Source organism: Ziziphus jujuba, chromosome 4, assembly GCF_031755915.1.
Source record: "Ziziphus jujuba cultivar Dongzao chromosome 4, ASM3175591v1".
NCBI classification, from domain to species: Eukaryota; Viridiplantae; Streptophyta; class Magnoliopsida; order Rosales; family Rhamnaceae; genus Ziziphus; species Ziziphus jujuba.
Window position 1 is genome coordinate 3,167,411 of NC_083382.1, and position 72,089 is coordinate 3,239,499.

At 34.1% G+C, this 72,089-nt stretch overlaps 1 protein-coding gene, 1 long non-coding RNA gene and 2 pseudogenes across 2 annotated transcripts; 3 read left to right on the forward strand and 1 right to left on the reverse strand.

Annotated features, from left to right (window-relative positions):
• Positions 1–3,722: 3,722 nt before the first annotated feature.
• Positions 3,723–4,751, forward strand: LOC125420276 (PR5-like receptor kinase). The gene has a single exon (XM_048466822.1). The coding sequence runs from the start codon at positions 3,723–3,725 to the stop codon at positions 4,749–4,751; it is 1,029 nt and encodes a 342-aa protein (XP_048322779.1).
• A 17,850-nt stretch (positions 4,752–22,601) lies between these two features.
• LOC132803389 (uncharacterized) lies at positions 22,602–23,358 on the reverse strand. Its single transcript, XR_009638595.1, has 2 exons — positions 23,218–23,358; positions 22,602–23,022 (listed from the first exon to the last, which is right to left on the reverse strand). It is a non-coding gene; the product is annotated as an uncharacterized LOC132803389 (long non-coding RNA).
• Positions 23,021–25,711, forward strand: LOC107423120 (PR5-like receptor kinase; annotated as a pseudogene).
• A 209-nt stretch (positions 25,712–25,920) lies between these two features.
• LOC132803429 (PR5-like receptor kinase) lies at positions 25,921–33,212 on the forward strand (annotated as a pseudogene).
• The last annotated feature ends 38,877 nt before the right edge of the window (positions 33,213–72,089 follow it).

The window sequence follows — 72,089 nt, forward strand, 5'->3', positions numbered from 1 at the left end:
GACTTGTTTATTAACTTTTTCAGTAGAGCCCTTAGGCACACACTCTCTGTAACACTTCTGTTGGCTCATTGGATGGAAGGACCTATTCTCTCTAGAAGCCAAATTGACTTATTCCTTATTTTCTTGTTGTATTATATTATATATATATATATATATATATTATTATATTATATTATTATTGTTACTATTATTATTCAATTAATTATTTTGTGTATATATATATATATATTGGGAATAAGTTATCAGTGAGAATGATATGATACAAACAATTGAGATTAGGGTTTTGAGGCTTCTACGATGCTTGTTAGGTGAAAATCTGAGGGAGAAAGATTATAGAGCAGTTCATCCATTAGGCACCGCTTCTGTCACATTGTTTTCTGTTTTACAGATTAAAAAGTTTATTTTATTCATGATTTAATTGCTACATTTAAAATGTTATTAATTAAATTAATTACAGTTTTGTAACTATGTATAGATCCTGGGTTTATAATGTTACAATTGATATATGTTTAATTCTTTATATTTGGTAGCACTAACAATTGGTATCAGAGTCTTTATATGTATTTTTGTGCTTTGTATTGTGGAAGTATTGGATTCTATTTCTGCATAGTAATTGATAATTGTTTGATCGAAATTAAATTTTGAATTTTATTAATTGATTTCTTTCAATCTTTTTGGAGTCCTTTAATTAAAAGAAATATATACATATTATTTATTTGCACGAAAATTGTGAAATTTTTGCAACACTTATGCAATATTGGGTTCCGATGTAAAATAGTTTATATCATATTTTTGCAAAATTTTGGAAAAAATTGTTTTTGCACAATGTGACTTTAATTTATAGCCTACACTATGTTGGAAATTGTATTTGGACTTGAATGTAGTGCTTTAGAGACTTTAATTTGGCCTGAAACCTAAAAAAAAAAAAAGGCAACAAACCTAAATTCTTGGCCGACAAATTGATGTGTTTGGGCATTGGCTTATCGGCAGTCACTGGTCGGTTTGACATTGGAATTATGTCATCGATGTCTATACAAACTGGAAGACATAAGAATCACTAAAAACGGTGGCCAGAATGTGGAGTATTTGGCGAGTCAACCATATGGGTCCACGACTGGCATGCTTGGAAAATGGGTCAAACTCAACCCGATTGAAGAAAGGGAAAGACCTAAATGATAGGTCGTTTGATGCTATCTACTAATGTCAGCGTTAGCAACGATGTGTCGTTTGTTGATGTCAAAAGCCGAATTAAAAAAAAACAAAAAAAAAAAAACAAAAAAAAACCTTACTTATTTATCTTATATATGGTTTTATTTACTTATATATATATATATATATTTGTGGAAATTTATCTTAAAAAATTCATTTATTTATTGAATTCATTCTGAAACTTTATGTTATTTATTTATTTATGGAAAGTTTCCTTCAGTCTCAATTTTTCAATTTTATTTAATTAAAAGCCCAAGGTCCAAAATTAAATAATTTTCATTTAAATTGCCCATTGAAAAGGTTTGTGCTATGTTTGACATAGTGGTGAGGATTGGCTAACTGCTTGTTTGTCACAAGATTTTGTATATCTAAACCATGAATTTTCAAGAGGTTTAGTGCCTAGTTGGTATAGTGGTATGGAATTTTAAGTATTCACCTGTCGTGAGACTTAATTTGTCCATATCATGATATTGTCAATGTAATAGAAGTTGACATAGTAAATGTAATTTTACGTACTCACCTATAGTGAGGTTTAGTTTTGTTTAATTTATGGTTGTCATCTTGTTGTTGGCATAGTAGATAAGATACTAAGTATATACCTGTCATAAAACTTCTCTTGCCTATTTCATGAAATTCCTAATGTAACTCATATTCTCTCTCACTTTTGAACCAGAGTTCATACAGGTGATTAGGCTACCTGTTGGTGGTTTAGTTACTTCGTAGATGCTTGGAATTGGTAGTGAAATCTGATTAAGTACCATAACTCATAGTATCTGAGTTACTTTGTCAGCGACTTAGTTTAATACATTTGATTGTGGTGATTTGATTAACTATCCCTGGCTCATGTATGGGTATCCTTTGTGCTATGAGGACCCTAGTGATATTATGTGTTTTGGTATGATTTAAGGGGACTATAAAGATAGCATTTGCATAGTCTTTGTGATGTATTGCATATTTTGTTATTTGGTATTTCACAGCAAGGAGCACCCCTAATACTCTGCATATGAATGTCATGATAGAATTAAATAGACTAATTAACATAAATGGAAAAAGATTCTGATAATATTTCATTCTCATAAAGCTAGATATGATTTGAGAAATTAGACCACCAGAGATACCATATATTTATAATAATACCAAGATTAAATGCTGTATAAGGACCTCAGGCACTTATATAAGTGCTATGTAATGGCCATGGATAATCACATGCATGATTCTATATTTTATATATTATGTTCTATAAATATTGTTGAATACTACAAAGCAAAGCATGCTTAGCTAAACTATGGGCTATCGTTGATGTGAAGGTTACTTTCCATGTATCTTTTGAAATTTGCTTAGGTGCTGTTTGTTAAGTTTTTTTTTCTTCTTTTTTTTTTTTTTTTTTTTGGTTTTGTTTTCTTTTTCTACTAAATTGAGTGTACTTTGCTTGCTTCAATTGCTTGTTAATATTAGTTAATGGTAGTTAAACATCTTAATTAACTATGAGCAAGGAGGGGGGAAAAAAAAAGAAAACATAAAAACCAAATGAAAGACTCGCAGCTTGTAATTGTGTTGGTTTTTAATTAGTTTTATTTTTTGTCTTGTTTTCGTTTTGATTTTTGTTTTTGTATTTTTTCGCTTCCTTCACTTTTGTATCTAAATCATGTGTCTAACAAACTCCAATTATCATTAACAAATAATTGAAGTAAGCAAAATATAATCTTTAGTAAAAAAATAAAAAAATAAATAAAAAATAAACACGTTAACAAATGACACCTTAACAACTGCTTGATACTTTCTAGTATGTCACCTTAAAGGGCAAGGCATTGGTTACCTTCCTTTATTATTTGAATTTCCCTAAGCAAGTCAATTTCAATTTCACAGTCAATGAAATTTAATTCCAAATCCGAAAACAATCCCTCACTTAATGCATATATCTTGACTGGTAATGGTGATAAAGGTTGGTTTAACCATTTTGCCAAAGTAATCAGCTCTCTCTGTCTGAGTTTTGAATCACCACCGCGACTCCAAGCTGTCTTTTTTTTTTTTTTAACATATATTTTATATAGTTTTTTAGTATCAGTGGCTCCATCCACAACATGAACACATACCTCAACAAGTGTCTTTTAGATAAATGAGGACATAAATAAAGATTGTGAAGGATTATATAAGGTAATTATGATCCTCCAAACAATTACATATAAATAAAAGTTTGGAGGAAAAAAAAAAAAAGTTGCAAGATGGTCTCCTCTTCTTAAAAAGACAGAGATGTACAAAACGATGAAATTCATAGACTTTTATGAACTTATTTTTTGTTTCACCTCCTCTTGCAGGTTCGGATTCCATTAAATTGGGAATAGGTAAAGCACCCCATGCTCTTTTTCTTTCTTTGTGAAATCAAATATAAAATATGTATACAGCTCAAAATACATTTTTTGATTATAGGATTTTCATCGGCTGTGATTGCAATTCTGTTCTATGTGGCTGTATATCTATGTATGTATAAGAGAGGATATTTATCAAGTACAGCAATGATCCTTCGGAAGAAAGACAGTATAGAGGAGTTTGATGTGGAGGCATTTATAAGGAATTGTAATTCATTTGCCCCAAAGCGATACACTTATACACAGATCAAGAAAATGACAAACTCACTAGCAAACGTAATAGGAAAAGGAGGATATGGTTGTGTATACAAAGGAATACTACCTGATGGTCGCCTTGTTGCAATGAAAGTCTTTAAACAATCCAAAAGCAATGGGGAAGATTTTATTAATGAAGTTGCTAGTATGGGTAGAACTTCTCATGTTAATATAGTTACTCTTATTGGATTCTGTTATGAAATGAATGAGAGAGCCTTGATTTACGATTTCATGCCTAATGGTTCACTTGATAAATTCATATTTGATCAAGAAAATGGGAGCACAACCCGGTGCCTAGAATGGAAAAAATTGTTCGAAATTGCTCTTGGCATTGCACGAGGACTGGAATACTTGCATCGTGGTTGTAACACAAGGATTCTGCATTTTGATATAAAGCCTCAAAACATTCTTTTGGATAAAGATTTTTGTCCAAAAATATCAGATTTTGGCCTAGCCAAACTATGGCTGAATAAGGATAGTGTTGTGTCCCTGAGAAGTGCTAGAGGAACAGCAGGGTATATAGCTCCTGAAGTATTTAATAAATATTTTGGTGGGGTATCTCATAAATCTGATGTTTATAGTTATGGGATGTTGGTTCTTGAAATGGTTAGAGGAAGAAAGAATATCGATCCTATAGTTTCTCATACTAGTGAAATTTACTTTCCATATTACATATATAAAGACATTGAGATGGGTAAAGACTTAAGAATTTTGGGAGTTACAACAGAGGAAGAAAAAGAACTAGCAAGGAAAATGGTATTAGTGAGTTTTTGGTGCATTCAGACAAATCCATCAGATCGACCACCAATGGGTAAGATTGTAGATATGCTGGAAGGAAACCTTCAACAAGTCCAGATTCCACCAAAGCCATTCTTGTTTTCTCCTAAAAGGTCTCCTCAACAATCCACAGAATCATCATAATAAATAATCAGCTTTTGTTTTTTTTCTTTTCCCCGATGTGTTGCCCATTTTCCTTTGTAATATATTACATCTGGCATGTTTTAGGTTTGGCCTTCTGTTTGGTGTCTTTCGGTTTCATGTCCAAGGGATGGCAAATGAAGTTGTAGCTTTGGAAACTATATCTTGTATAAAGTGTACATATAATGAAATTTACGCCGACCCTTGGCAAATTGGAAATATCCAGCAGTTGGGACAGAAATTTCCTTGCTTGTAGAAAATAAATTTTGCTTGCATATAGGTACAATTTATAGGTGAAGCTTGTGGACTTGTAGCAAAGATATCCAAAGACTTGGAAACATTCAAAAGAGATTTGATATAAGTTACATGGCAACTTCCCCTAGAAAAATGAAATAAGTAATGAATTTAGTCAGTTTTTATTATAAAGTTTTTGGATGTTGACGTTTAATAATGATGATTTAGTCAGTGTATATAGTTTCTTACAAGATATTGGGTTTAATAAAATTTCAATACCTTTTAGTTTTAACATGGCGATGTAATTCAGGAGTTTTACAGAAAAATAATATTAAGTAAGAAAATTCATACAAAGACTAAAGTACGGTTATCTTTATAATTTTTGCTGAAATTATTGTTGAATCAGAGGGAAAAAAAATTAACAAAGAAAAATAAATAGAGATGAAAAAATAGAGTACCGAAGGGACAATATGAATTCGTTTAATTGAACAAATTATTGAACTGAATTTGTTGTAGAATTCAATCGAAATAGAAACATCGTTGTTGGAAAAGTAGACTAATTAATTATAATTTAACATAATTTATAAATATTTTGCTGACTTTTAGAAAACAGCTTGGGAGAACTGAGATTTCAACTGGATAATCATAACAGTATGTGGAATGCAATGGGCTTTACATATTGGAGGATTTTCTTTTGGTCTAAAATGCATCCCCATCCTTCCAAAAACTTCTCCTTGTTAATTTCGAGCAATACTATAATCTTATTAATCCATGGCCCATCATCATTTTCGTTCGCTGACAATTACACCGAGGCAAAACCTTCAACTACTATGATCGGCCAGAACAGACTGTGGCTAACAAGATTTCCTGTTGAACTTCAATGACACGGTCACACAGATGTCAATGAGCTCCGAAGCTTATCGAGTGCTTGAGATCAATCAGGACAAGCATACTCTGGTGGCTATTAGAGCAGATTACTTGGGAGATGTTTGTCATCTGGTGGCTATTAGAGCAGATTACTTGGGAGATGTTTGTCATGTCAAACAGAGCCTTGTAACGCAACCTTACCAGATACCACCTTGTTTAATTACAATTTTAGATACTCAATCACTGACTCTTTTGTTAAAAATAAAAAAATAAAAAATTAATAAATTAATAATAATAATAATTTGTAATTTGTCAAAGTCAGTTGAGTGGTGAAATTCAAGAAGTTACACTTATGTTGCAATTAATGTTGCAATCGATGATAGCAATTAATGAAAGGGAGTCAAAATTGTTTACTAAAGCCATAGAAAGTTGCCACATGTAAGCTAGCTTTATATGTATTGATTAGATAATTGATAGATTAACATGTGTCCTCATGATTGTAGATGTAGCAATTTGGGTCACGGTGACATGATTCGAAAACGACACGGAATAAATGGGTTTAGGTTTATCATAAATGGGTTCGGATCATAATCAAGTCAACCCATTTAACATAATTATTAATCATGTCATTTTCGAGTTGACCTGTTTAACTTGAAATTGACCCGTTATGATCCTTTTATTAAACGTGTCAATTTCAACCCAACACGATTATATACATGTTACATTTAAATTTAATTTCAAATTATAATTTTATCCATAATATAATATTTAATAACTAAAAAATATTATAAATTAAAAACTTTATAAAAATAATTTCCTATTATTAATTTTTTAAAGACAAAAAATAAATCTTTAACAAAACAAAAATAAAAACATAAAAAATAGGTTAGTTTTCGAGTTAATAGGTTACTTTTCGGGTTAACAGGTCAATTTCAGGTTAACACGTTAATAGGTCAACACGACCTGTTAAAGTAATCATGTTAAACGGGTCGTGTCGTGTTGACCTGTTTATAAACAGGTCGGGTTAGTGTTTTAGATACCTGATACGATTAATAAATGGATCGTGTTCGTGTTAAGCATTTTTTACACGATCATTAAAAGGATTGACATGAACACGATCCATGAACACGAATTGCCAGGTTTGCTCATGAGTTGTATTTTTACTTGTATAGAAAAGAAAATAGCAAAGCATGCATATAGCGGTAGTTACTTTGGAACCGCCTCTTTTAGCTTATATATAGGCTTGTACCCTTGTTTTGTATTAATTATGGGAAATAAAGAAATTATAACTTGCATTCCTTTTGTATTTTTTAGCTCTTCTCTTCCTTCAATTTTAATTAGTCTGGGCCATCCTGTTTTCTTTTACCAAACAAGTATTTTGTTTAATCTCCTTAAATTTAAGCCTTCATTTTAAATACTTTTTCATATAATATCCAACAAATTTGGTATTAGAGCCTCGTTCTTGTCCTTTTTATAAAATACCTATGGCAGTCAAAAACCAATCAACCTTTAGTTATGCTCAAAATCTAATTCCCATCTTTACTGGTGAGAATTATGATTTTTGATGCATCCAAATGAAATCCCTTTTTATCTCACAAGATTTGTGGGATATAATTGAAGAAGGCTATGATGTGCCTGCAAGTCCCAAGCAACTGCAGTCGTGGACGGAAATAGCAAAGAAGGAGTACAAGCAAAACATCCAAAGAGATGCACGAGCGCTACTTTTCATTAAACAAGGGATAGGTAAAAGCATTTTCCTTCAATATCAAATGCAACAAAATCTAGAGCTACATAGGAAATTCTAAAACAACAATTTGGAGGCCATTAAAAGGTAATCTTTATTAAACTTCAAACTCTTTGGAGAGAATTCGATAATTTAGCAATGAAAGAAAACGAAACTATCCAAGAATTTTCTTCTAGAGTTTCTTGAATTATTAACCAAATTAGAAGTTATGGAGATAGTATTGCTGATAAAAAAATTGTAGAAAAAATATTAAGATGTTTGCCAGCAAACTTCGAGCATATTGTTGTAGCTATAGAAGAATCCAAAGATTTGAAAACATACTCTTTGGATAACCTATTTGGCTCTCTTGAAGCACATGAAAAAAGAATGAGCAGGTTTTCTAACCAACCTATGGAGCAAGCATTCAAATCAAATTGCAACATCACAGAAAGAAATTTGGCAACCTCAACAAGCAACTCAACAGAAGAGGAGGTTCCTTCAGAAGAGGACGTGGTAATCAAGGCTGAGGCAGAGGAGGAAGAAACAATTATGAGCAAAGAAATTTCCTGAGTAATTCTAAACCTTATTGCATTATTTGCAAAAATGTAAGATCCCACATCAGTTGGAAAGGAGAATGAAGCATGCCTTATAAGAGGGTGTGGATACCTTTTCCTTGAAAAACCTTTTAAAACCGTACGGGCAGGGCCCAAAGCGGACAATATCTCATGCGAATGGACTGGGCTGTTAACAGTTCGTATCAGAGTCGATACTCGGATTGGTGTGCCAACGAGGGCGCTGCGCCCCAAAAGGGGTGGATTGTGAGATTTCACATCGGTTGGAAAGAAGAACGAAGCGTACCTTATAAGAGGGTGTGGATACCTTTCCCTTGAGAGGCCTTTTAAAATTGTGCTGGCAAGGCCCAAAGCGGACAATATCTCATGCGGGTGGACTAGACTGTTAAAAAAACCTGGGCATCAGTCAAAAGATTGTCGTTTTAAATGCACAGAGTGCAAAATTTCTAATCATTCACAAAGAGATTGTTGGTATAAAGACATGCAAGAAAGGAATGAAGTTAATTATTTTGAAAAGGCTAAAGATAGTCAAGTATTTTATTCATGTATGTCTGTTAAACAAGAATCAAGACATACATGGTTTTTGGATAGTGGATGCAGTAGTCATATGACAGGTGATCCACAACTCTTTGTGAAGATGGATAAAAACTTTTTATCTAAAGTAAAGCTTGGAGATGGAAAGTCACATGAGGTCAAAGGAAAAGGAGTAATAGCAATAAACTCTAAAGGAGGTAATTCTAAACTCATCCATGATGTGCTTTATATTCCTGTCTTAACATCAAATCTCTTAAGTATTGGCCCGTGTCAGGACCCATCCAAAATTTCTTACAGGAACCCTAGACAAGCCCTGATCCTAGGAAAACCCTACTAGACCCTCCAATAGAAAATACGGCAGCATCTCCCCTAAAGGTTGGACTTACCATAAAATTCACTGCACAGAAAACACATTTCTAACAATATCTCCTTATTCCTCCCGCCTTACTATAATTTATTTCTACAAAGTTCGGCACTTCAAAAATTAACAGGGAACCAGTGCAATATTATATAAAAGCATCCATACAATATACAGAGCATCAAGGGTTTACAAATAATTATGGAATTTGATACAACAAAGTATAAAAGTTAGTGGTACAAGGTAGGAAGGAAAAGAAAGAAAGGACTCCTTGGAATTCGGCAGCAACTAAAACGTCGAGCTCGCTTCGGTTGATCACATCTACTAACCTGGGTCTAGATGAATGAATTTAAAAATGACGTGAGATGCTAATCATCTCCGTGAGTGACCCGGCATTATACACTAATAATAATAACATAATAATAATATAACAATAAAATGATCTTCATTAATAAATAAATACTAAATATTTTGAAATAATGTTTTCTCTCAAAACCCTCACAGCTCACTCTATTGGAAATGTTTCCCTTTTAAAATATTTTCACAAACCCAATAATTGTATACCCCAACGAATCACAAATAATTAATTAAATAAATTGCACATAAAATATAATAAATTAACGATCTAAAATTTATAATGGAAATAATAAAAGATAATTTTAATAACAATTATTAAAATTATAGCATGATGTCATAAATAAATAAACCAAATCACAAATAAATCAATAAATAAATAATAGAACTCATAGTAGAAGAATTTAGCACAAATCAAATTAATTAAACAAGGATTGAATCAATGAAATAATCAAGAAATACTATTTAATAAATAAAATGCAACTGATATGCAATAAAAAAATAATGAAAGACATCAATTAATTAAATAATAAAATCACGATTAAATACCTTTCGTTTCAAAAAAAAATTTGAAAACATTAATTATTATAAATAGGATAAAACGCAACTAAATCCATTGAATCTTTAAATATGATTTAAAAATAGATTTTGTTTAAAAATTTCATATCGAAATATCCTGATGCAACATAATATATACCAGTGATGTCTGACGGTACGCAGCGTCGCAAAGCACTGTCTGACGGGAAGTTTAAGAGAGAACCTGCATACGGTCACCGTGGCATCCCACTGGGCCGACGCTATCAACAGTCACCTGACCATGGAGGGGACGGCTGATGCTTACTGTGCATTATACCCTGCCAACCCTCAAACCCAATGGCCTAATCATGCGTGCTAATCATATCCATGTAAATACAGTACAAAATACTAGTACTGTATGAGTGCATCTAAAAATCATAAAATCAATATATTTTTAAATATCAACATCTCATAAATTCCACTTTCAAATCCGTTAGTTCACATCACCTTTAAACTCATAATTTTTTCACAATTCCTTTAAATCATCCTCATAAATTCATCGAGTTCAAATCCATCAACTTTCAAATCCATCAATTTGAATATACGAATTTTCCAATGGCATAGGGTCAAGCCTTTAATATTTCAATGCATAAATATTTTTGGAATGTAATAATTTAAATAAATATTTTTCTCAAATTCTCAAAAATTAATTTAAATTAAATGTATCCTTAAAATCAAGTAAAATTTATGCATAGTTAAATTTCATGATTCATCAATGCATAATAAATTTAAAAAAGATAAGTTCTTTCAAATCCAAGAATCAATCCATACCAAAAATAGTATTGAAACCACATAAATCCATATATAATTAAATTCATACAATTATGCACAATAAATTAAATAATAACATAACAATGATTAAAAGAATTTGAAACTACAATTACTTTAAATTCCCAAATATATTTTTGGTCCCAAAACATATATTAAATCACCCAAAATAATTTTGAAGGTGTGTCACTCACCTCGAGTACGCAATTCAATAAAGATCCTCTACGGGATCGATTCTACAATTCACACGTGCTCCTAAATATCAACATTACACAACAACAAATAAATTAATATTTTATTCAGATAAGTAATACACGGTACTCGAAGGAGCTAACACAAACGGTATCCAAAATTTGTGAGTAATATATCGAAACGAAGCTTATGGAATGAGGATCACGGATTGAGGCTGATCTCCTGGAGATCGGACCCGTGATGGCCAAAATCTTATAGGAAAGCTCTCGAAATTCAAGTCTTTGATTCTCTCAAACCATCATGAATTGGAGGAAACTGACCTCGGATTTGGCTTTAGGGAGGTCGAATTAGTGGGGAAGGATATGTGGGGTGATCAGAAACTCACCGAAACTGGGTTTTCCGATGAGCTGCCATGGTCACCGGAATCTGCCACCTCTGGCAGCGGGTCCGGTGACCATTGGCCTTGAAATTCGGTGGGGAGGTAGAGGCAAATTCGGTCCGGTAAACCAATGGGACTGGTGGTGAGGCAAATGGAGGTCTGGTTTGGGAGAAATCACTGGAGAAGAAAACGGGCCACTTATTAGAAAACATCCTGATCCAGGCACGTCGTCGATAATCTGGCTGTGAGTTTTGGCTGGCCAGCCGGTTTTGATGGGTGGGGCAGGGTGGTTAGGCACATGTATTGTTATGGTGGTTGGAAATGGGTGAACGTGGTTGGCCCATCCTCCACCCTCCACCCTTTTTCTCTCTTTCTCTCTCCTCTTTCTCTCTCCCCCCATCTCACACCATTTCACCCAATCAAAAAGGCTCCCATGGGTGCCACTGTGCACTCATGGGTTGGCCGGATTTTTGACACGTGGCACCACTATTCACACACATACAAATCAGTGAATAGTAAATACTGTCTCGGAAAAACTTCACAGGTCCGTAACTTTCAAATCACATGTCCAAATCGGGTGTGCCATTAGTCTATGAACGCATATCGATGAGTAATTCACAACTATGCATGAGTCAAAGCTCAATTTTACAAGAGTAAAAAGTCAACGCGGCACCCTTGAATAGTCATGTGATGAAAAATTAGCTTTTCAAAGTCAAAAATTGGATGAGTCATACTTATGGCATTTAAGATATGGGAATTTAAATTATAATGGCCTAAAATTATCAAAAGACAAAAATATGGTTTTAGGCCTACCTCCTATTGCCCACATAGATAAAGCCTGTGAAGGATGCATATATGGAAAAATGCATAGATTGCCATTTCCCAAAAATACCTGGAAAGCAAAGGCACCATTACAATTGGTACATTCTGATATTTTTGTACCAACTTAAAATCCATCGCTGAATGGAAAAAGATATTTCCTTTTTTTTGTTGATGATTATACCTAAATGATGTGGGTATATTTTCTAAAAGAAAAGTCATAAGCTTTTTCAGTATTCCAAGAATTCAAACCGCTTGTAGAAAAGCAAGTCGGAAAGCCGCTGAAGACACGATCGTGGAGGAGAATTCATGTCTAAACCATTTATTGAGTACTGTAAGAAAAATGGAGTTCAAAGACAGCTCACAGTTCGACATACCCCGTAGTAAAATGGTATAGCTGAACGAAAAAATAGAACAATTACAGAAATGGCTAGAAGTATGCTAAAAGAGAAATGCCTTCTAGATAACTATTGGGCAGAAGCCGTCAACACTGCCATCTACATTTTGAATAGATCTCCAACAAGAGCTGTCCTGAATAAGACTCCATATGAAGCGTGGCACAAACAAAAGCCCCAAGCACAACTTTTAAAAGTATTTGGATGTGTAGCTTACGCACATTGTAACAGCCCAGACCACCCGCATGTGGATATTGTATGCTTTGGGCTCGCCTGCACGGTTTTCAAAATGCATCCACAAAGGAAAGGTATCCACACCCTTATAAGACATGCTTCGTTCTCCTTTCCAACCGATGTGGGATCTCACACTCCTCCCCTCTTGGGAACTAGCATCCTCGTTGGCACACAGATCCGGGTACTAACTCTGATACCAACTGTAACAGCCCAAACCACCTGCATGTGGATATTGTCCGCTTTGGATATTTGCTCAACTTGTTTTGCCCATAACTTTCAAACAATAGCTCCCTTTTCAATGTGCCACAAGTCTACGGACTCGTGTCGATGCGTACTTCGCAATGGTCCCTCCCAGTCAACTTCGGTGAACCAAGAATTCTTGCCGCTCGGGCAACAACGGTCAAACCCATTCAACTTCGATCAACTTGAGAAATTTTCGGCATACTTTGGGATGGGATGTTACAACCTTCCCCCCTTACAAAAATTTCATCCTTGAAATTTCCTACATCATCGAAATGCATACGAATATTGGTTGCGAATCTGCTCCTCGAGCTCCCACATCGCTTTCTCGATTAGGTGAATCCGCCACTAGACTTTGCTTGAGAAATAGCCTTATTGACCAATACGCATTCCTCGTGATCTAAGATCTATACTGGTTGCTTGACCAATACGCATTCCTCGTGACCTAAGATCTATACTGGTTGCCCCACGTATAATGGGTCTTTTCTCAAGCAAAGTCTAGTGGCAGATTCACCTAGTCAGCAAAGTGATATGGGAGCTCGAGGAGTAGATTTACAACCAATATTCTTATACATTTCGATGACGTAGGAAATTTCGAGGATGAAATTTTTGTAAAGGGGGAAGGTTGTAAAACCCCGTTCCGAAGTACGCCGGAAATTTTCCAAGTTGACCAAAGTTGACTGGAGGCACCATTGCAAAGTACGCATCAACACGAGTCTAGACTAGTACCACATTGAAAACAAAGCTACAGTTTGAAAGTTATGGGCAAAACAAGTTGAGATCCGAACTGTTCGAGGGTGCCCGAGTTAACTTTTAATTTTTGTAAAATTGAATTTTGACTCATGCATGGTTGAGAAGTACTCATCGATGTGCGTTCATAGACTAGTGGCACGCTTAATTTGGACATTTCATTGAAAAGTTATGGACCTGCAAAGTTTTTCCAATACCGTAATATTTTAATATGTGAACAATGTGTATGCCACGTGTCAAAATCTGGCCAACCCGTGAGTGCACAGTGACACCCACAAGAGGCATTTTGATTAGGCAAATGGTTATGTAGGGTGTGTGAGGAGTAAGGTGGAGGAGAGAGAAAGATGAGGGAGAAAGAGATGAAAGATACTCCCCACTGGCCACCATAGATCCACCCTTTTCTAGCCACCACCATGAAGCCAACCTGAAAACCCGCGGACCAGCCAAAAATCACGGTCAACCAATCGCTGATGCGCCTAGATCGAGGTGATTTTTGGTGGCGACATTGATTCATTCTCTGGTAGATTTCTCCCAACCAAACCTTTGTTTGCCTCACTGCTGGTTCCGTTGAGTCACCTATTCCCCGATCTACCTTCTCACCAAAACTCATGACCAATGGCCATTGGACGCGTCACCGGCGGTGATGGTTTCTGATGACCACGGCGGCTCATCGGAAAACTTGATTCCGATGAGTTCTCGATCACACCGCCTACCTTTCCCACTAATCCAAACCCCTTAACCCAAATCTAAGGTCAGTTTCCTCCAATTCATGGCAATTTATGAGATCCGAGGACCTAAAGATGAAACCCTTCCCAACGAGATTCTGACCACCTCGGGTCCGATCTCCGAAAGGAGCATGTGTGGGTCGTGAGACTGATCCTATGGAGGATCTTGATTGATACGCATGCTCGAGGTGAGTGACCCATCTTTAAAACTATTTTTGGATGATTAGTTATATTTATCTTGTGTTAATTTAATATTTAGAAAATATGTTTATGTAGTGGAATTTATATATAATTGTAGTTAATTTGTATTCTTAATTTTGGGTGATTTCTTTTATATTTATATATACCTATTGATGCTAAATTAAGGTTTGGATTATTATTATTGCTATTTAATTGAATATATTACGCATGATCGAGGTATTTTATTAAACTAATTATACTTGAATTCTAGATGAATTTTAATATTATTTTTGGCATGATTTGATTTTAAAGATTTCAAGAAAAATATTGGTTTAAGTTATGGTGCTTTTAAAATATATATTTATGCACTTGAAATATTATCTTATTGATTTTTTGATATAGGAAAAATTATATATTATTGATGGATTTATGCTAGTGATATTAAAGAAAAAAAAAAGGTGGAAATGTGAATTTGAAAAGTGGTATAATTCCCACGGTGAATTTTGAAAAATTGGGTATTTTAATAATAAATTTAGTTATTTGTTTTAGACGCACTCATCCAGTACTGGTGTTCTGTATTGTATATGTAGATAAGCGAGCAGGTTGTAATGTCTCCCATGAGTTGTCATTGGACAAGGGCAGGCAAGTTTGATATTGGCCATAGCCGTCCCCCTCCATGGCCAGGATGACGGTTATAAGCACCGGTGCTGTCAGGATGCCGAAGCGACCGTATGCAAGTTTCTCTCTTTAACCTCCCGTCAGATGGTGCTCGGGACGCTGGATATCGTAGGACATCACCGGTATATAGTGTGGTGTGTCAAGTAATTTTTTTTTTAAGATATAAATTTCAAATTCCAAAGTTTTAAAATCGTATATAAAATTAAACGTATTTAATTTTGTTTTACTGTTTATTTCAAACTAATATTTTCTAAAATGTATTTATTCATGTTTTTATCAATTATTTTAAATTGGTGTTTTAGATTTTTCTTTTACCATGTTGATATTATTTATTTAAATTTTGAGATTTTAACATGAATTTTATTGTATTCTTTTATCTATTTTAAATTGAGGTTTAATTCTTTGATTATTTTAGTTATTTAAACAATAAATTTTATAATTTATATTTTGAGTGTAAGTCTTTTCCTTAGGGGAGATGCTGTCGGATTTTCCATTGGAAGGTTCGATGGTGTTTCCCTAGGATCAGGACTTGTCCATGGTTCCGATAAGGGGTATTTTCATGGGTCCTGAAAGTTTATTTTTGTTTTATGCCAAATTCCTTCAATCCAAATTTATCTATGATTTTATTTATTTTATCTAATGATATCTTATTCTAAATTTAATAATTGGATTTTTTTTAAAATGTTTTCAATGTATATATTGAGTTCTAAATTAATATTTGTATTTTATGTGCATTCTACATTATTGCATTCCATTTAATTCAATATTTCCTTGATTATTTTTAATGTAAATTTATTATGATTTTACTTATTTTATTTATGACATTTATGTACAATTTAATAATTGTTATTAAAATTATTCTTGTTTCGTGTTATACACTCTAGATCTTTAATTTAATGTACTTTATTTATAATTTATTTAATTAATTATTTCTTGATTTTTAGAGTCCAATTATTGGGTTTTGTGAAAATGTTTTAAAAAGGAAAACTTTTCCAATTGAGTGAACTGTGAGAGTTTTGAAAGAAAACAATATTTCAACTACTTATTATTTATTTGATTATTTATTATTAATTAATCAAGTTTATTTTATCGCTACATTATTATTATTATTATTATAACTATGTCGTAGTTAGGGTCACCCACTGAGATGATTAGCATCTCATGCTTTTAAATTTTGTTCCCCTAGTGTGAAGTCCCACATCGATTGGAAAAGGGAACGAAGCATGACTTATAAGCGTGTAGATACCTTTCCCTTGTGGACACGTTCCCATAAGGGAAGTAAAACCGTGAAGGGTAGGATTGGGCTTACCACCTAGCTTCCAAAACGGACAATTCTCATGCGGGTGGTCTGGGCTGTCATAGATAGTATCAGAGCCAGTACCTGGATCGATGTGCCAGTGAGGACACTGGGCCCCAAGAGGGGAGGAGTGTGAAGTCCCACATCGGTTTGAAAGGGGAACGAAGCATGGCTTATAAGCCTATCGATACCTTTCCCTTGTGGACGTGTTCCTATGAGGGAAGTAAAACCGTGAGGGGTAGGATTGGGCTCACCACCTAGCTTCCAAAGCGGACAATTCTCATGCGGATGGTTTGGGCTGTCACATCTAGGCCCAGGTTAGTAGACTTTAATCGTCCGGAGGCGAGTTTGATGTCTTTGTTCGTTGCTGAAAGTCCAAGAAGCTTTCCCTTCTTTTGCTCCCTACCTTGTATTATTCCTTTTATCTTTTGTTGTATTAAATTTCATATTTAATTGTATCTTGGTAAAGCTTTGTATACTGTCTTGAACGTTTATTTATTAATTATGCACGAGTTCCCTGTTAATTATTGAAGTGCTGCAAATTTGTGGAATTAAATTATAGTAAGGTGGGAGGAATAAGGCAGTGTATATAGAAGTATGTTTTCAATGCAGGGAATTTGTGGTAAGTCCAACCCTTAGGGGAGGTTCTGCCGAATTTTCTATTGGAGGGTCCAATAAGGTTTCTCTGGGATCAGGGCTTGTCTAGGGTTTCGATGAGGGATCTTGGACAGGTCCTAACACACATGTCCCCTCACAATACAGAGAAAAAATTGATGAAAAAGGAGAGAAATATATATTCTTTGGATACAGCAGTGAGTCAAAAGGTTACTGGCTGTACAATCCAAAAACAACTAAGCTGATAATTTCTAGAGATGTTATCTTTGACGAATCTACAGCGTGAAATTGGGAAAACACTCCCAAAACAGGAGCAAAAATATTTGAAGAAATTTCTTTTCAGGATAAGTCAGATTCTCAACCAATTCAAGATGCTGGTCTAAGTACAAGTCGTCAAGAATCTCCAAGCCCAATCCAAATAATGGATATATCTTCAGATGATGAATCACCACCAAGAAAGGTACGCTCACTCGTAGATATTTATGAATCTACTAATATGGCATTTTTTGCATGTGAGCCTCAAAATTTTGAAGAAGAAGTAAGAGAAGATATTTGGATTAAAACAATGGATGAAGAAATTGCAACAATCGAAAAGAATGATACGTGGGAACTGATGGATCTACCTGAAGGCAAAGATGTTATTGGACTCAAATGGGTCTACAAAACCAAGTACAAAGACGATGGAACAATTCAAAATTACAAAGCACAGCTAGTCGCCAAAGGCTATTCACAACAGCCAAGAATCGACTTCAATGAGACATTCGCACCAGTTGCTCGAATGGAAACTGCAAGAACAGTTCTCGCATTAGCTGCTAAAATGGAGGTACCTGTTTATCAACTAGACGTCAAATCAGCATTCCTTAATGGAGAACTCAAAGAGGAAGTATATGTGGAACAACCTTTGGGTTACACCATCAAAGGAAAAGAAAACAAAGTCTTACGATTAAAGAAGACATTATATGGATTAAAGCATACACCACGAGCTTGATTCATACTTCAGACAAAATGGATTTCAACGGAGTCCAAGTGAGCCATCTTTATATGTCAAAAAAGAAGGTATGCAAGATATTCTCATTGTCTGCTTATATGTTGATGATTTTATTTATACTGGTACTAATCCAAAAATGGTAGAAGAATTCAAAAGAGTAATGATGAAAGAATATGAGATGACAGATCTTGGCCTAATGAAATATTTTCTTGGCATCCAAGTTCAAAGGAGAAATATTTATTTCTCAAGATAAATATTTAAATGATCTTCTCAAATGGTTTCACATGGACACATATAAACCGGTGTCTACACCAGTGGCATTAAATGAGAAGTTGCATAAAGATGATGGTGCAAAAAAAGCTAATGCAACAAATTACAGAAGCCTAGTTGGATGCCTCATTAATCTAACAAATACCAGGCCAGATATTGTCTTTGCTATTAGTTATGTTTCCATATTCATGCACGAGCCAAGTAAAAATCACCACAATGTAGCAAAGAGAATCCTTCGCTATCTATAGGATACCAGAAAGCTTGGAATTAAGTATGCCAAAGAAGCAGGTAACAAGCTCATCAGATATACAGACAATGATTGGGCAGGCTCCGTAGATGACTGCAAAAGCATCTCAGGATATTTATTTTGCTTAGGTACAAAATCAATTTCTTGGTCATCAAAGAAGCAAAGGACCATGGCATTATCTTCCACAAAAGTAGAATATATATCCGCTACAGATGCAGCAAGTGAAGCAGTATGGCTTAGAAGACTTTTATCAGATATGCAACATAAAGAAACTGCTCGAACAATTATAAGATGCGATAATATGTCAGCAATAGCAATGACAAAAAATTCAGTGTTCCACAACAAGTAAAAGCACATAGAAATTCAACATCACTTCATCAAATATTTGGTTGAAGAAGATGAAATTAAACTTGAATTTATCAACACATTTGAGTAACTGGCAGATATTTTTACAAAACCAACAATAACAGAAAAGCTATAAGACTTTTAAGAGCTTTGCCAAAATTAGAAATTAAGAGGGAGTGTTAAAAATAAAATAAAATAATAAAATAATAATAATAATAATTTGTAATTTGGCAAAGCCGGTTGAGTGGTGAAGATTCAAGAAATTACACTTATGTCGCAATTAATGTTGCAATTGATGATAGCAATTAATGAAAGAGAGTCCGAATTGTTTACTAAAGCCATAGCAAGTTGCCACGTGTAAGCTAGCTTTATATGTATTGATTAGATAATTGATAGATTGACATGTGTCCTCATGAGTTGTATTTTTACTTGTATAGAAAAGAAAACAGCAAAGCATGCATATGGCGGTAGTTACTTTGGAACTGCCTCTTTTAGCTTATATAGGCTTGTACTCTTGTTTTGTATTAATTATGGGAAATAAAGAAATTATAATGTGCATTCCTTCTGTATTTTTTAGCTCTTCTCTTCCTTCAATTTTAATTAGTCTCGTCCATCCTCTTTTCTTTTACCAAACAAGTATTTTGTTTAATCTCCTCAAATTTAAGCTTCATTTTAAACACTTTTTCATATAATATCCAACATCTTTTTTATATACATGCTTGTGATTACCCAGTTGCAACCAGTATTCCACACCATTTCAATTGTAGCAGTCCAGAGGATCAAATACTCTTTTTTATGGTGGCCGCTCTGGCTACTATCTAAGTTCAGATGTATTCGTCTGACATCCAAACAAAGGTTGGTTACTTTTGGTACGTACGTAAATTTCATTTTTCATTATTTTTAGGGAAAAAAAAATAAATAAATATCAATAGTCCTTACTACATTACCGACACCGTTTACATTACTACTATCCTTTTGACTTGGTCTGGGTTTTGTTTTATTGGATCCTGGACTATACTTTTTCATATTCTAATTCTTTTCTTTTAAAAGAGAAAAAAGTAAATAAAGATTTGTCAGATTCATCTATACATATTTACCATACAAATAACAGATCTATATCATATATATATATATATATGCATATATATATATATATATATATATATAACCCAAAACAACGGTCTTTTGTTAAATTTCACTTTCTTGCACTCAGGTTTTGAAAGATACTATATTTGTGGGTTTTGTTTATTGTAAGTTCAATTGTTGTGAGTTGCCACGGGGCATTATAAAGCAGAAACTTTGTGAAATTCCATTTTAAATGTATTGGGTTATTTAAGCTATGGTTGAAATTTGTAGCACGTGTGGGAATGGCTTAAAAACCCAAGTCCATAACGAGGCCCTTTAGGTTTACTTTTGCTTTTAACAATTTGGAGGGTAGCTGCCTTTTGCCTTTGTAGCTGCCACTTACAAATTGCCTCTCTCTTGATTTGTAACGTTGAAGAAATTTAGAGAAACTTTCTTTTTAGTTTTTTTGTTTCTTTTGAGTAAAGTTGTAGATATGCTAGACGGAAATGTTCAGTCTGTCCAAATTCCACCAAAGCCATTGTTTCAATCCTCAAAATCATGATAATGGAAGTTTATATATATATATATATATATATATAAATACATATAGTACGTTTTTGCTAATTCCTTTTGCACAAGTCAGTTTTCTATGTTTCTATCATGCTCAGTTATTGTATGCGAACAGTGAACCTACAAAAGTGGGAAAGCTTGCTAAATATATATATACTCATCCGTTTGAATAAGCTTGCTAATTACACTATGTCAATGTGGGAGCGTGCACCTTTAAAATTGTCTGAAAAAAGGATTTGTCAATGTGCATGCAAACTGATCCGTACATTTACTTTACCGTTATTAATGCCCTCATACCGCGTGGAGAATTATCCAAATACTTCAGTTGAAAATTAGGATAAGATTTTATTCTGCAAGATATAACTAATCAAACATGTTGGTCGTTACTGTTTGTTCTATAGGTAAACCTAAAGATATGTGAAAAGCGATTGGTGTTTTTTTAGGTTTTTTATAGCTTGTTGAGAGTCCTCCACCTCCAAGCACAAAAATTCCAGTTCCATGCATAGATTTAACCCTTCTCTAATAGTTTATATTTCTATCTCTTCTATCACCAAATATGAGAAACCCATAGCTGATTTTAATGTTAAGTATTTATTAATGTAGTGCTCCCTGAATTTTGGTATATAAAAAGATTGTAAGTATGTTGATACTCATGTCATAATTTATGTATGCAATATATTATTATTATTATTATTATTTTGCTTCTTTTTTTTTTTCCTACTGGGAATAATTTATGTAATTCCTAGTATAGTTGGATGATGGACACATTAACAACAATATAGAAACTAATTTAATTTGTATTCGGACTTGATCCTTTATAGCGGGTGACAATTTCCCTGGCTCAAGCAAACTACTTTACGTACAGCTAATTAAAAGTACTTTTAGACTCCATACAAGAAGGCCGACGACTTTGAAAATTCAAAAAGTGGCCGTCCTTTTGCAGCGTAAAATAGTTCTATAATGTCGAGGAAATTGAGCATGACAAGGAGCAAATTGAGTAGTCAGCTAAGAGCCCAAATTGCTTAAAATGGAAATCCATTAGTCATTTTATTATTGCACGGCTGCGTCGGTTGGGAATATGAACAAACTATAGTCAGAAGAACAATTTTCAAACCAAAAAATTGTCCATTTTAACCAAAATAAAAAATAAAAAAATCAAAGGTTGGTGGTAGAATTACTAAAAAGTTAAAGGACAAGGCAGCTAGCTATGAGTAACAATGGTGTGTTTAATGAGTTTTGAATCATCATAAGGGATGGTAATTCCCAGTTTTATATTTGTTTTCGAATGGAAACTTGAAAGGGTTCAATTATTGGATCTTTAATGCTCAAATAAATGTACTGAATTTAATTTCTCTTAATTAGGGTGTTAAAAATGGAAAATCACCAAGGTAAAACAGAGGATAAATAGTTCTTTTTGGAGGACCTAGCAACATGTATTGCACGAAAATTTTGTTTAAAATCCTTCTTGCTAAGCTTCAACAAATTGTACATGAATACAGAATGCCAGGCCTAAATTGGGCCTTCAGGACATGTCCTGCTATGCTAGGCCTATTTGCATTGTCAGCGACTCATAGCTTATTGGGTCAACATTTAGCTCCATGACTGACGACCTTTTTATTTTAGTTTATTTTATTTTGAAATATGCGGATGACCTCTGATGTACTGATTTCTGATTATGATAATTTTACTTGCCAGGGAAAAAGTTGACGGACTTTTTTTTTTTAATTTAATGTTTGATAGAAAAAAGGAAATAGAACAGAAGTTTCCACGAAATACAAGTTTGTGGAACAGTTTCTGGATTAATTTTTGAAATTCACATTTGCAGTGTGTCATGGCGCAAAATAAATAAATAAGGAGCAAATTGATACAAGGACCAAATTACGGTAATCTTTATGGTTTTCGCTGTAATTATAGCCACAATGGAGAGAAAAACAAACACAAATAAAGAAAAGTAAAAACAGAGTAGCAGAGGACTCGCAATTATGAATACGTTTGAGTCAACTAAACGTCAAATCTTTGTAGGATCTACCACTCATTTTAATTCACGAAGACTTCATTTTCTCCACCTAAACCTCTACTTTCTGGAAATGAATTCCCGGCTTTCCTCCTCGACTCCTTTTCTTCTTCTTCTTCAATTTTCTTTGCTGTTATTCATCATCTAGTTTCCTCCATGTTGGAGCTTGGATTTGTTCAATAGCTGCAGCAAACGATTCACTTGTGGGAATATCACGAACATTCACTACCCTTTCTGGGGAGATGATAGGGTGGAAGATTGTGGGCATCGTGATCTACATCTCAACTGCGACAAAAACAAAACTACCATTAAGATCAAAGGTGTGATGCACGAGGTATTAGACATAGAACAAGACACCCAGATTCTCCAAATCAAAAGGGAAGATTTCTTTGATAGTAAAGGATTATGTTCACCAAAATACCCAACTACCACCTTCAATTCCCAACTATTTGAATATGCTCAAGGTTTTGCAGAAATTACAATAAACTATGATTGTCAGAAAAATGAAGGAATGCTCGGGTATTTCTCTTGCCCTGAGGGATCGACTCGTAAGGATGGCCTCATACAACTTGGATCTGAAACTAATCCGGGATGCACTTCAAGCCTCGGAGGTGGGATTGGTCGGAGTTATTTGGGTCTTATCGGAGAATTTTGGAGAATGGAAGAGGCACTGTTCGGAGAAGGATTTAGAGTGAAATATAAGGTGGATGCTTGGTTTTGTAACGGCTGCACCGTATCCGGATCAGGAGCTTGCGGTTATGACGTAGATTCCAACAAGCCTGCTTGCCACTGCGCAGATGGATCTTCTCGGCCAGGCCCATGTCCTCCCCCAATCAAAGGTACCAACCCAACCCAGCTGCTTTAATTTCATTTAGATTGCGTATAATTTGGTACTCTTAGGATAAACATCACGACGACTTTTCACACTTTCTAACTCCAATTCCTACCCTTTTTTTTTTTTTTTTTTTTTGTTTTTCTATCTATATATATATATATATATATTTGTGTGTGCGCGCTTTCTACTAGTGCTTAATTTGGATGAATTTGCTCGTATTCATGATTATCTAAGAGTCATATACTAAACAATTTCATAACTTTTCCCCACTACATTTGCTTAGTGTGTGTCACCAGTCCATAGGCTAAACCAAATCGAGAATTGATATGAAAACTATTATATATTGATTAGTATTAGTAAAATGGTTTAGTTGGTAAAGTCTCAAAAAAAAGAAAAAAAAAGAAAAAAAAAAAACTACTAACATGATAAACACACATTAAGATTGTGGAGGATTATATAAGATGATTATGAGAGTAAATCGTATTTTATATGATCTCCCCTGTTTAGAAAGACAAAGATATACTGAACTATGGAAACTAATGACTAAGGTAGTTCCAAGTTGGGTAGAATTCTTTTTCTATTTATTTTGAAGTTACAATTTTTTTTTTTAATTTTTTTTTTTTGGTCTCACCTTTTCTAGCTTTTGCAGAATCATCTTCAAATCGTAATTTGATCATAGGTAAAATGTCAACCATCTCTTTTTCTTCTTCTTCTTATTTGGTTACCATGAAATAAAATAGATATACAACTTAAATACTCCTTTGAAAATATATAGGCATTTCAGTGGCCGTTCTTGGACTTCTGATAATTTTTGCTATAATTCTATCCGTCTATAAGAGAGAATCAATGATCTTTTGGAAGAAAGAGAAGAGAGACGATTTTGATGTGGAGGCATTTATAAACAATTATACTTCATTTGCTCCAAAGCGATACCGTTACTCACATGTCAAGAAAATGACAAAGTCATTTGCAAACATAATTGGGAAAGGAGGATATGGCTGTGTATACAAAGGAACATTACCTGATGGTTGTCTTGTTGCTGTTAAAGTCCTAAAAGATTCTAAAAGCAATGGAGAAGATTTTATCAACGAAGTTGCTAGTATGGGTAGAACTTCTCATGTTAATATAGTCATTCTTCTAGGATTTTGCTATGAAGGGACCAAGAGGGTTTTAATTTATGATTACATGCCTAATGGATCACTTGATAAATTCATATTTGATCAAGAATCTCCCAACCCAACTTGTCACTTGGATTGGACAACATTGTACAAAATTGCTTTTGGAATTGCACGAGGACTAGAGTACTTGCATCGAGGTTGCAACGCAAGGATTTTGCATTTTGACATAAAGCCTCAAAACATTCTTTTGGATAAAGAATTTGTCTAAAAATCTCTGATTTTGGCCTGGCAAAACTATGGCTAGAAAAGGAGAGTATTGTGTCAATGACCGGTGCTAGAGGAACAGCAGGATACATAGGACTTGAAGTATTTAATCGCAACTTTGGAGGAGTGTCCCACAAATCCGATGTTTATAGCTATGGAATGTTGGTCCTCGAAATGGTTGGGAAAAGAAAGAATATTGATGTTGGAGTGTCTCGTACAAGTGAAATATACTATCCTTCTTGGATTTATGAAGATCTGGAATTGGGTAGAGATTTAAGAGTTTTGGGAGTTACAACAGGGGAAGAAAAAGAAATAGCAAGGAAGTTGATATTAGTGAGCTTCTGGTGCATTAAGATGAATCCATCAGATCGACCACTAATGAGTGAGGTTGTAGATATGCTAGAAGGAAATCTTCAATCTGTCCAGATTCCACCAAAGCCATTCTTGTTTTCTCCTGCAAGGTCTCCTCAACAATCTTCAAAATCATCATAATAAAAGTAGGTATGCTTAGTATCTAATTCCCTCTTAATAGTTTGTTTTATTTTCCAATGTTATGACCGTTATCTTTTGTATATAAATATCACGCTTAGGTTTGGGCTTCTGTTTGGTTTCTTTTGGTTCCATGTCTAGGGTTAGAGTAAATGTAGTTGAAGGTCGATTCCATGTGCATGGATGTAGCTTTAGGAATGAAAAGTATGTGCTTAGTGGGGATGTACACTGCAAACTGAGCTTTGCCCTGTATACATTGAACATCTAACGTAATATAAACTAAGCTCGGGTGTTCCCTTGCCCCGTTGGGTCTACTCATGAGAATGGCTTTATAGGAGATAATACTGGCTGCAATTCGAGCCTCAAAATCGGGATTGGTCGGAGTTATTTTGTTGACATCGGAAATTTTGCAATAATGGAAGAGGCACTGATCAGAGAAGGATTTAGAGTGAAATATAAGGTGAATACTTCATTATGCAATGGCTATACCAAATCCGGAGGAGTTTGTGGCTATGACTGGAATTCCAAACAACCAACTTGCTATGATGGATCTTCTCGGCAAAGCCCATTTCCTCCCCCATCACGTTCCAGACCGTAAATTAAAGGTACGAATAAAGGTTTCTCTTTTAAAAATATATGAGTATATAATTAATGGATTATATCATTTTTTTACTAAAAGAGGATATTATATATCTAATTAATAAAATGGTTGGAAAAAAATCCACTACTTCAAAAGACTTTACCAAATAAACCTTTTAACTTCGTTATTTTATAGTAACAAGTTTCTATCAGATATGATAATTTGCCATTAATTTTTGTCCCTTGGATTAATTGGAATAATAATAAGGAAGAACACAAACAGGGGATTTAAATCCTATTGAGATGTAACCAACAAATGCACATTAAACTAACATGATAAACACACATACAGATTGTGGAGGATTACAAAAATGTTATTATGATCCGCAAACAATTAATCACATGTAACTAAAAGCTGTAGGATGTTACTATGAGAGTAAATCATATTACATTATCTTCCCTGTTTAGAAAGACAGAGATACAAAACGATGGAAACTAATGACTTAGGTAGTTGCAAGTTAGCTACCATTCTTTTTTCTATTTATGAAGTTACAGATTTTTAGTCTCACCTTCTTTTGATATTGCAGAATCATCTTCAGATCGTAATTTGACCAGAGGTTAAATGTCAACCATGCTCCTTTTCTTATTTTACTTCCATGAAATAAAATAGATATACAAGTTAAATACTCTTTTGAACATAGGCATTTCATCAGCCGCTGTGCTTGGGCTTTCAATAATTTCTGCTATAACTCTATCCGTCCATAAGAGAGTATCAATGATCTTTAGAAATAAAGAAAATAGAGAGGAGTTTGATGTGGAGGCATTTATAAGCAATTATACTTCATTTGTCCCGAAGCGATACAGTCACTCACATATCAAGAAAATGATTAACTCATTTGCAAACATAATTGGGAAAGGAGGATATGGCTGTGTATACAAAGGAACACTACCTGATGGTCATCTTGTTGCAGTAAAAGTATTAAAAAGATTCTAAAAGCAGTGGAGAAGATTTTATCAACGAAATTGCAAGTATAGGTAGAACTTCTCATGTTAATATAGTCACTCTTCTCATATTTTGCTACGAGGGCATAAAGAGAGCTTTGATTTATGATTACATGCCTAATGGATCACTTGATAAATTCATATTTGATCAAGAATCTCCAAATCCAACTCGTCATTTGGATTGGACAACATTGTATGAAATTGCCCTTGGAATTGCCCAAGGACTAGAGTACTTGCACCGAGGTTGCAACACAAGGATATTGCATTTTGACATAAAGCCTCAAACATTCTTTTGGATAAACATTTTTTTCCAAAAATCTGTGATTTTGGCCTGGCAAAACTGTGACTAAAAAAGGAAAGTATTGTATCTGTGATGATTTAATCCTCAAATTCACCTTGTAATGCTGCTGTGATGTGTTGCATAACTGGTGTAAAACTGCAGAACCTGTTTTGCGTGTTTTCAAGTTTCTAGTGGTCAAAATGGTGCATTTCATTATTTTGGAAGTAAAGAATGGTAAAATGGTTATTTTCCCTCACATCTTAAGTAGAGTGACGTCGTTTTGAGGTAACACTTGTTATATATACGATTTCCTTCCTTCTGAATGAAAAAAGAGAGAAAAAACTCAAAATTTCCATAAAACTGCAGAAGGCAGGAAAGCTCTGAGAAATCTGTTTTCATTCCCTTGTGTTCTTCTTTACATATAATTGATGTTCTTTGTGAGTTTGGAAAAGAACACTTAGTGAAAAGGGTGTAACAGGGGCTTTGGGTTGTGAATATTTGAGTGATTTCATAATTTAAGTTATGTAGTTGATTTCTATGATAGCAGCTACTCAATAAAATACCAGAAGCTCTCACCGGAGCAATGAGGACATAGGCTATCTTGGCCGAACCTCGATAACTCTTCTTGTTGTTTATGTTACTTAGTTTTTTCAGTTTTGCTCTCTAATTTTTCCAACAGCGGTATCAGAGCTATTAGGTATTTCCAATTCTCGGTGAGTTGGATATTCTTCCTTTTAATTCTTCGTGAATTGGGTTTCTTCAATTCTTTGTGAGTTGGGCATTTTCAATTCTTACTGAGTTGGGTAATTTCGGTTTTTGGTGAATTTGGATATTTTCAATTCTGGGTTAGTTTTTGATTAACAATCAGAACATCCTAGATCTAAATCTAGGACAAGAGGCAGGAAATGTTATTACTGCAAGAGAGAGGGCCATTTTATTAAAAATTGTGTTAAGAAAAGAAAATATGAAAAAGAAAAAGGCCAAGAAACAGGTGATTTGGCAGTGGCTTATACTGGTTCGGAGCCTGCAGAGGTCTTGGTTGTGTCTTACAATCAAGATAAATCTAAATGGGTGTTAGATTCAGGTTGTTCCTTTCATATGTGTCCTGATTTAAGTTGTTTCCACTCTTTTTCTAAGTGTGATGGTGGTCAAGTCCTAGGAAACAACCAATCATGTCAAGTAGTTGTCATTGGAAATGTGCAACTACAACTATTAGATGGTACCATTAAGACTCTTACTTCAGTTAGACATGTCCCTTATTTGAAGAGGAATTTAATTTCTTTTAGCATGTTAGATGAATCTGGTTTTTCTTGTAAAACTAAAAATGGTACTATGAAAGTGACTAAGGGTTCTCTTGTTGTTATGAAAGGTGTGAAAAAGAATGGTTTGTATGTTTTGCTAGGTAAAATAGTGACTAGTTCTAGTAATGCTTCTATTAGTTCATCAATTGATAAAACTATTTTGTGGCATAATAGATTGGGTCACATTAGTGAAAAACGTTTGTACTACTTGAATAAACAGAATGTGTTTGGCAAGGACATAATCAGCAAGCTAGAATTTTGTGAAAATTGTATTTTGGGTAAACAACATAGGCTTAGCTTTAACTTGAGTACAAGTATAGCTAAATCTATGTTAGAACATGTGCATACTGATTTGTGGGGCCCTGCCAATGTACAAACACAAAGTGGTAATAGGCATTTTTTGTCAATAATTGATGATTTTTCTTGAAAAGTTTGGGTTTACTTGCTGAAAACCAAAGATGAAGCATTTACTAGGTTTAAAGAATGGAAATTGCTTGTTGAAAATCAAACCAATAAACCTGTAAAAGCCTTAAGAACCGATAATGGTCTAGAATTTTGTAATAGAGAATTTGATCATTTCTATAAGTCTCATGGTATACTAAGGCATAGAACTATTAAGCACACACCACAGCAAAATGGTGTGGCTGAAAGGATGAATAGGAATTTGCTTGATAAAGTAAGACGTATGCTTGTTTCATCTGGTTTACCTAAATTGTTTTGGGGTGAGGCTGTTATGACAGCTATGCATTTGGTAAATTTATCACCTGTTTTAAATTTTAAATCCCCTGAACATGTGTGGCTTGATAAGAAGCCTGATTATAGCAAGCTTAGAATTTTAAGCTGTGCTGCATATGTACATCAAGCTGAGGGAAAACTTGAACCTAGGAGTATAAAATGTTTTTTCTTAGGTTATCCTTCAGGTGTTAAGGGCTATAGACTTTGTGATAAAAAAATTCAGGGTTATAAAGTCATTCTAAGTAGAGATGTGATATTTAATGAAACTTCTATGCCTTGTAAAGTTACTAACAGTGCAGGAAATGAGAAAAGTAACAAGCTAGAAACAAGGAGTCTTGATTTACTTCCTGAGATGGAGAGTCAAGAGGATGAAAATCTAAGTGATAAGCCATATGATGAAGCTATCCTTGAACCTGCAAGTGTTGATGAACTAGAAAAGCATACACCTGCCCAATCAGATGAAGAGTCAAAAGATGAATAACCAAAGCAGAAATCCTCAAGTCCAAGATAGAAAAATATAGCTTCACCAGGATACTTGCTGACCCGAGATAGAGCAAAAAGGCAAGTGAAGCCTAATAGGAAGTACAGCTATGCAGATTTCATAGCTTTTGCCTTGGTGGCATTTCAAGATCTTATAGATAATGAGCCAAGAAGTTATTTGAAAGCTGTGAAATCAAAGGAAGCTGCAAAATGGAAAGAAGCTATGGCTGAAGAAATGGAATCTTCACATAAAAATGAGACTTAGGAGTTGGTACCAGCACCTGCAAACCAAAAAATTGTGGATTGTAAATGGATCTACAAAGTCAAGGAAGGAATGACAAAATTTGAACCAGTGAGATTTAAAGCCAGATTAGTGGCTAAGGGGTTTATTCAGGTTGAATGCATAGACTACATTGAAATTTTCTCACCGGTTGTCAAGTATACAACCATAAGGGTCATGTTAGCTTTGGTAACTCAGTTTGATTGGGAGTTAGAACAGATGGGTGTTAAGACTGCGTTTCTTCATGGAGAATTAGAAGAAACTATATACATGAGACAACCTGAAGGTTTTGAAATTAGGAAAAAAGGTGGAGATCTTGTGTGTTTGCTTAAGAAATCATTGTATGGACTTAAGCAGTCACCAAGACAATGGTATAAAATGTTTGATTCATTTGTGGTAAAAGCTAGTTTTGTGAGAAGTAATTTTGACAGCTGTTTATATTTTAAGGACACTATGATAGACAAGGTAGTGTATCTTTTATTATATCTGGATGATATGCTGTTGGCAGGTCGAGATGGTAAAATTATACATTTTGTGAAGAATTTACTCAAGTCTAAGTTTGAAATGAAGGACCTTGGACAAGCCAAAAAGATTTTAGGAATAGAAATTGTGAGAAACAAATTGAGATATGAGATGAAACTGTTGCAATCTTCCTACATTTAGAAAGTGGTGTCCATATTTTCTATGGAAGGTGCAAAACCAGCAAATGTTCCACTTGGTGGACACATTTCAAGCTGTCTAGTGAGCAATGTCCAACTACAGAGCAAGAGAAGGAAGATATGGTGGCTGTACCATATTCAAATGCTGTGGGATCTGTGATGTATGTGATGATTTGCACTAGGCCAGATTTAGCTCATGCCATTAGTGTCTTAAGTAGATACATGGCTAATCCTGGCCGAGATCATTAGGAGGCAATGAAATGGCTTCTACGATATTTGAAGCACACAGTGAGTAAAGGTTTGATTTATAAAGGAAATTCAAGTGGAGTTGAGTTAATTGGGTATTTGGATTCTGACTATGCTGGTGATAGGGACAAAAGGAGATCTATGTCTTCTTATGTGTTCACTTTGGGTGGAAATTGTATAAGTTGGAAGTCTTAGCTGCAACCTATGGTGGCTTTATTGACAACTGAATCTGAGTATATGGCAGCAACAGAGGCTGCAAAAAAAGTTATTTGGCTTAAGGGTCTATTGACAGAACTTAAAGCACTTAATCAAGAGGTTGTTTTATACTCAAATAGTCAAAGTGCAATCCACTTGTGTAAAAATCCAGTGTTTCGTGAAAGATCTAAACATATTCAGGTCAGGTATCACTTTATCCTAGATATGACGGCTCAACGAGTGATTAAGTTGAAGAAAATTCCCACTGAGCTCAATCCTTCTTATATGGGTACAAAGGTGCTTACTGTTGGCAAGTTTAATACTTGCAAGAATCTGCTCCGAGTTAGAGCAGGCTGGTTTGGTGATGGTTATTTTTCTTGGGATGGTGATGAGCTTCTGTTAAATTGCATTTGAGGATTAGGTGGAGATATGTGATGATTTCATCCTCAAATTCACCTTGTGATGCCGCTGTGATGTGTTGCATAACTGGTGCAGAACTACATAACTTAAGAATTTGGTTCTGGCCAATTTGGATGCCTACGAAATTGGAGATTGAAGTCTTCAATGGAAAGGGAGACTTATTGCTTTGGTGCAAGAAGATAAGTGTAACATCCCATATCGATTGGAAAGGGGAACGAAGGATGACTTATAAGCGTGTGGATACCTTTCTCTTCAAGAGGCCTTTTCCTGTGACCCACCATTGTACTGGGGTCGGGAAGAACAAAACCGTGCGGGCCGGGCCCAAAGAGGACAATATCTTGAGGCGGGTGGTCTGGGCTGTTTACAGTGGTATCAGAGCGGGACCCGGATCGGTGTGCCAGCGAGGACGCTGGGCCCTAAGGAGGGTGGATTGTAACATCCCATATCGATTGGAAAGGGGAACGAAGCATGACTTATAAGCGTGTGGATACCTTTCCCTTCAAGAGGCTTTTTCCTGTGACCCACCGTTGTACTGGGGTCGGGAAAAGCAAAACCGTGCGGGCCGAGCCCAAAGCGGACAATATCTAGGCTATTACAATAAAGGCTATGCTGGTCCTGATGAAGGTGGCAAGGGTGATCGATGGGTCATATGCAGCAGATGTCACCGAAGAAAAGAAGCTTGAAATTGATGAAATTGCAATGAGTACTATCATTCTTCATCTTTCTGACAATGTGTTGAGGCAAGTAAATGATGTGAGTACTACTTCACAGATATTGTAGAAACTTGAACAGCTTTACATGATGAGATCTTTACTTGACAGAATTCTTTTATTAGAACAATTTTTTGGTTTCAAAATGGATACCACTAAGGACCTAGATGCTAACCTTGATTCTTTTAATCGCTTAATACTAAGTCTTGCAAACTGTAATGTTGTTTTTGATGATGAACATCATGCTGTGATGTTATTAAACTCCTTGCCTGAGACTTATAGAGAAGTGAAGAATGCCATTAAGTATGGTAGAGAGTCTTTGTCCTTAGAAACAGTAGTGAGTGCCCTCAGGTCCCGAGACTTGGAATTGAAATCTGAGTCTAAAGGTGAAGGACTTGCAGTAAAAGGTAGGAGCATCACTCGAAGCTAGGGTCACAATGTCCATAAGAGTAAATCTAGAGAACAGTATCGATGACGAGTGCTAGAGGAACAGCAGGATACATAGCACCTTAAGTATTCAACCGCAACTTTGGTGGAGCGTCTCACAGATCCGATGTTTATAGCTACGGAATGTTGGTATTGGAAATGGTTGGAGGAAGAAAGAATGTTGATGTTGGAGTGTCTCGTACTAGTGAAATATACTTTCCATATTGGATTTACGAGGCCATAGAATTGGATAAAGATTTAAGAATTTTGGGTGTAACAATAGAGGAGGAAAAAGAGATGGCAAAGAAGATGGTATTACTGAGCTTTGGGTGCATTCAGACAATTCCATCCGGTCGACCACAAATGAGTAAAGTTGTTGTTATACTGGAAGGAAGTCTTAAGTCTGTCCAGATTCCACCAAAGCCGTTCTTATCTTCTCCTGCAAGGTCTCCTTAGCATTCCACAAAACCATAATAGTAGATTTATGTATTCCACTTGTCAGTAGTCTATTTTTGATGTTTCCCAAGTTGCTATGTCTCTATCATCATATGCTCAGTTTTTGATTGTGAACCTACTAGATTAAAAAAAAAGTGGGCAATTAAACGTGTTAAACATATGTAATGACCACTGACCGTGTTGGCAGGTTCAGGAGAAAAAAAAGGGTTTCCTTTTGGTTTGGGGATTTTGTTATCGCAGAGAGGATTAATTAAAATAAATGACACATACGTGCTTATATTTGAAGAGGTTATCTATTTTTGTCTCAGATTTGATGATGCAAATCCTGATGACTAGGGAGAAATTCCAAGTAACCAAAATTTTTAATCTGATGAAGGTGTAATTAAGGATTTAGGAAACATAAAGATAGTGAGGAATTTTATTATTGAAGATAGCTAAGCAATTGAGTCATTTTCTGGACCCAAAAACAAAATTCATTCTTGCTTTATGTGGGCCCACACAGGTGGGACTTGTACACTTCTAGCAATGAGTCCAAAGACGGAAACTCTCCAAAGAGATTTGATACCAAAAAAAGGGTTATTTGGAAAAATAGCCATCCCATAACATGATTATTGAAGAATAGCAATTTTTTTTTTTTAAAAAAGTAGCCACCTTGGGACAAAAATACCCTTGATAAAATTGAAAATTACGCAAAAGGCTTTTTTTACCCTTTCCTTCTTCCTCTACACAGCCGTTCATCTAAGGGTTTCTCTAACAGGCCACTCTTTGCATCTCATCTCCTCTCACTCTCTTTTTTTTGTATTTTCTCATATCTAAAACTAAACTCAGGTAAAAATTTTAACTTTTTTCTTATTAAATGAAAGTAAGGAAATCTGTGTTTTTTTTTCTATTTTCTCTTTCTCTTTTTTCTTGTATTTTTCGTTAGTTTTGGAATTTTTAAGCTTTTTATTTAATATGGGTATGTAAGAAATTAATTTATGAGCTGTTATATGTGATTTTAAAGATACTTAGGTGACATATGGTTTGAAAATGGGGGAAATTTTGTGTAAAACTGAAAAATTACAAAAAACAGTAAAAACGGAGGAAATTTGGCAAAAAAGATGAACTTCCGCCATTTTCCTCCAGTTTGTCAGTTTTCGCAAGTTTTTAGCTAATTTTTAGCCAATTTTCCACCAGTTTTCTGCCAATTTGCCGCTAGTTTTCTGCCAATAGGAAAAAGCTATATTTGGCCCAAAAAAAAAAAAATAGAATCAACTTTTTTAATACAGTTAATATGTTTGTTTAGTATTATTTAAAATTTTATATATTTATTTATTTAGTTTAATGTTATTCATTTAATTTTGTAGTGAAATGGGAGATGATGATATTGTAATTGCGGTTTTATACAATGAAACATTGGTACAAAATGATGGTGGCAATTGGGAATATCGAAATGGTAAAAATATAATGGTTTCCGTTAGCAAGAAATGCACAAAATCAGAGTTAGAGGATGAGATTTTCAATTCTATTGAGATAGATCGAAATGAATATTTACTAAAGCTAAAATGGATATATGGATGATGTGCAGAAAAGTTGGATCCTATAGAAATACGATGTGAGAGGGATGTGAAATGCTTTCTTCAAGAAGTGAGGAATGGAGGGATGACAATGATGCGGCCTCCATTGTATGTTGAGGTGATTTCGAAAGTTAAACATGTATGTAGAAATGTTCATCAAACAACATTTGCTTCGGATAGTGGGAGTAATCTTCATTCTTTTTCTTGTCCTCCAATTGGCGTTCGTCTACCATAAGTTTCTGATACTGAACCTATTCAGGCTACATCTTAAGAAATTATGGTTCAAGAAACTCAGTTTAGAGATCAAGTTGATGTTCGTGGGGCCTGGACATCATTTAACATCCACGAAGGAGTTAATGTTGGAGGTGACTATGCTGAACGGTTTCCTAACGATGAGGAGTATGAGCAGTTGCATAATATTGATCATGGTGAGAATTACAATGCAGCAGGGGATGATGTTGATCATAATGATGTAGATTTTGATCATGAGTTGCCGGACAATGATAATGATATGCATCCTAAAATGAATAAGGAAGGAGTTGATGATGTTAGGGTTCATCATGCTACAAGTGACCACATATCATCGAGCAACAAAAGTGGTTCTATGGCCATATTTTGGTCAAAGTTCACTGGCTGTGAGAGCATAGTAGTTGGACAATTATTTTGTAATAAACGTGACAGAATAAACTGAGTATCTATTGCATGCGAGAAAATAAGGAGTTCAAGGTGACACAGTTAACTACACAACAATATGAGGTTGTTTGCTTGGAAAATACTTGTAAATGGCAACTACGTGCAACCACATTTAAAAATGGAGAAATATTTGTTGTGAGAATTTTTGATAATGTACACAGTTGCTCCTTAGATATCGTGCATCGAGAACATAAGCAAGCCAGTAGCCGGGTTATTCGGCAATGTATCAAATATAAATATGAAGGTATTGCACGTGTTTACAAACCCAAAGAAATTCAACATGATTTTTTGCAGAAATATGGGGTGAATATAAGCTACAACAAAGCATGGAGAGGTAAAGAGTATGCACTTAACAGTGTTAGGGGATCTCCAGAGGAGAATTTTGTTAAGTTACCTGCCTACTATTATGAGTTAGTGTCGAAGAACCCTGGGACTGTTACAGGTATCAAAACAAATGATAATAACAATTTTGTATATTTCTTTATGGCGATTGGACCAAGCATTAGGGGATTTAAAGCCCACATAAGACCCATGTTGGCTGTTGATGCAACTACATTGAAAGGGAAATACAAAGGGTACATGTATATTGCATCAAGCATGGATGGCAATAAGCAAATATATCCTTTGGCTTTCGGCATTAGAGATGGAGAGAACGAGCAAGCATATACATGGTTTTTCCAAAACCTCAAGGATGCCATCGGAGATTTTTCGGATTTGGTGTTTGTGAGTGATAGACACCCCACTATTGAAAGGGCATTATGCAAATGGACATATTAAAGCAAATATTAAAGCAGAAATATTAAAGCAAATGGACATACGAAAGATGAATCAATAATACAATGTTTCATGCTCGCAGCTAGTGCATATTTGGTTGAAGATTTTGAGTTTTATATGGGGCAAATTGAGGTAAAAAACAGTAGGGCTGCCCAGTACATTCGATCATGTGACCCTACAAGGTGGGCACGTTCTCTTTGTCCATGTAGAAGGTACCCTATCATGACCACCAATATTACAGAAAGTTTGAATGGCATTTTGCTAGATGCTAGAGAGATGCCAAAGTAGCATTAATAGAGCACATACGGGATTTACTGCAAAGGTGGTTGTATGAGCGACATATTGCAAGTGCAAAATTGACGAATCCTATGACTGACCACGTGGAAGAGAAACTCAAACTACGAAATTTGGAGTCCATCGGACTACGTGTGAAAGCCATTAATATGCATGAATTTCTTATGGAAGGTGGGAGTTTAAGGGGTACAGTTAATCTCCAATCAAAAACATGCTCATGCAAAGTCTTCGATCTTGATCAATTCTTGTGATCATTGTATTGCCGTTTGCAGAGACCGCAAAATTACTCCTTATGACATGTGTTCTCATTACTACACCGCGGATGCATATCGTGCAGCTTATGCTGAGTCCATTTACCCTTTGTTAGATGAAAAATAATGGCATGCCCCGGATGACGTGGCAAGTCGATTGTTCTTCCACTAAGATGGACACATAGGTGAGCCGGTAGGCCGAGGATGCAACACATACCATTCGAAGATGAAAATGTTATTGGACGTAGATGTAGCTAATGCGGTGGAGTTGGACATTATAGGCAGAGATGTACGAATCCATTGTCTTATGCTTTGAATTAGAAAGTTTTAATTTAGTGTTATGGTTTAATATGTTTTGATAATTATTTCATATATTGGATATAATATTTTATACTCCACGGTGGAAGATTTATTAGCAATCTTTTTTTTTTTTTTTGAATTTAATCCCAAATGAAAAGAGGCTTTCTGGAGTTGATTTTAAATCTTTAATTTACATATCATTTTATGAAATGTCCAATTGATTTTGAAAAGAAAAATAAACATATATCATTTTTTCTTTTATTTATAATGGTTATTGATTTTAAATTTCAATACATTTTTTGTTAATTCCATCTTCATCTCATATAATATTTGTCTCCACTCTCAAATTTTTTACCCCACTATTAACTTAAATAATCTATTAGAAATTGATTTTCTAAGTGGAGGAAATTAGTTTCTGATAGGAGTAAAAATTATTCAACGATTTCTGCTTGGAACAAATTTTTTCCAACAGAAGGAAAACTATTTCCGCTTGGAGGAAAACTTTTCCGCCTGGTGGAAATTTATCCAGAGGCTTCAATTGATCTCCATATGGGATTTCCGACTGGAGGAAAATTTTTCTACCTAGAGGAAATATTTTCCGACAAGCGGAAAATTTTTTAAAATTTACAATTTTGCTCATAAGGCATTTGTGCATAATGGAATTCTAATAGATAAACATGGCACATTTCCTATAAGGTCAATTACTTATCCTTACATCAATACCACATCGTTATCTTTGTTAAATGAACATTATAAGCCACCATCATCTTTACAATTAAAAGTCTAATATAATAAAGAATATGCATCTATAAACATGACAAAAGGAAAGAAAAATGCATCACCACTCAACTCATGTGCTTAGATCTTTGTTGTAAGCCTCATATGCATACTTGTTCCTAAAGAACTCCATGTCATCTTGTGTGAATGTCACTGGTAATCTAGTATGTAAAACCTCGATGGTCTTGAGTGTAAACATGCCACAGTCACCACTACAAAAAAATAATTATTATAACATATATTAGTATTATTAGAACCATATTCAATAGTTAATATTTATTCAACAAACACGTACGTATTAAGGGGTTTTACCCGTTACTTTGCTAAGGGGTATTTTGTACCAATTCACATGTAAACTCATCAACAAAGTCTACAAGATCCGACCGCTGCTCATAAAAGAATGCAGATCGCAGTAAATATGGTAACATTATGCATGATTTCTGGAAATAAATTTCTCCCTTGTTTAGGTTGCCAGCCTTATCTGAGTCATATACAGTCATACGATGCTCTTTCAAGTTCACGTGCCCTACCAGCCAATGTATGTTGCACTTGTTTAGTGGAATCAACAACTATCAATACATTACAAGATTTCAGTTAGCACAACAAATAAAGGACAGCACATGAATAAATGAATTGTTAAGACATGTATATTTTACATGATTTATGCATTTCCATGGTTTCGAATCCTTCATTCGAATCCCCAATACATATTCTTGCATTGCATATGAGAATTGGAACTTAGATGGATTGGAGAGGAACTTTCCATAACATTGCTCAATGTATACCTACAACAAAATAAATTATTAGTTACCCAAAATCACAATAGCCACATATAGGACACCTGGCCTTTACTTACCCAAAATCCTCCATCTATCACCTCAAAACTAGGATAAAAAAATCAGGAAATCGATTGGCACGTACACGAAATAAGTAAGGCAGGACTTCCATATACTGCATTGAAAGATGAGTTAATTTTAAATTACATCCATGCAGTTGAACAACTATCTATGGAATTTATCAAATTATAAAATAAAAATCTTGATTGGAAAATACTTACATCGTGATTCAGCCACTTCTCACTGGTTATAAAGCAACTGGAAAAAGTCTTTACCCACAATCAAAATGTCCATATCAACCTTTGCTGCCCAACCAGACTTCATAAATTGGTCAAAATTTTTTACAAGTTGTGTGGGTACTGGTTTGTATGGGTCGAACTTCAAAGTAGAATATGTACCTGGTAAAGTGCGCTGTAGTTTTTTCCGCAAGCCTCCAACACTGTAAAGAGTTGTAATAGCTGCTGCCGCCTTCCTATCCCGCCTCCCAATATCTATACTTTGCTTAGCAGCTGCTACCTTTCTTGCACGTCTCCCGGCAGGAAACTTTGATGGAGACACTTTCTCGATAATCGTAACACTTGGTCCTGCATCGTCTACAATAGATGGACGTGATTGTCTATCAACAGGGGTCGCATCGGGACCAAACTATTCTTTATTTTCATCCCCTTAAACGTCCGCTTCCATCCCATATCCCAACCCATCAGCACCAACTACCACTCCTTAGTGCTTCATTAACTTATCAAGCTTGGTGTCCAAACTTACAAACTCTCTAAGCATGGCGATTCTTAAATCCTTAACGTCTTGCCATACATTAGCCACTTCGCCTTCAAGGATAGTTAATCTCTCTCTCAAAGGTACCTAAAAGAAACAATAATGATTAGTACTTGCAATAATAAAAAAGATAAATATTGATACAATTTATTCAAACCTCATCATGGGATGGAGTCTTTGGAGGTTAGGATGGAATCGATGGTTTAACACGAACATGAGCAGTAACTCCTGTAGTTGATGATGAAGGCTGGTCTGTCGGCTTATGTCCCATTCGCTGCCTCCCTCCTTTATCCATAATTTCCACAGACGCCTCTTTTCGTTTCTTACTTCTTCCACTTCTTGTAAGTGGAAGACTTTCATCTTTTTCATCATGACTTGCCTGTGGTGGCTTGTCTCGGACAGCAGGTGCAACATTGTATGGAGTACTGTCATGACGTACATCCCATGCAATTTTGCCGATATGTGCACGCACAAATTCAGTTACATTCATTAAGCCATGAACGGGATACTGCAAAAGACAAAAGGGATTATCATCAAGTGATTATTAAGTAATACTAATATTCTTACAAATACTGCAAAAGTGTATAAATAATATTACTATGTTGGAATGTATATATATATATATATATTTGTACATATAAGTGGAAGAACTCATATACTTACATCACGATGATCGAAGAGTTTAGTGGCTTTCTCAAATCTTGGCACTTGTGGAACATGCCAATTAAGAATTCGAGGGAATGCCATGTCTAGCAACTTCTTCTTGAATGCTTGACCTAACGAAGGAATTGTCTCAAAACCCCAAATTTGTCAAACAATTAATTAATAATGAATAAGTAAAGAAATACACACCATAAATACAAGTGTAACAAACTTTAAATAATAGTGTGACAAACTTACCATGAAAGCCAAAGGAAACCCAAAAACTATAACTCTTTGACTTGTTTAAAGCCATGGACTCTCTATGCTCAAAAGCACTCTTCAACGATCTAATGGTGGTAGTATATGATAAAGTACCTCATGGATAGTTATTGAAGTACTCTAAATCATCCACCATCTCCAAGTGATTATGAGGTGCGGTGGCCATGCTTTCTTTGCCTAGAAGAACCGTCTCTAGGAAATATAATAAAGCCAACTTCAATCTATCATCGTTGGCTTCATCATTGTCTTGACACTGTGTGGTCATGAACGCTTCGATTATCTCCAAGCCCTTCAAAAGCTTCATATTTTGAAAAAAAAAAAAAAAAAGAGTGTGACTTTTTTAACCATGCAGCAATTAAACTTAGCATATTATATGTGTAAGATGTGCATAGGAGAGGCCACAGAATATTGCTTACCTAGCTAATGATAAGATGGAGCCTGGAGGCTCAAATAGGTAAATGTCTCCTTGTATATTCTTTCTTTGATTTCTATTCAAATGAACCAGAGCATATGAGAAATTTGAAAATTTTGCACCAACAGAAATAAACCACAAGAACTACTAACAACTAAATAACTACAAAAATATACAAATAATAAAAAAAATAAATTAAGGACAAAATTATTGCATAAAATTCTCAAATTTCCTCACTTTTTATATATTTCAAGAGGCAATATAAAAGGCTCTGATAGCTACAAGGAATTTATTTATTCCTTTTGGGGACATATACAGCAAGCTAGCTCAAGTATATCTCGTAAATCTAATCAAACTAGTACTACTCCTACATATTTTCTGAGCTCTGCCTAGTCAATGGCCAGTCAAAAGTGCATGTTCTAAATACATTTCTTTTAACAAGATTACCAAAAGTCACACATGAACAGAGAGGAAAAACTAAACAACAAGGAAAGCCTATTGAAATAACATAATTTCATCAAATAGAATCGAAACCCTATTGAAAAGGAAAGCAGAGAGAGAGAAAGAAAGAGAGACATATGTTTACCTTAAAGCCCGATGGTGGCAAGAACACTAATGGTGGCCAGAAATGTTTGGGTGTCCCAAGAGGTATCAAAGCCAGTGAAGGGTGTAAAATGGGGTGGATAAAAAGCCTCGTATGCCATATGTACGACTTTGGGTCTTCTAACCGTAGCAGATTTGCAGGACAGAGGCAAATTCGAAAGCAATCTATCAAAAACACCCGTGAACAGGACGATTTTTCTGATGAATGAGATAGTGTTTTTTAGAAGGAAAGTGGAAGGGAAAGCCCTAGGTTTCTTTCAAAAGGGAAAGGGAAAAGGAAAGAAGAGACAAAAAAACATAAGAAAAAAAAAAAAACCTACGTTTTAATAGTGAAAAAACATAAAAAAGATTAAAAAAATTTAAAAATAAAAAAGAATATTTTGGTCTGAATGGGTTAAAAGTTGGCTAGTTTTTTTTTAAGAAAACAAAATTTGCTATTTTTCAAAAATAGATTTGTACGGTGGCTAGTTTTCAAAAAACCCCCCAAAAAAAATGAGTAGTAATGGAGTAATCTTCACGATATGCATTAACTTTTTTCTTTTCTTCCCGCTTATCAAATTCGATGCAACACAGATGAACAAAAAAACAAAAAAAAAAAAACAAAAAAAAAAAATTTCTAAAATTCTAAAATACGTTGAAATATAAATGAAAAATAATCTAAAGTTTGATCATATTACATAATTCTTTTAAGTGAGCTAAACTCATAATTTTAATTAATTCATTAAAAAAGGGTATTTAAAATTTTTAAATGGTTCAAGAATTTTAATAATTTCCCAAAATCATTTATATTTTACAAAATGTATGTTGAAATATAAATGAAACATAATCTAAATTTTGATCATATTATAAAAATAATTCTCAAGGTTGAGCTAAAGTCATAATTTTAATTAATTCCTTAAAAAAGGTGTATTTAAAATTTTTAAATGGTTCAATAATTTTAATAATTTCCCACAATCATTTATATTTTACAAAATGTATGTTGAAATATAAATGAAACACAATCTAAATTTTGATCATATTATAAAAATAATTCTTAAGGTTGAGCTAAAGTCATAATTTTAATTAATTCCTTAAAAAAAGGTGTATTTAAAATTTTTAAATGGTTCAAAAGTGTTAATAATTTCCCAAAATCATTTAAATTTTACAAAATATTTATAATTTCTCAACATCTTTGTCTAAAACCATTTTTTTTATCCATTGTTCTTGAGATTTAGAGTTTTAAAGTAAATTTCCCAATATCATTGTCTGAAAATATTTTTATAAAAATCATTTTGATATTTATAGATTTGAGGAACAATATAAAGTATTGTAAAAGTTCAAAATTAAAATTTCTCAAAATCTTTGTTTTAAATTACTTTTGTGAAACCAATTGTGATATTCAGAGTTTTAAATGTTCAAAGTCCAAAAATCTCAAAATGTTAATAATTCCCAAAATCTTTTAAATTTTACAAAATCTTTATAAAAGAACATAATTACTAAGGTTAAGCTAAACTTATAATTTTAATTAATTCATTAACAAAAGGTATTTAAAAATTTTAAATGCTTCAGAAATATATATATTCTAATAAAGAATTTCTTCTAGTTGTACTGTATACATTCAAATATTTACTTATCTTCATCTATTCTACTGTATTTTTGAAATTCATTTTACCAAAAAAACAAAAAAAATAAAAAATTTCAAAGATACATTAATTAATTAGATGGTCCTTTCTCATGAAACTACCGTATGGGACCCACATATACGATGCGATAGTTTTTGTGTGCGGGACCAGGTGATCCCAGTTTGCTCCAAGTTAAATTGGCAAAGCCAGGTCAAAGTCAACTAATTAAAGTCATCAATTGTTAGTCAATAGAGGCTCTGTTTTTTACTTTCCCCTGTAACTATGAATTGCATTTGTGAGTATTATATCGATGAGGGGTGCTAGAGGAACAGCAGAAGACATAGCGCCTAAAGTATATAATTGGAATTTTGATGGAATATATCACAAATCTGATATTTATAGTAATAGAATATTGATTTTCAAAATGGTTGGAACAACAAAGAATATTGAAGTTGAAGTGCCTCGTGCTGGTGAAAATATGCTTTTCATATTGGATTTACGAGGACATAAAATTAGATAAAGATTCACGAATTTTGGGAGTCACAACAGAAGAGGAAAAAGAGATGGCAAAGAAGATGGTGCTAGTGAGCTTTTGGTGCATTTAGACAATTCCATCAGATCGATCACCAATTAGGTGTGGACATAGACTAAATTGGTTTGATTTTGAATCAAAATACAATCTAATCCATTACGTAATATATAATTCAATCAAAATCATTGAAAGTTTCAAATCAAAACCAAACCATTTATGATCGGATTGGTTTGAATTGGTTAATCTGTTAGAAATTTATAAGTCTATTAATATATAATACAAATTAAAAATCTTTCAAACATAAAATATAAATAATAGATTGTAATTATTCAAACATAAAGTACAATTAAAATAATACAATATAGAATAAAATATAAAATTACAATCTATAATATCCAATAACATTCATTAATGTTTAAAAAAAAAAAAATACTATTCAATGCAAAATAAAGACCAAAATGCAGCTAAGTCTTGAAGAGCAGAGAATGAACTTGGTGGTGAAGCTGGTGGTGGCAGCAACAAGCATGTTTAGAGCTTCACATTTTTATTTGGAAATTGGGAATATATTACAAAAATATTAAAAATTAAGGGATATGTTAAAAAAATATTAAAAATTAATATATGAGAATAAAAAAATATATAAAATTTATATAATTTTTTAATTATATAATATATAGTTTGGATTGGATTGGGTTGGATTGGATTTATATCTTCAATTCTAAAACAATCAAATCCAAATAGTTTTTAATATTTTTGAATCCAATCCAATCCAATTTATGTAAAAATCCAATTCAAACCGCTAAAAATGAATTGGATTGAACGGGTTGAGCGGGTTAGATTAGATTTTGTCCACCCCTACCACCAATGAGTAAAGTTGTTGATATGCTGGAAGGAAATCTTCAATCTGTCCAGATTCCACCAAAGCCCTTTTTGTCCTCTGCATTCCACAAAATCACAACAATTCATTTATATATATTGATGTTTCCCAAGTTTCTATGTTTCTGTCATATGCTTAACTTTTGAATGTGAACCTACGTACAAAAGTGGTAAATTAAGCGTGCTAAATTTATGTAATGAGCACTGACTGTGTTGACAAGTTCAGGAGAAAAAAGATGTTCCGTTTTGGTTTGGTGATTTTGCTTTTGTACAGAGGCTTTATTAAAATAAATGACACGTACGTGCTTATATTTGAAGAGGTTAATTATCTATTTTTCTCTCAAATTTGATGATGCAAATCCTGATGATCCGGGAGAAATTCCAAGCAACCAAAATTTTAAATTTGATGAAGGTGTAACTGAGGATTTAGGAAACATGTTTTGTTTTGTTGATCCCAAGAACTAGAAAAAGAGACATCTTTAATATTGATATGTATATATATATATATATATGTATGTATATATTTATATATGGATAGATAATGTGGAATTTGATTATTCTTGCTTTTGTTATTATTTTTGCCGTGAAAGCGTAGAATGATGACATGAAGATAGATAAGCAAATGTGTATAAAGTTCAATCTTGCCTTATATGGGCCGGGCAGTTGAGCGTTGTACACTTTTAGCAACGAGTCCAAGGACTTGGAAGCTTCCCAAGTGATTTGATGAATTGCAGCTCTATTGTCAACCCGAGAAAAAGAAAATAATAATAACAATAAAATAAAAAATAAAAAAATAAAAAGAGTGATGTGGAGTATTCTTCACGATATGCATTAACCTTTTTTCCCCTTATATATCAAATTTAATACAACACAGATAAGCAAAAAAATAAAATAAAAAATTCTATGACAGGTTGAAATATAAGTGATACATATTCTAAAATTTGAACTTGTTATACATAATTCTTAAAAGTGAGCAAAACTTATAGTTTTAATTAATTCATTAAAAGAAAAAAAAGGGGTATTTAAAAATTTTAAATGATCCAAGAATAATATATTTAGAAATTAATATTAGTTATTTTATATGTCTAAGTTAAAGAATCCCTTGCAGTTAAGATATGTTCCTTTCATTTATTTAATCAAATTCAAAGATACAGTAATTACATGGTTCTCTCTAAAAAACAACCGCATGGGACCCACATATGCGATGTGACAGTTTTTGTGTGCGGGGACCGGGTGATCCCAATTTGTTCCAAATTTTGAGGTAAATTCAGTTGGGTGGCAAAGTCAATTCGAAGTCAACTAAGTAAAGCAGTCAATGGTTATCCAATCCAGGCTCTGTTTTTTAAAGTTTCTAATGGAATTAAAAGTTTCTCCTACTTGGGTTCTGATAGACAATCTACACTGCTTTTGGATAGTTATAGAGTCCAGGAACAAATGGGCTAATGGGCTAGTTTTGAGGCCCAGGAGGAAACAAAGAGTGCAAATACTCAAGAAGAAATGATTGGAGATGAGGGTCGTTTTGAAGCGGTGAACAAAAGGAAAGCTAAAAGAAGCTTGAGGAAGATTGCAGAAGAACCAAGCAAGCCTCGTGAGGCTAGGAAACGTGCAAAGCCAGGCTGGTTTAAGGATTTCGTGATGTCAGGGCAGCGTTGAGAGTTTTGTGAATCTTCAAAGGCCATAACCGTTTTTCTGTTATTCCATTTTTACTATTGTGTTAAGTTTGAATTTTGCATATCTGTGTATTAGAGAACTACATAACGGGAGAGCATTAAGTTGAGAGGGATGTTGAATAATGACGAATTGTTGAAAGGAAGTTTAGCATTGACTCAAAGAGTGCAAACCATATTTTCTCTATTATTGGTGCTCTCGTTGAGAGGAATGCGGAACGAGTAGATTGCAGAAATAATGAAGACGATGGAGGCTAGTTTCAAACAACATGCCGATGAACAACTTGCCAAATTCACATCGCTTTTAGAGCAACACATTATCATTACAGATTAGTGGATCTCCTAGCTCTCTCAATTCTGACGGGATTCTGGAACGATGGTAGAGTTCACACAAGTTTTGCATAGTGCGGGGGTGTAGAATACTCTGGTTGCGCCCCAACGAAACGAAGTCGGTGTTTCTCATGTGGATATGAACTCACTTCTTAAGACCTTGAAGGTCGAGGTGCCTCGGGTTGATGGGACCAACGTGGAGGATTGGATCTATAAAATCAACATATTTTTTTCTCTGCATCAAGTTGAACCAGCAATGCATCTAGTAGGGATGGCATTTCATCTAGACGGCGAGCCTTCCATGTGGCATCAATGGATGGAGAAGAGTGGCACCCTGACTAGCTGGGACATGTTCCTCCACGAGCTGCGCAAGAGGTTTGGCGCTTCAGTTTATGATGATCCGCTAGGAAGAATTGCTAAGTTGACCTAAACTGGGAAGGTCTCTTAATACCCAGCAGAATTTAAGAGTCTGATAACCCAAATCACAGGTGTCTCTAAATCTATGTTTATTAATTTCTTTGTTTGGGGATTGAAAATGGAGATTCGTAGGGAGCTTTTGCTAGCTCGACCTTATGACTTGGCGAATGCTATGGCTAAGGCACAGCTCTTTGAGGATAGAAACGAAGACTTGCTAGGATATCATTGGAGAGAGGGCTATCGAGGGATAGAAACCTTGGTACGGGGAAGCATGGTGGGGGGGGGGAGGCTTTGTAGGGATACAAACCACTTTCCAAGGGACCCATTGGGGTTGCAATGACCTTACAAGCTCGAATGCAACAATCTGGGAACTCCAAAATTCCAATCAAGCGTTTAACTCCGATAGAGATTCAAGAAAAACGAGAGAAGGGGTTCTGTTTCAGCTGCGGTGAAAAATACCACAGCAAACATAAATGCAAGAATTGGGTATTGCTTTTGTGTGGAGAGGACAAAGAAGAAGTTGGTTTGGAGGAATGCGAGCAGGATAAGGAAGATAACCTGGACAAGGAAGCATTCGAAATAAGTCTCCATACTCTATCAAATTCTGTAAATCGAAGTGTATTTCGAATAATGGCTAAACACGGCATGGAAACCTTAGAGGTCCTCATAAACACTATTAGTAATAACAATTTTCTTTAAGAAGCTTTGGTTAAAAAAAACTGGGCCTAATGTGGGAAGAAACTAGGAGGTTTAAAGTGTACATGGGGAAATGGACAATATTTGGTCTATCACTAGAAATGTACTGGAGTAGAGCTTGTCTTGCAGGGCCATAGATTTAAGGTGGATCTATATATACTGCCAATTTGGAGAATTGATGTTATACTTGGCATGCAGTGGTTGAGAACCCTTGGGCCATGTATTCATGACCATAAGGCATTGACCATGGAGTTTCAATGGAAAGGACAAACTGTGAAATTAGCAGGAGACAACCAGCTTACAACTCGCCAAGTCCTTTCTCCCAGTTTAATGCATTGCTATCTGAGGGCGATGTGAGAGGAGTGTACAAGTTAACTGCAGTTTTGGAATTAGCAAGTGAGAAAGGTGAGTTTTGGAATGATGAGATCGATTGTATGGAAAAGAACTTACCACCAGTGGGAAAATGGGATTCTACGCCAGTACCGGAGGGTTTTTGAAGAACCAAAGCAGTTACCACCAATACGGGACATTGATCATCGGATTCATGTACAACTAGGCTCGACACCGGTCAATGTAAGGCCACATCACTATCCGTATTTTCAGAAAGATGTTATGGAGAAACTAAAACTGGTCAAAGAGATGCTCGATTATGGATTTATCCGGCATCGTAACAGTCCATACTCTTCCCCGGTGCTGTTGGTGAAAAAGAAGGATGGATCTTCGAGATTTTGTGTCGACTATCGAGCACTTAATGGGATCACGATTAAAGATTGCTTCCCCATCCCAACTATTGATGAACTTCTGGATGAACTTTGAGGGGCAGTGGTGTTCTCCAAGCTTAATCTTCATTCAAGGTATCACCAACTCAGAATGGATAGGCACAATGTGCACAAGATGGCATTTAGAACCCATAAGGGACACTATGAATTCATGGTGATGCCTTTTGATTTGTCAAATGCCCCATCCACCTTCCAAGTGGCCATGAACCAAATTTCCAAGCCCTTCCTCCGAAAGTTTGTTATTGTGTTTTTTGATGATATACTTATTTACAATAAAAGTTTGACCGACCATGCTAAGCACCTGTAATTAGTGTTGCTATGTCTTTCGGAGAGCAATTTTTTTGTCAAAGGAGGCAAGTGTCAATTTTTTCAAAGTTTAATCGAATACCTAGGCCATCTCGTTTCATGTGAAGGTGTTAAGGCAGACTTAGCCAAGTTTGACGCAATGACCAGGTGGCCTCAACCTAAGAATCTCAACCAGTTACGTGGGTTTCTCGGCCTCATCGGGTACTAATGCCGATTTGTTGCCCACTATGCAACAGTTGCTGCTCCACTCACTTAGCTATTCAAAAAAGACAATTCCATTTGGACAGCAGAAGCAGCAACGACATTTGAGAAGTTAAAAAAAATTATGACCGACACTCCTGTTCTACGCCGTCCGAATCTTTCGAAGACATTTATTGTAGAAACTGATGCTTTAAATGTTGGAATAGGTGGGGTATGGATACAAGATGGACACCTATCGGCATTCTTTAGCAAGAAGTTAAGACCTCGTTTAAAGGTGGCATCTACCTATTTGCGAGAGATGTGGGCAGTTGTCAAAGCAGTCACTAAGTGGCGCTAATACCTCCTAGGATAGCCTTTCATCATCCGCACAGATTACAAGAGTTTGAGGGAGCTACTCACTCAGGTGATACAGACTCCAGAACAACAGCTTTTTCTCCGTAAATTGACGGGATATCTGTTTACTATTGAATATAAAGCGGGGACAAAAAATTTAGTCGTAGATGCCTTGTCTCACTGTCACGACAACCATTGCTCTCAAATCTGTGTAGCCATTTCTATGGGCAGGCCTAAATTTTTTGGATGACTTATGTAAAGAGAATATGGAGTGTATCTTAAGGAGTTGCAGAAACAAATACTGGCTGGAACCTTCGATAATACCCGCTACAGTTGTCGGAATGATTTATTGATGTATAAGAACAGGTCCATACTTAGCAAGGAATCAAAACTGAAAACCTTGTTGCTCCAGGAATTTCATGCAACTCCTACTATCGGCCATGCTAGAGTTAAGAGGACTTTTCTAAGACTTAGTGCAAGTTTCTTTTGGGAAGGAATGAGAAAAGAAATGAAGGAATTTGTGGCAAAGTGTCTCACATGTTAGACTATCAAATACTCCATGGGCCTTATGGCTTACAACAACCCCTCGAGATACCTGAGAGAATATGGGAAGACTTGGCTTTGGACTTCATTGTCGGGTTGCCAAATTCACGCGGAAACTCCACTGTCCTTGTGGTCATAGACTGTCTCACCAAATATGCACATTTTGGCGTACTTCCATCACATCATACAGCATCCAAGGTGGCTGAGCTCTTCACTAACATGGTCATATGGTTGCATGGGGTACCTCGACACTTGTATTGGATCGTGACCCCATTTTCACTAGCCAATTCTGGAAGAAGCTATTTGACTTTATGGGAATAAGGTTGAAAATGAGCTTGTCCTACCATCTCGAAACCAATGGTCAAACGGAGGTGACAAATCGATATCTCGAACCATACCTATGAGCATTTGCTGCTGAGTGCCTGAAACAATGGAGTCAATATCTGTGTTGGGCTGAATACCATTACAATACTAGTTATCATTCCGCTATTGGTATGACACCATTCCAAGTAGTATATGGTAGACCACCGCCAACCATTCCAGCTTCTGTGAGGGGAGCCACTTTTGTACAAGCTATGGAGGAGACCTTGCTGAACCATGACTCAATCATGCAGTGGCTGAGATAGAATTTAGTGTAAGCTCAAAATCGAATGCTGCAACAGGCCAACAAAAAATGTAGGGACATTCGCTTCAGTGTTGGCGACTGGGTCTTGGTTAAGCTTCAGCCTTATCGCCAATCTACAGTCGCGAAATGACCAAACTCCAAGGTTTGCTGTCGATATTTTGGTCCCTTCCAAATCATTGCTCACGCTGGGCTAGTGGCATATACTTTGGCATTGCCCACTGGAAGCAAGATCCATCCCACCTTCCACGTATCCTTACTAAAGCCTTTCAAAGGTGATAAACATATCACCTGCTACCCCCTGCCAGAATTCAATCATGCCAACCGATCGTTGCTAACCTCTATTGTAGTATTGGTTGGTCGAATCATTACAGTGAGGAATAAACCACATAAGAAAATTCTAGTGCAATGGTCTCAAAGTTCTCCTGACGATGCTACCTGGGAGGATCTTTGTGTTTTCAGTCAAATGTACAACTTGCTTGACCTTGAGGACAAGGTCGTTTTTTAGGAAAGGGGAAGTAATAGACAACCTGCACTACTTTTGGACAGTAATAGACTCCAGGAACAAATGGGCAAATGGAGTAGTTTTGAGGCCCAAGAGGAAACAAAGAGTGTAAATACTCAAGAAGAAACGACTGAAGATGAGGGTCGTTTTGAAGCGGTGAACAAAAGGGAAGTTGAAAGAAGCTTGAGGAAGGTTACAGAAGAGCCAGGCAAGCCTCGTGAGGCTAGGAAATGTGCAAAGCCAGGCTAGCTCAAGGATTTCATGATGTCAAGGCAGCTTTGAGAGTTTTGCAGATCTTCAATGGCCATAACCGTTTTTCTGTTATTCCATTTTTGCTATTTTGTTAACTTTGGATTTTGCATATCTGTGTATGAGAGAACTATATAAGGGAAGAGCAGTAAGTTGAGAGGGATATTGAATAATGAAAAATTGTTGAAAGGGAGTTTAGCACTGACTCAAAGAGTGCAAACCATATTTTCTATATTAGGTTCCTATTCTTTGGTGTGACAGTATGGCTGCTGGTTCTCCTACTGTAAATCTAGTTTTTCATCAACGAATAAAGCATATAGAAGTTGATTTTCACTTTGCTCTTGATAAAGCTATGCAAACCATCCTTGAAGTCTGACACACAATAGATCAAATTGCAGACAACTTTACTAAGGGTTCATCCACTGCCTGGTTCCAACACCTTCATAACAAGCTTAATGTGGTATCCCCCACATATCTGTTGAGGGGGGATGATAGCAGAATTCAATCTAGTGCTGATGCAGCAACTGGTGCTGAGGTGTCATGAATAATTCTTCTGATAACTATCATGTGTTCAAGTAGCAAGTTTATCTAATCTGTTCTACTGTTCATATATACTTTAACAACTGTATTCTAGATATACTAACATTAGTGATAAAGATAGGCTTATCCAACAAGTGTATAGGCTCATGTGAAAGTCTCTGTCGTGTATTTGTATACTTCAGCTCTTAATATACAAAATGACAATTGACATTTTCCTTCAGTTACTGACTCTTACAGATATAGTGTACGTATGTTGAAAAATAGACTAAAATTTAACACCAATCTAATAATATTTTGATGATTTTAGTAGAAAACTGGTATTTTTATTATGTGGTTGCTACATATATCTTCTCTTATTCTCTTATAACGCAAAATGCATCCCTTAATTACCTCCAAAAGCCACCTCCTGCTTGTGTTGGTAGTTACAGTAATCTTGTCAATCCAAGGTCCATCATCTTCGTCCGCCAATGAATAAGAAAACTATGGTGATCTTTTTGAATGTAGAAGTATCCAGGTAGGTATCCCTTCTAGGGATCCAATCAACTTGATCACTGTGGCCACCTTGATTTTCGGTTGAACTGTAGTGCTAATGATGCGGTACCGATCTCAAACTCTTCTAAGGATTATCAAATGCTTAAAATAGATTTAGAAGCTTGTACTCTAGTGGCTGTAAGGATTGAATACCAGAGTGATGTTTGTCTTGGTAGTCGCACACAGCCCAAAAACACTACCTTAGAATAGAGCAATTTATTTAACCATAATTCAGATACCGAAGACCTGAGACTCTTCTATTCCTGCACTTCCCCATTGGGTGCAACTTTTCCAAACCAATTCAATTGCAATTCATCTATAAATTACTAATTTACACAAGCCCAAATAGCCCAACAAAATGTCTGGCCAGCTAATAATGTAATTGAGATTCTCCTTGGAAGTTGTGCACAAAATGTTTGGGTCCCTATTTACGAATCGCAAGCCGCCATTTAACAATTGGCTATGACTGCTCTACCAATAGCGGATGTGAAAAAAGGCAGTGAGTACTGGGCTTGAGTCATTGTGGGATGCCAGTATTAAGGATTTTTTCGAAAAATAGCCACTGTACAAACCGATTCTTGAAAAATAGCAAAAAAAATTTTTTAAAAAAACTAGCCCACTTTTGTCTCATCTTGACCAAAATACCCTTTATTATTATTTTTTTCCTTTTCTTTTATTTTTTTGTTTTTTTCTCTATCAAAACGCATGTTTTTCTCTTTTGTTGTTTTTGGTTTTTTGTCTTCACTTTTGCTTCCACTCTCCGTTTCGAAAAGCTTGGTTTTTCCTTTTTTCTCTAGGGTTTTTTTTTCTCTACTTTCACTCTCCCTTTCGAAAAGCTTGGTTTTTCCCCTTTCTTCTAGGGTTTTTTTTCCCTCTACTTTCACTCTCCCTTTCGAAAAGCTTGGTTTTTCCCTTTTTCTCTAGGGTTTTTTTTCTCTACTTTCACTCTCCCTTTTGAAAAGCTTGATCGCTGTCACCACCCAAAGGCAGAGGAGAGACACACCATCATAGTCATCGATTGCTGTACCTCGACCTCCGTATTCGTTGCCGCAGCCGCAGGTCATGTCCATGCCAGCCACCAATTTTGTAGCCCCCTGTTCCTTGGATACAATTCAATCCTTATACGGCCAAATCTAAATTTCTGAAAAGCCTTCGATGGCTTCGTTATGAAAACATGAATGTGCAGAGCGAAGCATCTTCTATTCGTTGGGATAATTTTTTCCTCTACAGGGGCCTTGTACAGTGAACCCCCTACACGCGATCGTCCGTCATCGTAAAGCAACCCCCGCGAAGCATCCTAAACCATTCAATTATCAACCTTTGTTTTTCTGTCATTCCCTTTTCTATCTCTTTTGACAATTTCTCAATTCTAGTTTTTTTATTTTTTTTATTTTTTTATTTTTTTTTAAGATTTTGATCGAAGGGCCTTTTTTTTTTTATGTTATATTACTTTGGAAGTGCTTCACTAGAAATTATGATTTACATTTCAAGATGAAAAAAAAAAAGTAAATTCTTTTGCTTTCGAAGAACAAAATTGTTAATTAATGCTCTGTTTTTTTTTTCTCATATAAATAAAAAGAAAAGAAAGCTTCTTTTAGGTAGCTACAATAGTACATATAACTTCCTATTTATTTTTGAGTAATGAGAAAGCATCATATTGATATAAATGTAACGCTTTATTCGTATATTGAATTGGTTGGTTTGCATTTAATTGCTTATTTACGAAGAACAGAAACAGGAATTTTAACAATTTTGATAGTGGAAGGCTTAGTAAGGTACGACATATTTAGAACTAATGATGGACTTGCCAATGATAATGGGTTTGGGCTAAGGACTATTGTTCTGTAGTATAATAAATCATAAAAAATGGTATAATATCTGTTTTTTAATTCAAGTGAAAAGAACAAGAACAATGTTGGGAAATTTTGATTGCAATTAGCAAAACTAGATTATAGCACATTACAATTTTCTTTCGCTACTTGTTGCATTCTACTGGGGTGTGTAATTGTTTTTCTTTGAAATTGTCATTGTAAATTGTGATATTAATTCAAAGTGTGCTTTTAGTCTGTTATATTGCTTCCTTGAATTGAGGGTGGTGGTTGGATTCTATCCTTCAATGTTTGATAATGTTATTGGCTGTGAAAATGAAAAAAATTTAATTATTGACTCCCTGTCCAGTTAGGGCATTTCAATTGATAAAGTAACAACTCAAATAGTTAAAATTTGTATGTTACAATTTTTGTGAGTCCATGAGCTGGTGTGGTTGAAATTCTTATGTAGAAAAAGAATGGGGTTAGGAAAAGGTGCTGGATGATTTGTTTAACAGAAGACAAAAGGCAACAAAGCTTGAACTTAAAGCTTATGCCTCTCCATATTCTTATTGATTTTATTTATTTAAATTTTTTTAGTGCATTGACTTGTATATACAGTAAATTTGAACCTGTATGCTTAAACAATAAGTTTTTTTCAGATTGCATTGACTTGTATATAGTTCTTAACATTAAGAATATGCATTCCAGATATTGGACTGGGTACTGGGACATAATGAAACATTATTTAGGAGAGCTCAGTTGAAAGCCATTGTCTCCATCCATAGCGAGGAGGTAAAGTGAAGCTCTTCAGTATTTATTTGCATATTTGATAAAACCATCCAACTGCATCTATAAGTTGAAGTATAACCATAATCTTTGTTGGTTAGTACTTATTATAACATCCTTTTGTTCTTGTATATAGGCTGGCTGGCAAGGGAGGTGAACTTACACATGATGAGACAACAATTATAAGTGGTGCACTTGACTTGACTAAAAAGGTAGGCACACTGATGCCAATTAATATTTTTATGATGCTTATCTCTTATACTCTTACTGCTTCTGGATCAGAAGCAGAAGCGGAGCAAACTAGTAATATGCTGTTCTAAAATTTACAAAAAATAAAAGGAAAAGCTATTGAACTATTAATTTAAACGTTTGGTTCCTACTGAAGAGAATGTTTGTGTATATGTGTTGGCCTTCCAAATGGTTGACTTGGCCAAGTTATATTGGATATTTGTATTTGAGGTTCTATCAGAATTTTCTTTCTTCTTTTCTCCTTTTTTTGTCTTTTTTGAAAAAAAAAAAAAAAACTGTTTTAGTACTTGTTTGTTTGTCATCGTATGCGTTTCTTAAGAAATGATGTTAGTTTAGGAATTTTTTTTTTAAGGGATGCGAGGTTATTAATAAATTATGTTTTTGACAAAGAAACGTTTTCGAATAACCTGATGTGTAATTTGGATCAAGCAACGTAGTCCATGATGGTAGTTGTCTGAGTTTACTTTTAACTCATCAACATTTTCAGCATGTTTATTGTTCTTTGAAAGGACTTTGATGCTAAAGACACTTATAATAGGAGTCATGTTCTTAAGTTTTATGATTAATTCGTATAGTGCTTTGAAACATATCTCTTCCTTTAAGCTTGAATACTTCTACTGATGTTATAGTGTTATTACTGAATTAATTAAACTTCCCAGTTAAGCCTTAGTTATTTAGACTAGAAAGAAGACCATGAAAATGGTAAAGCATACTTGATTGGCATTTGAAGAATGTTAAGTGATTGTCTTAACCATAACTTATTTGTTCGTGCGGTTTATGACTTGAGAAATTGCAATATGTATGGTTTCTACATAAGATGTAGCTTTAGCATGTATTTCTGATTGTGCCAATATTTACTAAGCTTGTTATAGCATGATATGCTGTATAGATAGATTGTTAGATTTATGTGACATTTACTCTGTTTTTTCTCTGCATTTTGCTCAAACGTATGTTACCCTTAAGTTGTTTACATTTTGGTATAAGCAATTTGTTCCATCCACATGTGTGCATGGGGTTTTTTCTTTCTTCATTTTGTTATTATTTGTATTGGAGGATTTTAATAAATGAACATTACTGAAATGAAAACAATATACTCGTTGTTATTATTAATTTTGAAACACTGTCAATCTTTTTTTTGTTACTAATATTGATTTTATATATTTTTCAGCATTGGAGGAGCAAGTGATAGACTAAGTAGAAAACTGAAGCACAAAATTTGCGATCATTAGAGTTACAAGTGTTTACTGAGAAAACTACACACACACACTTACAGAGCTAGAAAAGAGATATATATATATATATATATAAATAGATAGAAAAGCATTGGTGGTGGTTTGTCCCCCATTAATGTAAGTTGCTTCTCTTAACAAAACAGAAAAAATGTTGCAAATTAATTTCCCTTTAAAGTAACGAACTAATCTGAGAACCTTTATTTATGTTGTATTGAATGGTTTTTCAGAATGGTTAATATTTTCCATAATGGATTATTTTAGAGATGATAAGTCATCTCTTGATGAATTGCTCAATTTTGAACCTTTGTCATTATAAGCAATGCACATAATATTGTGTTATTTGGTGTGACGGAAATGTTTGTGTTGCATAGTGAGAATGTGAAATGTGAAATTAAAACTATTATGAAGTTGTGTTTTTGTTTGAATTTAATGGGAGGTTTGAATGTGAAACCATAATGATTAATATGTGTTAGAACCATAGGTTATCCTTAGGAAGCAATGTCACATGCGCATGGTTGGTTTGTTGCCTGATGTATAATGTACACTAATATATAGAAGATATTGTATTTTTAAATCCACATATGCACTAGCTTGAAAAGTTTCTTTAGCCATTTTCATTCTAATTTTGCACAAACCCCCTTAGGCATATGTCATTTGTAGGTTCTGGAAAATTTTTCCTTTAGGCATAAATTTTTTCCTCCAGATGGAAATTTTCTTCCTCTAGGCGGAAATGTTTTCCTCCAGGTGGAAAATTTTGCCTGCAGGCGGAAAAAAATTCCTCGTGTCAGAAAAAACGTTTCCTCCTGTTTCAAAAAAAATTCCTCCTAGCAGAAAGAGTTTTCCTCGTGTCAGAAAGAAATTTCCTCCTCGCGGAACGCATTTTCCTCCTGTTAGAAAGAAAATTTTCTCTCGTCGGAAAACAGATTCCTCTGGTTTGAAAATTGTTTCCAATAGATGCATAAATATCTTTTTGTTCTAAACTTTCAAATTGTAATTGTTTGGCGGAATTTTCATTAGATTTTTATTTTTGACTATTTAATATGTTTTGGTCCTTTTGATTTCGCTGTTCATAAGCAAGCCTATGTTATGATTTGTTATTCTTATTTGATTTGCAGATAAATGGATTCAGAATACCAACGAAGGTTTTAAAACTTGGAGATATCTAGGGCAAAGGTTAATTGTAGATCGAACTTCTAGAAAGCCATGTCGGATATTAAGTTCAAGCTAACTCCATCTGAAATAAAGAAGTTCGAGGATAGCTGTTTTGGCCACTTGTTGAAGGCCAATGATATACAATTTAGTGGACACATCGTCAACAGCATGTTGTATAGGTAGTGTGTTTGCGACGACAAAGATTCTATGGTATTCAATTTTGGAGGGCATGTTGCTAGATTTGCGCGGAGAGACTTCGCCATAATTACAGGTCTACGGTTTGGTTACAAACCAAATAGGAGGGTTAACATCTCTACACGTATTAGTGATACGTATTTTGGTGGAAAGCTAAAGGTCACTAACTTGGAGATAACTGAAGCTTTCATGACTGCACAGTTTCAAGACGATGATGAAGCCGATGATGATTGATTGAAGTTGGCTTTATTATATTTTCTAGAGACGGTTCTTCTAGGCAAAGAAAGCATGGCCACTGCACCCCATAATCACTTGGAGATGGTGGACGATTTAGAGTACTTCAATAACTATCCATGGGGTACTTTGTCATACACCACCACCATTAGATCGTTGAAGAGTGCTTTAGAGCATAAAGAGTCCATGGCTTTAAACAAGTCAAAGAGTTATAGTGTTTGTGGGTTTCCTTTGGCTTTCATGGTAAGTTTATTACACTATTATTTAAAGTTTGTTACACTTGTATTTATGGTGTGTATTTCTTTACTTATTCATTATTAATTTATTGTTTGATAGATATAGGGTTTTGAGACAATTCCTTCGTTAGGTCAAGCATTTGGAAAGAAGTTGCCAGACATGGCATTTCCTCGAATTCTCAATTGGCATATTTCATAAGTGCCAAGATTTGAGAAGGCCACTGAACTCTTTGATCATCGTGATGTAAGTATATGAGTTCTTCCACTTATATATACATATATATATATATATATAAAGATACATTCCAACTTAGTAATATTATTTATAGACTTTTGTAGTATTTGTAGTAATATTAGTATTACTTAATAATCACTTCATGATAATCCCTTTTGGCTTTTGCAGTATCCCATTCATAGCTTAATGAATGTAATTGAATTTGAGCGTGCATATATTGGCAAAATTGCATGGGATGTACATCATGACCATACTCCATACAGTGTTGCACTTGCTGTCTGAGACAAGCCACCACAGGGAAGTCATGGTGAAAGAGATGAAGGTGTTCCACTTACAAGTAGTGGAAGAAGTAAGAAATGAAAACAGGCATTTGTGGAAAGTAAGGGTAAAGGAAGGAGGCGGTGAATGGGAGATAAGCCGATAGACCAGCCTTCATCATCGACTGCAGGAGTTGCTGCTCATGTTCGTGTTAAACCATCGACTCCTTACAATGTTGGAGGCTTGGGCAAAAAACTACAATGCACTTTAACCGGTGCATCTTCTACTTTAAAGTTCAACCCATACAAAGCAGTACCCACTCGACTTGTAAACAATTTTGAAGAATTTATGAAGTCCAGTTGGGTAGCAAATGTTGATATGGACATTTTGTCTGCGGGTAAAGACTTTTACCAGTTGCTTATAACCAGTGAGAGGTGGCTGAATCATGATGTAAGTATTTTCCGATCAAGATTTTTATTTTATAATTTGATAAATTCCATAGATTGTCGTTCAATTGCATGGATGTAATTTAAAATTAACTCGTCTTTCAATGCAGCATATGAAAGTCCTGCCTTACTTATTTCGTGTACGTGCCAATCGATTCCTTAATTTTTTTATCATAGTTTTGAGGTGATAGATGGAGGATTTTTGGTAAGTAAAGAAGTTTTAAAGGCCAGGTGTCCTATATGTGGCTATTGTGACTTTAGGTAACTAATAATTTATTTTGTTGTAGGTATACATTGAGCAGTGTTATGGAAAGTTCTTCGCCGATCCATCTAATTTTCAATTCTCATATGCAATGTAAGAATATGTATTGAGGATTCGAATGAAAGAGTCGAAGCCATGGAAATGCGTAAATCATCTACAATATACATGTCCAAATTGTGTAATGTTAACTATTCATTTATTTATGTGCCTTCCTTTATTTGTTGTGCTAACTGAAATCCTGTAATATACTGACAGTTGTTAATTCCACTAAACAAGCGCAACATACATTGGCTTCTAAGGCATGTGGACTTGAAAGAGCATCGTATGACTGTATATGACTCAGATAAGGCTGGCAACCTAAACAAGAGAGAAATGTATTTCAAGAAATTATGCACTATGTTACCTTATTTACTGCGGTCTGCATCCTTTATGAGCAGGGGACGGATCTTGTAGACTCCGTTGATGAGTTTACATGTGAATGGGCACAAAATTCCCCTCATCAAAGTAACGGGTAAAGCCCCTTAATACGTACATATTTGTTGAATAAATATTAACTATTGAATATGGTTCTAATAATGTTATTGTCTCATTATAATAATTATTTTTTTTGTAGTGGTGACTGTGGCATGTTTACACTCAAGACCATCGAGTTTTTACATGCTAGATTACCAGTGACATTCCCACAAGATGACATAGAGTTCTTTAGGAGGAAGTATGCATATGAGGCTTACAACAAACAACTAATGCACATGAGGCTTACAACAAACAACTAAGCATATGAGCTAGGTGGTGATGCATTTTTCTTTCCTTTTGTCATGTTTATAGATGCATATTCTTTATTATATTAGACTTTTAATTGTAAAGATAATGGTGGCTTATAATGTTCATTTAACAAAGATAACAATGTGTTATTGATGTAAGGATAACTAATTGACCTTATAGAAAATGTGCCATGTTTATTTATTATAATTCCATGCACAAACATCTTACGAGCTCAATTGTAGATTCTAAAACTTTTTCTACTTGTCGGAAAATATTTCCTCTAGGTGAAAAACTTTTCCTCATGGAGGAAAAATCTTCCTCTAGTCAGAAATCCCATATGGAGATCAATTGAAGCTTCTGGATAATTTTCCGCGAGGTGGAAAATTTTTTCTCCAAGCGGAAATCGTTTTCCTCTTGTTGGAAAAAATTTCCTCCAAGCGGAAATTGTTGAATAATTTTTACTCCTATCAAAAACTAGTTTCCTCCACTTGGAAAATCAATTTCTAATAGATTATTTAAGTTAATAGTGGAGTAAAAAAATTGAGAGTGGAGACAAATATTATATAAGATGAAGATAGATTTGACAAAAAATGTACTGACGTTTAAAATCAATAACCATTTTAAAGAAAAGAAAAAAATGATATATATTTGTTTTTCTTTTCAAAATCATTTGGACATTTCATAAAATAAGATGTAAACTAAAGATTTAAAATCAACTCCAGAAAGCCTCTTTTTATTTGGGATTAAATTCTAAAAAAAATAAATCTTCCACCATCGAATAGAAAATATAATATCAAAGATATGAAATAATTATCAAAACATATTAAACCATAACACTAAATTAAAACTTTCTAATTCAAAGCATAAAACAATGGATTCGTACATCTTTGCCTATAATGTCTAACACCACCGCATCGGCTACATCTACGTCCAATAACATCTTCACCTTCGGATGGTATGCATTGTATCCTCGGCCTACCTGCTCGCCTACTTGTCATCCGGGGCATGCCACTATTTTCATCTAACACAGGGTAAATGGACTCAGCATAAGCTGCACGATATGCATCCGCGGTGTAGTAATGAGAACACATGCCATAAGGAGCAATTTGCGTTCTCTGCAAGTGGCAATACAATGATCACAAGGATATTGATCAAGATCGAACACGTTGCATGAGCATGTTTTTGATTGGAGATTAACTGTACCCCTCAAACTCCCACCTTTGACAAGAAATTCATGCATATTAATGGCTTTTACACGTAGTCCGATGGACTCCAAATTTTGTAGTTTGAGTTGCTCTTCCATATAGTCAGTCACAGGCTTCATCAATTTTGCACCTGCAGTACGTCGCTCATAAAACCACATTTGTAGTAAATCCCGTATGTGCTCAATTAATGCTACTATTGGCATCTCTCTAGCATCTAGTAAAATACCATTCAAGCTTTCTGCAATATTAGTGGTCATGATAGTGTACCTTCTACATGGGGAAAGAGAATGTGCCCACCTTGTAGGGTCACATGATCAAATGTACTGGGCAGCCCTACTGTTTTTTGCCTCAATTTGCCCCATATAAAACTCAAAATCTTCAACCAAATATGCACTAGCTGTGAGCATGAAACATTGTTTTATTGTTTCATCTTTTGCATGTCCATTTGCTTTAATATTTCTGCTTATATGGTACGTGCACAGCGCATGGTATGCATTGAGAAAAACTTTGCATAATGCCCTTTGAATAGCGGGGTGTCTATCACTCACAAACACCAAATCCGAGAAATCTCCAATGGCATTCTTGAGGTTTTGGAAAAACCATGTATATGCTTGCTCATTCTCTCCATCTCCAATGCCAAAAGCCAAAGGATATATTTACTTATTACCATCCATGCCTGATGCAATATACATGTACCCTTCCCTTTCAATGTTGTCGCATCAATAGCCAACACGGGTATTATGTGGGATATAAATCCCCTAATGCTTGCTCCAATTGCCATAAAGAAATATACAAACTCATAACAGTAGGCAAGCAACTTAGCAAAATTCTCCTTTGGAGATCCCCTAACACTGTTAAGTGCATACTCTTTACTTCTCCATGCTTTGTTGTAACTTATATTCACCCTATATTTCTGCAAAAAATCATGTTGAATTTTTTTGGATTTGTAAACATGTACAATACCTTCATATTTAGATTTGATACATTGCCCAATAACCCGACTACTGACCTGCTTATGTTCTCGATGCACGATATCTAACGAGAAACTGTGTACATTATCAAAAATTCTCATAACAAATATTTCTCCATTTTTAAATGTGGTTGCATGTAGTCGCCATTTACAAGTATTTTTCAAGCATACAACCTCATACTGTTATGTAGTTAACCGTGTCACCTTGAACTTCTTATTTTCACGCATGCAATAGATACTCAGTTTATTCTATAAGTCACGTTTGTTGCGAAATAATTGTTTAACTACTATGCTCTCACAGCCAGTGAACTTTGACGAAAATATGGCCATAGAACCACTTCTGTTGCTCGATGATATGTGGTCACTTGTAGCACGATGAACTCTAACATCATCAACTCCTTCATTGTTCATTTCAGGATGCATATCATTATCATTCTCATGATCAAAATTTACATCATTTTGATCAACATCATCCTCTGCTGCATTGTAATTCTCATCATGATCAATATTATGCAGCTGCTTATACTCTTCATCGTTAGGAAACTGTTCAGCAAGGTCACCTCCAACATCAACTCCTTCGTGGATGTTAAATTATATCCAGGCCCCACGAACATCAACTTGATCTTTAAACTGAGTTTCTTGAACCATAATTTCCTGAGATGTAGCCTGAATAGGTTCAGTACCGAAAACTTATGGTAGACGAATGCCAATTAGAGGACAAGAAAAAGAATGAAGATTACTCCCACTATCCGAAGCAAAAGCTATTTGATGAACATTTCTTGATACATGTTCAACTTTCGAAATCACCTCAATATACAATGGAAACCGCATCATTGTCATCCCTCCATTCCTCATTTCTTGAAGAAAGCACTTCACATCCCTATCACAACATATTTTTGTAGGATCCAACTTTTATGCACATCGTTCATATATCCATTTTAACTTTAGCAAATATTCATTTCGATCTATCTCAATGAAATTGAAAATTTCATCCTCTAACTCTAATTTTGTGCATCTCTTGCCGACGGAAACCATTATATTTTTTACCATTTCGATATTCCCAATTACCACCATAATTTTTTACCAATGTTCCATTGTATAAAACTGCAATTACAATATCATCATCTTTCATTTTACTACAAAATTAAATGAATAACGTTAAACTAAATCAATAAATATATAAAAATTTGAATAATACTAAAAAAACATATTAACTGTATTAAAAAAGTTGATTCTGTTTTTTTTTTTGGGCCAAATATAGCTTTTTCCTACTGGCGGAAAACTAGCAGAAAACTGGTGGAAAATTAGCAAAAAACTTGCGAAAACTGACAAACTAGAGGAAAATGGCAGAAGTTCATCTTTTTCACCAAATTTCCTCCGTTTTTACTGATTTTCGCAATTTTTCAGTTTTACACAAATTTTCCCCCATTTTCAAACCATATGCCACCTAAGTATCTTTAAACTCACATATAATAGCTCATAAATTAATTTCTTGCATATCCATATTAAATAAAAAGCTTAAAAATTCCAAAACTAACAAAAAATACAAGAAAAAAGAGATAAAAGAGAAAAAACACATAATTTCTTAGTTTCATCTAATAAGAAAAAGGATAAAAATTTTAGCTGAGTTTAGTTTCAGATGTGAGAAAATACAAAAAAATGAGAGTGAGAGGAGATGAGATGCAAAGAATGTTTGTGGCCTGTTAGAGAAACCATTGCACAAAATATGAACGGGTGTATAGAGGAAGAAGGAAAGGATAAAAAAAAACATATTGCGTAATTTTCAAATTGTCAAGGGTATTTTTGTCCCAAGGTGGCTAGTTTTTTTTAAAAAAAAAAAAAATTTTGCTATTCTTCAAAAAAACATTTACAGGATGGCTAGTTTTCAACAAAACCCGGAATATTAAAGCTGAGTGTGATGAATGCCTAGCCTAAAACAATGCTAATCGCTGTGGCTTCAAGCCTTCTTCAAATAAATTCGCCTGCTTAGGCGGCAGCCGAGGTATGCTTATTTTTATTTTTTTTAAAAGAAGAGAAAGAATTATTTAGAATTAATCGAAGATTATTCGATTTGAGGGAATTAGATTTTAGAATTTTTTTTTTTTGGTGGTCATTTGTTATGAAAAAAAAAAGAAAAAGAAAAGAAAGACATAACATATAATAAAGAGAGAGCAAATTGCGGTGGATGAATTTTTTTCTCAAGTAGAGATACTAAAGATAATAAAATGAAATTAAATGAGAGACTACTTTAAGTTCAATGTCTTATACACCAAATTAATTACTTCTGGTGGATTGAATCGTATTGATAGTATTTGGAATATAAGCAAGCAAGCAAGATAATGGTTCAATGGTCTGCAGCTGATTTGGAGATACGCCTATATGAGGAATTAATCTCCAAAGAGGCCTTGCTACATAAGGTTGACTACTCAATGTCCTTGACTGCTTGACTTGATCCTGTCCTGTGTTTTCCTTTATTCCAGATTTTAGAAAACCATTCTTAATCAAACTATTTTTTCAATGAAATTAATCAAATGAAAGAGTATGGTGCTCAAAGTTAATAAAATATATTATTTTTTTGCTAGTTATTAAGCAAGCAAAAATGGTCAAAACTGAAAAAAAAATGTTAGGAAAAAAACAGTAAAAATTATATTTTATGAAAACAGGAATCAATTCTTTTAAATGAAAAATACACCAATTCGAAACTATTACTGGCATAAATGCAACCAAAAAAAAAAAAAAGAAAGAAAGAGAATCTTCGTACATTTGATATAAACCATCTTACTATGTATAGTCATAATTTCTGGGGAGTCAAGTTCAACATTATCTTGCAGTGGGAAAATAATTATAGGAAAACTGGAATTTTCACACATAGCCATCAATTAATTACAAATCTATTAATAATTGTCTTTCTACATACAAATCAAAAATCCATTTCAGAATGAAAAATAAAAGAGCCACTCACTCCCTAATCATCCTACCATTCACATGCATTTATGCTTTCATGTATATGACGTTGACGTTGATTTTTAGCAAACTAATCTGGCACGCATTGGACACCTCCCATTGGAGAAAATATTCAGTACCACCGTGGTACCACGTCATATTATGCAACTTCAATACATTTATTGCCATCTGTTTAATACTTGCCACATGTATTGCCACATGTTACCTTTTTATTTTCAAAAATTAAAATTTTAAAAAGTTTTTTTTCACATTATAGAAGAAAGACGTTTTATCTTCCAAATTAAAGTCTCTCTTCCATGGAATAAAGTTTAGCTCATGAAAAGCGTACTTAAAAAAATGGCAAATTGTATATGTTTTCTTCTCCCAAAATGTTGCTGAAACGAGAAATGGGGCAAAGGCCAAACCCATTAACTGAAAAGGAGTATCTATTCCCATTCCATTTGGTTTATTTGGTTTTACGGTTGTATAATAGTAGAGTGATTTTTTTTTTTTTTTAATTTTCAACTCCATGGATTCATTTACCCATTGTTAGCTATGTTTTAGCGTAAAAGTGTCCAGCTCTTCTTTGAAAATCATCTTGCAAGCCATTTAAGCCAGAAAGAGCATTAACATTTTTGGTTTGGCGAAATACGAATTTTCTGCAGCTTGGTTAGCTTCTCTAAGAGAAGTTATTCTTCTGCGTCTGCATTCTTCATTTCTCCTTGGGTTTCTTCCAAAGCTATCTCACACTGTCATCCAATTATACAAATGGATGAGTTTATTGGAGGGATAGATGATGGTGAAGGAAGCCGCAATATACACCAAGATGATAATGTCATTTTGGACTACAATAAAGGCAGAGCTCATATATGTCACTTTTTAATATTTAATTGATATCATTCTTGTGATATATATATATATATATTTTCTTTTTTCTTTTTCTTGTCATGTGTGATTTATGTAATTAATTCAAATATTAAAAATTTTGTATGAAATATATTTCCTTTTTATCATTTTTATAGGAAAAATTGATGAAAAAGAAATTGATGAGGAATTAAAATTGCGAATTAATTAAGGTATTTTTCAAAGAAAAAGCTTATAATTTATGTAACATGTATGCTTTAAGGAAAGGTTTTAGCATTCATATATAAAGCCAGTATTCGAAGAGGTGCACAAAGGAATAGAGTAGAAACTCTGCTTGGTCAGCAAGCTATTTCATATATTGAAGAAGATAATAAATTGTCTAACTCGAAAGGATGAAAACGATGCGTTTTAAACAATATCTAGAAAGATTAAAATGGTGTGTTTTTGGTTTGTGGGTACTTTGGCTCACGTGAACCTAGGCACATGCAAGCTAACGGTCGCAAAAATTTAAACTGGGTTATATTTGACTGGTACTGTAGCACTCTGTTCTCCTCTATTTTAGCATCTGTTACTGTTCATGCTGAATCAAATTAAAGCCTTACAACCTATCCCTGTCGCTAATCTTCTTAATTTTTTCACTTCACCTAAGTCCCCATCATGTTGAAATCCTTGTTTTGAGCACAAAAAGTCTCGTTGTCCTATATTCCTTTGTGCATCTCTGCAAATAGTGCTTTTACGAATACTAAAACTTTCCTCAAAGCATACATGTTGCATAAATTATAAGCTTCTTCTTCAGAAAAGACCTCAATTCCCAATTTTAGTTCTTCATCATCAAGTTCTTTTTCATCAATCCTCCCTGTAAAAAAAATAATTATCACAAGAATAATACCAATTAAATATTAAAAAGTAACATATATGAGCTCTACCTTTATTGTAGTCCAAAACGACAGTATCATCGTGGTTTATATTGCCACTTCCTTCACCATCATCTATCCCTCCAATAAACTCATCCATCCTATATAAAGTGCATATACATAATTTATAATGTAGGAACATAAGTCAAACTAAAACAGCATTCCTAACTAAATATTAAAAATAAAATAAAAAATAGAAAGGCTTACAACTATTGGATATCATTAGTGTAATTACCCGCGTTTACAATTTAGCTAAAAAAATGAATATAAGAAAGGTGTTTGAATTCAAAGATCCTAAAGCATATCCAATATTTAAAAGTAAAAACTTAAAATAAAGAAACATAAATGAAGTAGTGGAGGGTATATAAATGAAGATTCTATATGAGTAGTGATATTATCATACCTTCCAGGTTAATTGAATGACAGTGTGAGATACTTTCAGAAGATGCCCAAAGAGAAATGGAAGAATGCAGAATACCCAAGTCAAGCTAAAGCAAGATGCAAGATGATTTTGAAAGAAGAGCTGGACGCTTTCACACTAAAACATAGCTAACAATGGGTAAATGAATCCATGGAGTAGAAACTTAAAAAAAAATAAAAAAATACTCTCCTATTATGCAACCGTAAAACCAAATAAACCAAATGGTAGAAACTTAAAAAAATAAAAATCACTCTCCTAAAAATCTGGTAGTTGGTATAGCTTCCAAATTGTAGCTAAACGTTGTTATGTTTTTTGATAAACTTTATTGTGTTTCTTCTCTTAACTGTTCCAGAACATTGACAAAATCTATAAGGTTTGCTGTCTTGTTATGGTTATACACGTAAGTCGTATCTCCTCTGTTTCCATGGGTCTCAAATAGCTGGGCTTTATATTTTATATTTTATTTTTAATATTATATATATATTTTTATGATTCCTAACATAAATAATTATGATGATTTTTTTTATTATTTTATTTTATTTTGATAAAATGTATGTATAAGGTAAAAAATATTAAAAGGTGCCTTTATATTTTAATATTTAAGATGGAACATTCAATTTTGGCATCATTGTAGAAAATAAAATAGTGGCTGCTAATATATATATATATATGTATATACCTTTTTCTTGAAATAAAGTGCCTTACACTTTTTGATAAATTGATGAAAAGGTATTTCATGACCAAATTTTAAATCTATGATCTAGGAGTTATCTTCAATAGTCATTGTCAAAAACATAGGAAATTAATGTGGCAAGATTCACAAAGGCTAAAGTAAGTTTATCTTTATAGTTTTTACTGAAATTGTTGGCGCATCAGAGGTTTAAAAAAAAAAAAAAAAAAAGTTATGCTGCGGTCGTAATGCTTGCATGGCCCATGCAAGTCTTCCGTGGCAGCTGGTGTGGAACGTGGGGGAGTGTCGTTTGTTAAGGAATCAGTCAGTGCTGGTGCATTTATCCTTAGGAGTGGGTGTAATAAAATTAGTTAATTTGTTGTTGTTTTGTTTTTGTTGTTATTCCAGTTGTTGGCCATTACTTTACTGCTGGCACTACACGAAACTCGCTGATTAGCGATGCAATTAAATGTATTAAATACAATAAACAGAGACGCATTTCACAAAGTCACCAAACATCGAGTCGCTAAAAACATTATACCAACAGCGACACAGAAATAAAAGTCGCCTAATGTGGACTAAACAACGATGCAGTACAACAACAAGTCGCTAAATGTAAAGAGACTTGCGACGCTAAACGTAGAGGAATCCGTGACTCTAACTCTCTACGTCCCTATTTTTTATGTCTATACTACATCACTGTTTTCTTTAAATTCATACGTCGCTAATATGGAAGAAACAGCGACTCTACATTTTATGCGTCACTAATTGTTAGAAATTTTAGCGACTTATTATAATTCGTCGCTGTTTTATGTAAACATATGCGTCGCTAAATTGTAGAATTTTTAGCAACTTGTGTAGTTATACGTCGCTGTTTACTTACAACTACGTGTCGCTAATTTCATATATGTTTAACCTTTAGGGACTTGTTGTTTTGCGTCGCTATATATTTAAATAAAAGCATCACTAAAGACAGGGATGCAAGTCTAGAGCATCGCTAAAGGTCAAAAATGGTTACCATGTTATTATTATGTGTCGCTAAAGGTTGCAAATGGCAACAGTGTTGTTATTATGCATCGCTAGAGGTAAAAAATGGCAACCATGTTGTTATTATGCGTCGTTCAAGGTCGAAAATGCGACAATGCTACAAGTCTTTTTAGCGTCAATTTTCTTCTTGTATGTCGCCGTTGCTTTTTTTTAATTGTTAATTAGAATACAAAAATTGAAAGTAAACATTTTCACAACAAAATAATTATCAAATAAATTAAATAGTATCTCATGAAATATTTTTACAATTCGGTAAACTATTGTATATGCAAAAGCAAAAGCAATATTAACTAAATCTCCATGAATTGCATATTCATTGAGATGGAAGTTGTCATCCCCTTGTTGATGATATTACACACCCTCATATTGCGTATGAAAAAATTAATAAATTTATAAACACTTATGCAAAATAAATATATATTAATTATTAAAAAGTAATAATTTAGTAGATGCAAATTTAAAGAATATTATCGTTGTTCTTATGAAAGCGAATAAAAAAATTAATTAAATGGATAATAATAAATGTCATAAATACTACTTAAAACATATAAATAAATCTACGTACCAATTTATTTAGAAGGTATTTGTTATCCATATCCCCTCACAATCGTTACGAACATAGCCACTCTCACATTCATCGTCATTATCATTTTCATCAACATTTGGCAACTGTATGACAAATGGATTATGAGCCATTGTAGTATCGTCAAAAAAATCTTCTTCCACAAAAGTACGATGTTGTAGTGGAGTTGAAACAACAGACCATCTCGAAGATCTTCAACGTAAAATACTTGTTGAACTTAAAAAAACAATATCAAGCAATATCACAAACAAAATATCTACAAAAGCAAGATTAAAAAAATCCAACGAACCTAACCTACGGTTAAAATGAAGGAAAAAAAAAAAAAAGAACCAACCCACCACATGTCACCGCCAACCACAAAGAACAAAGAAACTCACCTAAACGATGGAGATGAAGAAACAAGAAACCAAGCTAATCATGAGGGCGAAATAGAGAAACCCAGCTTCCCAACGGAAACGTAGGCACATGAAAAATGAAACCAGAAATATCCCACTCTTCATGTCTCTCTTAGATTGCTTCCAAATATAACATCTATTAGGTAGTGTACTTGATGTAGTTTTAGAAAAGAAAAGGGTTTCAAAGGAGCGCACAAAACTTTTAAAATGCGCAAAAAATTTTAAGAACAGGCACGTAAAATTTTAAAACCCTTTTTAAGATTCTTTTTTTCTTTTTAAAATTAAGAGAACAGGCGACACATTTACATCTTAAAGCGTCGCTTGTTCCATCAATGTCATTATTTTTTTTTTTTTTTTAATTAGTTTTTTATTCTTCATTTAAAAATAAATACTGAAAATATTTCGTATATATGTGAAACAAAATTACCAAAGTGGTAGTTTAATAATTTTGTTTTCAAAGTACAGTTTATTTACTTTAAAATCCTGTTCTAAGTTTTATTTTTTGTTCCTTAATTTGATGGAATAGTTGATGCATAAAAAGAAAAAAGAGTCGCCAGATATTTTTTATTTTTTTCATTTTTTAATAGTTATTAATTTGCTTTTGAAGTATAGTTTATTTGCTTTTAAAAATTGCAAGTAGAAATTTTTTTTTTTTTTTGAATTAAGAGAACAGGCGATGCCATTTACAATTAAAGCGACGCCTTTTCTCTCAATTTCATTTTTTTTCTTTGGTTATTTTTTTATTTTTCATCTACAAATAAACATTGAAAATAGTTAAAGAATAAAAGTATAAAAAAATGTTAAAGAATAAAAGTCGGAAAAAAATAGAACAGGTGATATATTCGTAAAACATTGAGTCTCCTGTTCTCTTTTCTAAATAACAAAAATACTATTTAAAATACTTGAAAATTTAATAAGAAAATATTCTGTATTTGAAAAACAAAAAAATTAAACAAAAATAATTAATATTTTATTATATTTTATTCATATTTTTATTAACTCTCTATTAGAATTTTCAAAATAATTAAATTTATCACAATATTTTTATTTCTTATCTATTAAATATGTATTAACTATTTATGAAATTATTAATTTTAAAATAATAAACTTATTATATGAGTTAATATTTCATTTATTTGAAATATTAGATTCTTATGCCAATATTTATTTGGATTTTATTGTCTATAAGTTATTTTGTATGAATTTATCAATCAAATAATCCTAATTTGACAAAACTAAAAAGTAACTTTCAAATTGAAAAAAAAATAAAAATACCAAAGGGTGGAATAGGCGATGCTTTTGTAGGGTTATAATTTCCAGATTCGTCACTAAATATAGGAATAGGATACGCATTTTGAAAAAACAAAATCGCTAAATGGGATAAAAGACGACGTATTGTTAAACAAAATCTCTTATTAGTTTTTTAAATATAAAAAAAAATTTAAATAATTTTTTATTACCTTTTTAACATAAAAAAGCTTTTTAAATAATTTTTGAAGTCTTGAATGATATAATTATTGAGAAACAATCTCTTAAAAAATATTTGTTTTTATAAATTTATTTTTATAAGCATAAATAATTGATATATTATTTTATAGAAGTATAACAAGTAACTTATCATAGAAACACAAATAAATTAAAGGAATTGCTTAATAATTTTGCCTCATATTTCTATCTATTAAAAGTTTCAAAATAATTAAATTTATTACATTTTTATTTCATATCTATTAAATATGTATTAACTATTTATCAAATTATTAATTTTAAAATAATAAAATTATTATATGAGTTAAAATTTCATTTACTTGAAATATTAGATTTTTATGCCAATATTTATTTGAATTTTATTATCCATAAATTATTTTGTATGAATTTACCTATCAAATAATCCTAATTTGACAAAACTGAAAAGTAACTTTCAAATTGAAAAAAAAAAAAAAACGTCGCTAAAGGCTGGATTAGATGACTCTTTTCTAAGGTTATAATTTATAGATTCGTCGCTAAATGCAGGAATAGATGACGTATTTTGAAAAAAAAATCGCAAAATGCGATAAAAGACGATGCATTGTTAAAAAAAGTCTCTTATTAGTT

Coding starts and splice junctions, on each gene's coding strand:
- LOC125420276 (XM_048466822.1), top strand. CDS start 3,723: ATGATCCTTCGGAAGAAAGACAGTATAGAGGAGTTTGATGTGGAGGCA.